General features: G+C 45.8%; 2 protein-coding genes and 2 pseudogenes across 19 annotated transcripts; all 4 read right to left on the bottom strand.

Moving 5' to 3' along the window:
- Positions 1–12227: 12227 nt before the first annotated feature.
- LOC103567266 (myeloid cell surface antigen CD33-like) lies at positions 12228–13455 on the bottom strand (annotated as a pseudogene).
- Positions 13456–21248: 7793 nt separating this feature from the next.
- LOC103567265 (sialic acid-binding Ig-like lectin 8) lies at positions 21249–22433 on the bottom strand (annotated as a pseudogene).
- A 1732-nt stretch (positions 22434–24165) lies between these two features.
- On the bottom strand, positions 24166–30903 carry LOC103567264 (sialic acid-binding Ig-like lectin 5). 9 transcript variants are annotated; one of them, XR_011543869.1, is made up of 11 exons: positions 30689–30903; positions 30240–30611; positions 29793–30071; positions 29552–29660; positions 28797–28903; positions 28429–28713; positions 27573–27666; positions 27146–27227; positions 25724–25759; positions 25059–25189; positions 24166–24743 (listed from the first exon to the last, which is right to left on the bottom strand). XR_011543869.1 is itself a non-coding variant. In XM_070633311.1 (11 exons), exons 1-10 carry the CDS (start codon positions 30729–30731, stop codon positions 25075–25077), a joined length of 1506 nt encoding a protein of 501 aa, XP_070489412.1. In that variant the 5' UTR covers positions 30732–30903; the 3' UTR covers positions 24166–24743; positions 25059–25074. The 9 variants fall into 9 exon arrangements, 5 of the variants coding, with proteins under 5 accessions (XP_070489412.1, XP_070489411.1, XP_070489409.1 ...); XR_011543867.1 differs by having other exon boundaries at positions 25061–25189; positions 28797–29051; positions 29552–29599; XM_070633311.1 differs by having other exon boundaries at positions 25059–25173.
- A 28696-nt stretch (positions 30904–59599) lies between these two features.
- On the bottom strand, positions 59600–66829 carry LOC103544524 (sialic acid-binding Ig-like lectin 6). Of its 10 annotated transcripts, none has more exons than XM_070558314.1 (9): positions 66674–66829; positions 66231–66596; positions 65785–66063; positions 65537–65584; positions 64782–65036; positions 64418–64702; positions 63558–63651; positions 63161–63212; positions 59600–60742 (listed from the first exon to the last, which is right to left on the bottom strand). In XM_070558314.1, exons 1-9 carry the CDS (start codon positions 66714–66716, stop codon positions 60569–60571), a joined length of 1596 nt encoding a protein of 531 aa, XP_070414415.1. In that variant the 5' UTR covers positions 66717–66829; the 3' UTR covers positions 59600–60568. The 10 variants fall into 10 exon arrangements, with proteins under 10 accessions (XP_070414415.1, XP_070414412.1, XP_008509572.2 ...); XM_070558311.1 differs by having other exon boundaries at positions 65537–65617; positions 66674–66803; XM_008511350.2 differs by lacking the exon at positions 64418–64702.
- Positions 66830–70875: the final 4046 nt, after the last annotated feature.

Below are 70875 nucleotides of genomic sequence, written 5' to 3'. Positions count from 1 at the left end.
GCTTGCCTTTCCACAGAAACCACAATAAAGTGGTTCCTTGTGCAGCCCTGTAGAGTGTGGCATTTCTCCCTTCTCTTGGAAACTGTAAGTAACAACTGTGTCTTGGCCTATTGACCTCACATTTCTAAATACAGTCATGCATCGCTTAATGAATGGGATATGTTCTGAGAAATGCATCTTTAAGTGATTTCATCATTGTATGAACATCATAGAGTGTACTTACATCTAGATGGTATAGCCTACTACACCCCTAGGCTATGTGGTACTAATGTTATGGGACCACGATTGTGTGTGGGGTTCATTGTTGACTGAAACACTGTTGCGTGGTGATCCCAGGAGCCTTCATAACAAGACTTTGTAAAAAAAAGTACTCCCTGTTCCAGGGTGTTTGGAACTAGAGTTGGGACACACTCATGCCTGGCTCAGGGGCCTCTACCTGGATTCTCACAACCACAGTACTCCCTGCTCTCGCTCTGGGACCTCACAACCCCTCCATTTCCCTCTTCTCTATCTCTTGGCCCACATCCAACCCAGCTCACATGAAGAAGATGAAGCAGAGGCAGAGAGCAAACAGTGTGGTAACACCAGCTCCCCTGACGGCACCCTGAATCACACCCGCCATGGTCCCCAGTTCACCTGCAGACAAAAGACACTTGGGGTGAACTCCAGTTTGGATGAACTGAGATGTGTCCTCTCCTCTTTAGCACGTAGAGAGGGGCACACATTTCCTCCCATTCAGGGTTCAGCCCCTATATTCCCCCACCCATTATAACACCCCAGCCTTCTCCAGAGTGACATGATCCACGTGGCGCCTCCTGTCCAGGCCCCATACTCCTGTCTGGCAAACTCCATCTCTTCTGGGACCTAGGTTTTCTCCACCCAGGGTCTCTCTGCAACAGCCCCCCGACCTGGCTGCAGCAGGAACATTTGTCTCTGGACCCTGTGGGCATTCCAGAGAGAGAGAGAAATACAACACAGAGAGCCCTATGGGATCCTGAAAGGCTTTGTCTTTCCCTCCTTCCTGGGAGGGTGTCTGAATCTCCTCTCCTGTCCTCCATGGGCCCTGTCAAATGTGATCTTTCATGTCTTCAGAGGGCAGTGGAAGCTGGGATTTCTCAGACCTTCAGATCTGACCCAGACAGCTCTCCTGGACCTGCCTGGCCATGCCTCCTGGGAACCCAACACCCAGGGTGAGGGATGTGTCTCTGGGCATCACCTGCCAGCAGTTTGAGGGGCACTGCTGAGAAAGCCCCAAAGAGACTCACTGTCCAGCGAGGGGACCAGATCCATTACCCATGGGAATAGAGTAGTGGGGGGAGCTGAGCTCCCGAGAGAGGGTCAGGGTGAGGGCAGGAGATTGACAATCAGAAAAGGACCCAAAGAGGTTTTTGGGATAACTTAACTATTCTGTATTATACTATAATGATGGATAAATATCATTGTACATTTGTCCAAACCCTTGGCATGTACACCAAGACTGACCCCTAATGAAAACTATGAACTTTGGGTGATAATGAGATGACAATGAAGATTCATGGGTTGTAAATGTACCCCCTGGTGGGGATGTTGATAGCAAGCAGGCTGTACGTATGTGGGAAAATACAGTGGGTATAGGAGAAATATCTCTGGCTTCCAGTCAATTTTGCTGAGAATCTAAAACATCTCTAAAAAATAAAGTCTGCGAGAAAGTTCCCCCAAGGCTGTCAGTGACTGGAGGGACATAAACGGCATATTCAGGATGGGCAGGAGGAGGTTGTGGGTCATCCAGGCAAGACCGGAATTGGATGATATTGGGAGAGGAGACCAGACAGGGCCTTCTCATGTCTAATTGCAGCCCATCCAACTGAGCCTCACCATCTGGCCTCTGAAAGTCCATCTCTGACCCGACTTGGCAGAGACCCCACCTCAGTCAACGTCCCATGGGAGGGGGTTCCTCCTTACCTGTGCCATCCCTTCAGCAGACAATGATTTCTGGGTTCTCTGTAATGCCTGGAACAATAAGAGATTTCCTTCTTCAGTGGGGAGGGTGGGGTGAGAAAAATGTAGGCCTCCCCCCCCACCCCGGACCCACAGAATTGGTGGAGGGAGAAAGCTTATGCCCATCTAGGTATCCTACTCATCAGGCACCCAGGGCAAAAGCATCAAGTATCACCAGCCTGGTCTTCTGCCTACAAAACCCTCAGGGACATGGGCATCCTGCCCCAGCACTCACAGCTGACATTGAGCTGGATGGTTCTTTCCAAGGTCACACTACCTGCAGGGAACTTCACCTGACAGGTGAGGTTGGTGCTGTGGTCCTGAGGCTGTGGGGTGAAGGTGAGAACTGAGGAGAGTTTGGTCCTGGGGTCCAGGGAGGTGACGGCATCTGATGTCCAGGAGAAGATGGGTGTGTGTGTTTGTGCCATGCTCACAGGCCCAGGGTACAGAACAGGTCAGGTTCTTGGGGCTGCCAGACTCCCAGGTCCCCAGGATGAGGATGTGCGGCATGTGGGTCAGGGCTGGTGAGGAGATGAATAGACACCGGCATCAGGAGGGAGGGTCTGAGGTGCAGTCCTGAGAGAAGCCTCAGGCTTTGATCCAGTTCCTCCCTCTGAGTCCTAAGGCACTGTACGCCAAAACCTTGCAGGAGTAGGGTCCCATCCCAGCCCTGAATTTGCCCCATGTCATTCCCCTGTGCTACTCCTTACCTATCACACACACACACACAGATGGTTAGATTTGCAAGTGCATCTTCCCCTTCCTCTCTCCACCTGGAAAAGGTACTTTCTCCTGGCCCTTTTCCTGGCATCTCCAATGTCCAGAGAGCAGTTGTAGGTCTGGGGATCCCCAAGGAGTTGGAATCAGCCCTGAGTCTCCTCCTGCACTTTACTCTCTGGGTTGTTTGTGGCCACTGGAGCATCCTTGAATGCTTCATCCCCTTCCCAGAACCAGTAGCCATGAGCTGGGTCAGCATCAGTCCATTTGTCCTGGGGATGGGAGAAGGGGCAGGACAAAGAGACACACAGGCCCTCCTGCACTGTCAAGGATTCCTTAACTTCTGATTAGTATCTGTCATACTGAGCCAGGGTGCCTGAAGGGAAATGGTGGTCAGACACAGCCTCCACCCTGCCAACCAGCTCTCCTCTCAGCCCACTCACCTGATCACAGCAGGGACAGCAGCAGCATCTCTCAGATGAAGGGTTCTGGATGTTCATCCTGTGACTGAAAAGAGAAGGAGAAGACGAGTGGAAGGAGAGGACACTGGGAGGCTCACAGGAAGCCAGGGAGGAGCACTTGAGGTCGGCGTTTCACAGAAGAGGAACTGCAGCCTGGACTTTGTTCCCTCTCTGCACAGAGCTTGAGGACACCACACAGCCCAGAGACTCCAAGACATGCCCAGAGGTGAGCAGACAATGAGCAGGCCAAGTGTCCTGTCCCCATCTCAGGGCTTCCCTCCTGCACCAGAGCCTGGACCAGGACTTATGAGGACATCTGAGGAGCGGGACACAGCGAGTCTCTAAGGGCCTCCCATCTGAGGTGCTTTTCTGAGCAGTGGTGTGTACACCAGGGAGCTGGTCAGCTCCTGCTGAACCTCGGAGAGTCACAACTTCATCTAGAATTCAGGTGGTGCATCCCGCCAGGTGTAGGATTCTTTAGGGCCTGGGGCAGATTAAAAGAAGGTTTAGGTGAGGTGAAGGCAGCAGTCCATCCATCATCAGTTCATTCATTCATTCCCCAAATGCTTAGTGAGCATCTCTGTGTTGGTGAGGCTGGAGACAAGGCAGATGACCCACCTGGTCTATGCCTGTGAGATGTTCCCCACCCAGTGGTGTCTACAGTAGGAAGCTGATCCTGGCAAGTGTAGGATTCTTTAAGGTCTGTGTGAACATTGAGGCAGAAGAAAAGAATTGTTCTTAGGTGATGTGAAGGCAGCAGTCAACCATTCATTCATTCATTTATTAATTCATTCTCCAAACACTTTGTGAGCATCTCTGTGTTGGGGAGTTTGCAGACAAGAAGGGAGACGACTGATCTGGTCCATGTCCATGAGTTTCCCACCAGCCAGCGGAGTCACCTCCTCCCCAAACACCCAGTACTGTCAGGCCTTAGAGCTACAGTCACTGGTAAGTTTGCTGTGTGTCTTGGTAGCAAGTTGGATATTTTCTAAAATATGAGTATGGATTATGAATTTTTTTTTTTTTTTTGCTTTTTGTGTGCCTATTCATGAAGTTACAATGGCATGCCCCAAATAAAAAACTTACAGCATCTCAATTTAAAACAAAAGGGAGAACACAAACACATGTTGCAAGAGCCAGTGCAGCATAAATTTCTTTTCCCTGAAAGGTGTCATTTAGTGTTGTGTGGACCGGAGTGAATTTTTAAAAAATCCTCATGATACAGATTGGCATTTCCTGTCATGTAAATCGTCTTCTCCTCACACTTCCATGTCGTTCACAAGGCATGATATCTGGAGAACACACGAGTGGAATATACAGCTACAGTTAATATTTTAGGTTCAGCTCATGCGGATTTGCATCTCATTCTGTGTTGTATGCATCTGGGAAATCCTTGACACTTGTGACGCAAATGCATTTACCACCTTTCGATTTGTAAAATCTTTCAAATACAAGAGTGTTTAGATAACTGTTCCTTCAAGCTTCCTAACGGAGAGAGATTTTCCACCCTCATTTGAAATATAAGGAATGGAGTCCCCAATAAGTCAAGCAATTCTTGTCCTAGGTTATTAGAAAAGTAAGAATGTGGCACGTAATGGAAACCTCAATACAACTGGTTTCACAGTCAAGAAAGTTATACCATGTTCATGGACTGGAAGATTCAGTGAGTTCTCATTGTTTTGCTTTAATGAACTTTATAATTTATGTAAAATAGAACATCCTCACTTGAAAATAACATGTCTATGGATTTTGACAAACGTGTACAGCCCAGTTATGACTCCACAATCAGGAGATAGAATGTCTGCACTACCCCAAAAGGCTTTACCACGTCTATTTTCAGCTCATCATTCCCACCTCCTCTCCAGGTAACCATTGATATAATCTCTATCCTGGTGAATTAATTTTGTGTATTGGAGAATTTCTATAAATGTAGTCATTTGTGTCTAGATCCTGTCACTCAGCATACTATTGTTGAAATGGATCCAAGTGCACGTTTCTGTAGATCATAACGTCTGATTACTAAGTAGTACTCCGTTCTGTGGGTGTACTGTAATGTTTTATTTATTCACCTATTAAAGGACATTTGAGATTTTAAAGTTATTAGCAATAAAGATTATGGTGTAAGCATTTTTATGGACATGCTTTCATCCTCATGAGTACACACATATTGTAGAATTGGTAGATAAAGGAGTAACCACATGTTTAACTTTAGTAGAAATTGTCTAAGTGTTGTCCAGAATTGTTTTAAACTTTCCAATCCTGATTGCAATTCCAAGAATTCTAGCAGGTTCACACTGTTGTTAACAATTGCTCTCATCAGGCTACTAAATTTCAATGATTCTAGTGGGAGCGTAATGGAATCTCTGTGTATTTTGCAATTTATTTTAAATTTAGATACAGTAAGAGTCACTTTTTATCATGTACAATATCTGATGTTTGACAGATATATATCATATGTAACCACAACCATAATCAAGATCTTGAAGAGAGCCATTATGGACATTCCCTCATGCTGTCAAATCCTCCTTCCAATCTTAACGCATGAACAAATGCAGATCGGTTCTTCATACCTCTTGTTTTTATATTTATAGAATGATGTAGAAGTGGAATCAGACAAAATATAGTCTTCAAAGTCTGTCTTTATTCACCTGGCATAATGCATTTGAGGGTTCTTCACATTATTGGGTGTATGTATCAATAAATTATTGCACTTAATTGCTGACTGATACTCCACTGTTTCAATATACCCCATTGTGTATACACCTACCAACTGAGGAACATTTCGGTTATTTCCACCTTTGCAGGGACTATGAATAAAGATGCTATAAATATTCGTATGCAGTTTTTTATGGGAACATACATTCTTATCTCTCTTGAGTAAACACCTAGGAATCAGATTGCTGTGTCCTATGGAAACTGTAGGTTTTACTTTATATGAAATTGCCAAACTGTTCTCCAAATTGGCTGTCCCATCGGTGTTCCCACCAGAAGTGTGTGTGAGTTCTGGCTACTCCACATCCTCTGTAGCATTTTCTATTATCAACATTTATTTTCCTTCTCTTGCTGTTTAGTCTTTCACTTATCCTAATAGGTATAAATCTCACCTTGGGTTTAATCTATAATTTCCTAATGACAAGTGATATTGAGCATGTTTTCATATGCTTATTTGACATCCGTTTTTTTCTTCTTTGGTGAAGTGCCAGATTAATTCTTTGGCTTCTTTTTTAATTATTACACTGTGTTATATACATAACAAAAACTTGACCATTTTACCCATTTTTAATTGTTCAGGTCAGTGGCATTATATAGATTTATATTGTTGTACAACTGTCGCCATCATTTAACTCTAGAACTTTTTTCATCTTCCAAAACTGAAACTTTGTGTTCATTACATGAATAGCTCCATTCTTTCTGCCCAAGACCCTGGCCACCACCATTCTCTTTTGTCTGTGTCTGTGAATGTGACTACTCTAGATACTTCATTTAAGTGGAATCATGCAGTATTTGTCCTTTTGTGACTGGCTTGTTTCACTTAGTGTGACATCTTCAATCCACCTGTAGTATGTGTCAGAATTTCCTTCCATTTTAAGGCTGAATAATTTTCCATTGTATGCGTTTTCCACATTTAGTCCATCTATTCCTCTATTGATAGAGACTTGGGTTGCTTCCACCTTTTTGTCATTGTGAATAATGCTGCTGTGAACACGGGTGTGCAGGCATCGATTCAAGTTCCTGCTTTCAATTCTTTGCACACACCCAGAAGTGAAATTACTGGATCATACGATAATTCTGTTTTTAACCCTTTGGGGAACTACCATTCTGTTTTCCACAGCAGACGCCACATTTTACAACCTGAAAAGCAAAACACAGGAGTTCCACTGTCTCCACATTCTCATCAACTCTTGTTATTTCTGGTTATTCCTGTTTTTTTGCTTGCTGGCTTTTTGGTTATTTTTTAAATAGCCATCCTAGTGGGTGTGAAGGTCTAACTTACTGTGTGGTTGTAATTTGCATTTCCCTAATGTTAGAATGTTGATCATGTTTTCATTTGCTTATTGGGCATTTGCACGTCTTTGGAGAAATAGCCTATTCAAACCCCTGGCCCATTCTTATATAGGTGTGTTTGTTTTGTTGTAGTTGAATAGTTTTTAAAAAAAATATATATATATCCAGGCTCATTTGTTTGTTTGCTCACTTATATTTTGTTTTGAGAGTCCTTTATATATTCCAGATACAAATCATCCATCAGATATACATTAGCAGATATATTCTCCCAGTCTATAACTCCTAGTCTCTTCATAGTGGCTTTTACAGAACACCAGGCCCCCATTCTCCGAGACAGATGTCACCCATGAGGTGACCCACTAGTGTGTCAGAAGGTGGAAAGGCAGAGAAAAGAAGATTCAAAGGGGCCAGGTCTGGAGGTGAGATGGGGGCATTCAGGATACAAAATGTAACATGAGAAGGGCAACCACCCAAAGATACCCAGGTCTTAATCCCTGGACCCTGTAAATGTTCCCTTATAAGGAAAAAGGGTCTTTGCAGATGTGATTAAGGCAAGGACCCTGACCTGTGGAGATCATCCTAGATTACCTGGGTTGGTCCCTAAATCTAGTCTCAAGTGTCCTTCTGAGACAGAAGCAGAGGGTGATGTTCTACACACAGAGGAGGATGAGCGATGTGACCACCGAGGCAGAGTGATGTGGCCACAAGTCAAGTAGTCCTGGCAGCACAATCATCTGGGAGAAGTAAGAGATGCATTCTCTCTTCAGGTCTCTGATGGAGTGTGACCTCCCAACAATGTGGTTTCTGCCAAGAGTAACTGATTTTGCATGAGGGGGTTCAGGACACGTTACCCCAAGATGTGGCAACTTTGCATATTGACTATTTCAAGCTGGAGGAATTTGAGGAACAGCATGTGCAGGAAGGACTTTCTGACCTTCTCTTGAAGTGGGTCATAAACCCTCCCTGAGAGGTGCCCTCCCTGTACCCGGAGGAAAGGAGCATCTTATCTCCTAAGATCAAGGGACACAGAGAGGAATCTGAAGGAACAGGCCTTGCTAAGTTTCCCCCAGTTTACTGCACTGAGCTCACACCCTTTGTCCTGTCATATCTCTCTATGATTTTCCACTTTACATCAAATAGAGCGGGAAAATACTCAATTTTAACCACTAATTTGAGTCTTTGTTTCTTTACGAAGGCTCCGTGCCACATTAAACTTACATTAAATATGTTTGTATGCGTTTCTCTTGTCAATCTGTCTTGTGTTGCAGAGGTCCCAGGTGAGAACATACACAGGCAGAGGGAAGATATTTGCCCCTCTCCATGGATTCCTGGTCTCCAGCGCTGTGAGAGAATGAACTCCTTTTGTTTTAAGACAACTACTGTGTAGTCATTTGTGACAGTGGCCCCAGGAAGGTAATACAGGTGGGAAATCAGAGAAACGGGGTCTCTGGGGAGAATGCAGAGATTAACGGAGAAAAGTTCTCCTTCACAGACCCATTCTTCTGTTCCTCTTTGAGCCAAACACCTCCAAGGGTTGTCTGGACCACTCCTCTCATCTCCCCTCCTCCAAATCTCCCCTGAACTTGCTCCAACCAAGTCTGCACCCCTTTCCCACTTGTCCATTAAAACTGCTGTGTGGGAATCACCAAAGACAAATGTATTTCCTTGTGCTCTTCTCTTTCCTTTGTGCTGTCAGTCACTTTTTGCCTCATCTGTTGCCATCACTTACATGGCTCTACATCCTCACATCTTCAGTCCAAACCCCACTCCTGATCTCCAGACATTTATATCCAACTCTCTCATTGACATCCCCAGTTGGATGTCAAGTGGCTTCCCAGAATTAGCATCACCCTTTCAGATCCTACTCTCTGACGTCCTCCATGGGACACAACTGCATCTGTCCCGCTGTTCAGGAGAAACATTTGGGCATCATCCTTGTTCCTCTCTCTCCCTCACTCCCCACATACATTAGAAAGCCCTGCTAGTACTATCTTCATAACATATTTAAACATAAACCCTCACTCTCCACCCCACCCCCCTGGTTCAAGTCAACATCTCCTACTGCCTGGATAATCCAGCAGTCTCTTCTCAGTCTCTATGTTTCTGCTGTGGGCTCACTCTGGCCTTTTCTGAACAGAGCAGTGATGGGATCCTTTGAAAATAAAAGTTCAATCATATCCTCCCAGGTGTCCAGATTCTTGCATTTCCTGCAGGGTCTCACACACTCTGCACCAGCACGTGGTCTGCACCATCCTCCCAGCCTCTCCCCTCCCTGTGCCTCCCTCTGCTGTCAAACTTCTTCCTCCTGTTTCCCCAACACACCAGGTGTGCTTCTGCCTCAGACTCTTCCACTCATTGTCCTCTCTCTTTTCTGTTTTCCTGGGATAATTTTCTCTCAGGCAAAGGTAGAACCTGCTTTCATATCATGTTAAGTATTTGACTCAACATCATTCCTCACACTCTGAGATGTAGACAATTGTCCCCAAGATGTCACGTGTTCCTTTCTCTGTATGACTTTTCTCGAAACACGTATTACCATCCAACATGCTCTGATATTAGTTCTTATTTATTCCTTTTGATTTCTCTCCCTCTTGTCTCCAGAATGACGGCTTCTCGATGACACAGATTTTGGACACTTTTGTTCATCATTTTATACTCTTGACAAAGTTAAAGGCCAATCCATTTAGTGGGAGAAAATATTTGCAAAATATAGTACTGAAGAGGGTGTAGTATCTGGCATATAGAAAGAAGTTTTATACATCAACAAGAAAAAGACAACCCAATTAAATAACGGGAGAAAAATTTGAAAAAAAATTCTCCAAAGAAGATGTACAAATGGCCATTAAGTCCATGAAAAAATTAACAGCATCATTAGTCATTACGTAAATGCAGATCAAAACCTTGCCTGGTCTTCTCATGCTACCCTCTCATCTTCTGGTGCTACAACAGACCATGCTCCAATCTGTTCATAGGGTTTTCATGGCCAATTATTCTGGACATGAGTGGCCAGGTCCTTCTTCCTAGTCTGTCTTAGTCTGGCAGCTCTGCTGAAACCTGTCCACCATGAGTGACCTTGGTGGTATTTGAAATACCAATGGCGTAGCTTTCAGCATGATAGCAACATGCAGCTGCCACAGTGTGACAACCAACCAATGGTTGGTGTGGTTCCCACACTGGGAAATGAACCCAGGTATGCTACATCCTAACACCTAGAACACCAAAGCTAGCTCTACACATCCACCAGTAGGCTGTAATTGCTTTTTTCCTTAAAGAAGGAAAATAATGTTGGAAATGATGTGAAGAAATTGGAACCATCATATGTTGCTGCTAGTAATGCAAAATGGAGCTGTTACTGTGCAAAACAGTCTGGCATGTCCTCAAAAACTCAAACATAGACTCTACCTTTTTACCTGGCAATTCCACTCCTAGGTAAGCGTATGCCCCAGAAAACTGAAAACACATCTACAAACGAAATTGTACTCAGCAAAGTTCACAGCAGCATTATTCACGAGAGCCAAAATGTGGAGACAACCCAAATGCCCATCAACCAACCAATGAATGAGCAAATGTGGTTGATCCATACAATAGAATATTATTCAGACAAAAAAGAGAGAATTACTGACACGTACTGCATGGATAAACATTGAAAGTGTTTTGTGAAGTGAAACCAGACCCCAAAGGCCACATTTTGTATGATTCCACTTATATGACATGTCCAGAATAGGCACATTTACAGAGACAGCAAACAGATTAGTGGTTGCAGGGGCTGAGGGAGGGGAGTATGGAGAGGGACTGCTTCATGGGCACAGGGTTTCTCTTTGGGGTGATGTAAATGTTGGATGGACAGAATTAGACAATCATAATGGCTGGACAACACTGTGAATGTACTAAAAGCCCCTTTTGTACACTCAAAAATGGCTCAAATACTGATTTTATTTTTAGTGAATTTTTCCTCAATGACAAAATAATGCATAGAAATTAAAAAGTATAGGGAGATACTGATTTTCACCTGTTACTGGCAAAACTCCAAAGGTTTCACCACATGCTGGTTTGCTGAAAACACACACTTTCAGCCCTCGATGTTGAGAAAGTAAACTTGTCCATCTTCAATGGAGAACAACTTGGCAATGTTTCTCAATATAGAAAGAACATATGATCAAACTCTTTTGCTTTTAGGAATTTATCTCACAATCATAAATACACACACGTGTGAAAGGAGACACAGGATTATAGATCATATCATTTTCTTGGTGGAATAACTTAATGCCATGATTTTTCCATTAGCATAAGATGTGTACAGAATCAGAATCCACCTATGCAAAGGAATCCTGCACAGTCACAGATGAATGACGACATCTGTACCACTGATGTCAAAGGACCACTGAGATCCTTTAGATGAATAGACCAAGGTTCAGAGCATCCTATGGACACTGGTCACTTCCTGGGAGAGGGATGGGCATCTGAGGACAGACTGTGTGTGCATTTTGAAGTTTTGGCCAGGTGAGTATATCACCTGTCCAAAAATGTGTAACTTATGAACTATTAGGGGAAAATAAGAAGATGAGGCTGATGGAGCCATCAGAGACTGGTGATAAGGGGTCTGGAGAGGGGGGCTCTGCCATGTGAATGTTGTCCTGTTCTCCTTGTGGAGCCAAGGGGAGTGGAGAAGTCTGAGAGGAGTGAACGGCCAATGAGGACAGCTGCTCACAGAGGCCATGGTGGCTGAGGATGGGAGGGACCACTTGGTTCACCCACAAGGGGGCCTCTGGTAACCACACTGAGTCCACACTGAGGCAGGGACCCAGCCCTGTTCTGAGCTGGAAGAGGCCCTGATCGCTACAACCCTGGAAGGGCTCCTTCCTACCCGTGCTGTCCCCTAGACAGACACCAATTGCTGAGTTCTCTGTGGCATCTAGGACGACAAGAGGGGATGCCTTATCATGGGATGTGATGGGGTGAGATAAGCCTAGGCATCCCCCTCCAGAAATGCAGAAGGGTCAGGTCCTTGTGTCCTTCTAGGTCCCCTACAGCTGGGCCCCCAGGACAAAAAAAACAAGCGTCACTAGCCTAGCCCTCCAGACCCCACCACACCCTCATGGACTCGAGCATTCTGGCCCAGCACCCACAGGTGACATTGAGCTGGATGGGCCTTTCCACAGTCACACCAGCTTCATGGAAATTCATCTGACAGGTGAGGTTAGAGCCGTGGTCCTGGGGTCGTGGGGTGAGGGTGAGCACGGAGAAGAGGCGAGTTCAGGGGCCTGGGGAGTTGAAGCCAGCTGATATCCAGGAGAAGATGGGCAGTGTGCCCCATTCACAGACCCAGGGTGCAGAGCAGGTCAGGTTCCTGTGGCTGCTGGACTCCAGGGTCCCAGGGATGAGGATGTTGGGCATGTGGGTCAGCGCTGGGAGGAGGGAGATGGGGAGACATGGGAATCAGGAGTGAGGGTCCTAGGTATGGCCCTGAGAGAAGCTGCCTTTGATCTAGCTCCTCTCTCTGAGCACTGAAAGACTGTACCTCCACCCCCATCTCAGGAGTGGTATCCTATCCAAACCCTGGCCTGGGGCCCCCATATCCTTCCCCTGTGGACCCCATCCTTACCCGTCACTTGCACAGAGAGATGGTTAGATTTATAATTCCATTCTGTACTTCCTTTCTCCACACACAAAAAAAGGATTTTCCATTGTCCCTCTTCCTAGCATCTCTGATGTCCATGGAGCAATTGTTAGACCAAGGGTCCCCAAGGGGGTGGAATCAGCCCTGGGTATCCTCTTGTTCTTTTCTATTTGGTTGTTTGTGGCCACAGGAGCATCCTGGTATGGATTTGCCTCTTCCCAGAACCAGTGGCCATGAGCTGGGGTAGAGTCAGCCCAGCCACCCCAAGGGTAGAAACCAGTGCAGGGCACTTGGACACACAGACCTTCCTGCACTGTCACTGACTCCTGTACTTGCAGCCCGAATATTTCGATCTGAGCCAGGGACCCTGCAGTGAAAGGAATGTCAGCAGCAGCCCCTGCCCCAACCACTCCTCTCCTCGGTCCACTCATCTGCCTGCAGCAGGGCCCTGTGGCTGGGTGTTTGTCCTGTGTCTCGAAAGAGAAGGGAAAGGTGAGTGTGGGGGGAGTTGCAGGAAGACCCACGGGAAGCTGGGGAGGAGGACGTGACCTCGGTCATACACAGAAGAGGAACTGCAGACCAGAGCTTGTCCCCTCTCTGCACACCCCATGGCCCAGAGACCCTGAGACCCTCCCAGACAGGAGCAGACAACGTACATGCCGCATGTCCTGCCCCCATCTTGGGGCATCCGCCAGCACTGGAGCCCGGACCAGGACCTCTGAGGACATCTGAGGAGTGAGACACAGTGAGTCTCTAAGGGCCTCCCATCTGATGTGCTTTTTTGGGCCCTGCTGTGTACACCAGGGAGCTGGTCAGCTCCTGCTGAACCTCGGAGAGTCACAACTTCATCTAGAATTCAAGTGGTGCATCCCGCCAGGTGTAGGATTCTTTAGGGTCTGGGGCAGATTAAAAGAAGGTCTTAGGTGAGGTGAAGGCAGCAGTCCATCCATTATCAGTTCATTCATTCATTCCCCAAATGCTTAGTGAGCATCTCTGTGTTGGTGAGGCTGGAAACAAGGCAGATGACCCACCTGGTCCATGCCTGTGAGATGTGCCCCACCCAGTGGTGTCACTTCCTCCCCACTCAGTCCTGTTGGTCTATAGAGCTGCGGTCACTGGTGAGTTTTCTGTGGCTCCTGGTAGCTACTAGGTATTTTCTAGATTTCTAGATTTGACATCTGGCCAAAAAATTGGAAATCTCTTTTCAACTTGCACTACTTAAAACTCTATTCTCATTAAACAAAAACTTCCCATTTCCTCCAACTCCTAGTCCCTGGAAACCACTCTCCCATTTTTCTGTCTATAGGAATTTGACTAAGGGGATCATATAGTATTTGCCTTTTTAGTGACTGGTTTATTCACTTACCATCATGTCCTCAACCTTCATGCATGTGGTAGCTTGTGTCAGAATTCTCTCCTTTTTAAGACTTTATAATATTCTATGATAGGTACACACCACACTGTGCTTATCCCTCCATCCATTGTGGATGCTTCGGTTGCCTCTACCTTCTTTTTCCCCTGCTTTTTCTCCCCAAATCCTCCCAGTACATAGTTTTGTCTTTTTAGTGGGTCCTTCTGGTTGTGGCACGTGGGACGCTGCCTCAGCATGGCCTGACAATCGGTTCCATGTCCACGCCCAGGATCTGAACCAGCAAAACCCTGGGCCGCCAAAGAGGAGAGCGCGAACTTAACCACTCGGCCATGGGGCCAGCCCCTCCACCTTTTTGCTTTTGTGAACAAAGTTGCTGTGAGCACAGGTGTGCAAGTGTCTCTGAGCCCCTGCTGTCATTCTTTTGAATGGATACCCAGAAGTGGAATTGCTGGGTCATATGATAATTCTACTTTTAATTTTTGGAGGAACTGCCATTCTCTTATCATCCCCTTTGTGTTTTTTTTCTTTTACCTCATCTCTTGTCATCACCTTACACTGGCTATACATTTTAACATCTCCAGTCTGCACCCCTCACCTCCTCTCTAGATCTTCATAGTCAGCTCTCTTGCTGACGTCTGCAGCTGACTGTCAAATGGCTTCTGAGAATGATCAGCATCTTTCAAAACCCTGCTCTCTGACGTCCTTCATGGAACACAACTCCACCCTTCTAGTCACTCAGAGGAAAGATTTGGCACCATTTCTGCTCCTCTCTTTCCCTCGTTTACCACATCCAGTAGGAAATTCAGTCGGCATGTCCTTTAAAATGTCTCCCAAATGCATCCTCCCTACATACACGGCATCCCTGGTCCAGGGCACCATCACCTCCTGCCTGGAGTACCCAGCAGTGACGTGCCACATCTATCTTTGGCTTCCCTGGACCCACTCTTTCCAAATTCTGAGCATAGCAGCCATTGGGATCCTGAAAACCTGAGGATCTAGTCATGTGTCTGCTCCCCTCACGGGTTTCCAGAATCATGCATTGGCCTGCGACAGTCTCCCATGGGGTCTGCACCGTCCTCCCTGTGCTGTCACACATTGACTTCTTGTTTCCTCCACACACCAAACCTGCTTCTGCCTCAGGACCGTGGCCCTCACACCTCCCCCTTTTCCATCTTCCTGGAATACTTTTCTCCTAGGGAAACACAGTGCCTGCTTCCTCCCTGCTTTCGAGTTTTTGTTCAAACATCACCTCCATCACGTCACACTCTCCCATACAGAAAACCCACCCCACTATGCCACAGGCTCCTTTCCCTGAGGGATTCCCCCCAAACATGTATCGCTATCCAACGTGCTCTATTTTTATTTATTTTTAATTCCTGTCTCCATAATGACAGCATTTTGATGACAGAAGTTCTCCTCATTTCCTTTATTTTCTTGTGGTAAAATATCCATAAAATAAAACTTGACATTTTTCACATTTTGTAGGGTACAATTCAGTGATGCTAGGTACACTCACAGTGTGGTGCAACCATCCCAACTGTCTATTTCCTGAATACTTTTGTCATCCCGGGGAGTAACCCTGCGCAGTTACACAAGTCCTCATCCCCCGTCCCCTGATTCTGAGCTTCCACCATTCTACCTTCTGTTTCTATGAATCTGTCTTTGTAGGCGGCTCATAGAAGCAGAATCATGAAAATATTTGTTCTTTTGTGTCTGGCTCCTTTCATTTACCTTATAGTTTTGAAAGTTTTTCCATGTTGTAGAGTGTGTCAGAATTTCATTCTAACCTTTTTAAGGCTGAATGATATTCCAGTGTATGTATGTACCACATTTGGTTCATCTATTCTTCAATTGGTGGACACTAGGGTTGGTTCCACTGCTACTGGGAATAATGCTGCTATGAACTATGGTGTGCAAGCGACTATTGAGTACATACTTTCAATTCCTTTGAAAGTATGCCAATTCTATGTTTCACTTTTGGAGGCAGTTCTAAAGGGTTTTCCACGAAGCTGCACCATTTTTCATTCCCACATAAATGCACGAGGGTTCCAGTTTGTCCACATCTTCACCAACATTTGTTTTCTGTTTTTTTAAAGATATATATATATATATATATATATAATAACTGTCCTAATGGGCAAGAATTTGTATTTCATTGTGGTTTTGGTTCACATTTCTCTAATAACTGACGATATTGACCATCTTTTCATGTGCTCCTTCGTCATTTATGTGTCTTCTTTGCAGAAGTGTCTCTTCAAATCCTTTGGATGACAGTGAGTTTTGAAGTTGTGTCACCGATGCACCCCTGACCCCTCCGACAATGCTGGCCCATAGTAGGTGTGTGATAATACTTGTTAAGTGAGTCTATGAATAAAAGACTGAATGTCACTGTGCTAAGAACCATACAGTGGTACACACACACACGCACGAGGGCACGCACACTCTGAGGACTTTTACAACTGAGCCTGAGGGATGAGCAGGACTTGGAGAGGCAGGAATGGGGAGGGAAGGGCATTTCAGGGGAAGGAACTGCACATGCAAAGTTTCAGAGTCACCAAGTCCTTGGCCCAGCTGGGAGTGGAGACACTGTCAGATGCAGGGAGAGGGAGGAATCTGCGGGAGAGTCCAGCAGGAGACAGACCACACCAGGCCTTCAAATCCAGCCTGTGGTGTTTTCAGCTCAGTCTCTGGCCATGGAGAGGACATGTAGCTGTTCATACTGTGCAGGACGTGGACAATGATGGTCTCTGGAAACACAGTCTGGAGGTCTTCTGTGAGGAAAGAGATGGAGGCAGGAGGTGAGGTGGGTTCAGAGACTTGGAAGAGATGAGGCCCCAGGAATGACCAGGTCAGGATGAGGAGGAGACGGGCAGCAAGATGAGCTGTGATTAGGTGGAAGGATGGGTAAGACTTATTGATTTATTGCATTAAGGAGAAGGGAGGGAGGGAGAAGAGGAGAACCACATGCCACTTCTGGCCTTAGAGATGGAGGCTGCAGCGTCATCAGTGTGAGGGGTAACCCAGCAGAGAAGTGGATTTAGGGGGAAAGAAGGCAGCTCAACTTTGGCATGCTGAGAAGAGCAATCCTGGGGCCATCTTGATAGAGGCATGTGGCAGGATGTTCACTGGTGAGACACCCATGTCACTGACCTGAGGGATTAACTAGGGATGGTAGTTGCATCCTCCATGCTCCCTGGTGGCCTGGATGTCTTCCTCCTGTGGGACTTCTTTCTGAGAGAAGAGACCAGGGTCTTTGAGTCTTGTTGGATCCTGGTGCAGAGGGCAGCAGAGTCACCCCTTCCTCCTTTTTAGTGTCAGGAGGGGTGACTGAGGTGGGAAAGGGCAGGTGGGGAGCACAGCAGGCACGTGCCATCCTGGACACCTACTTGGTGGGTAAGTGACTGTAGCTCCCACTGTGGATCCCTCACCCCCACCCCGCCCCCATTAGCCTCCTACCTGACCTTCCCCCTGATCCCTTTGGGCACCTCTAACCCTGATTCTGGGACTCAGCTACATGTCCCCTACCCTACACATGCCACCTCTTCTCCCTGGGGCAATGCTCACATGAGGGAGATGAGGCAGAGGAGGAGCAGAGTCTTCACAGCTGCTTCCTCAATGACCACCAGAACCACCTCTACCATGGGTCCTGATCACCCCGCAGGAAAGTGGGATGAGGATGGATCCATCTGCTCCACCACAATCCCATGTCCTTCTGCTCCCAGTAGGACTCTGGACATTGGTTCCCTGGCCCTTCTGCATGAATGGATGCAGGAGCACTGGTGCCAGGGCCTCACCTCACCCCATGCTCTGACCTTTAGCACTTGGACAGAGGGCTCTGGGGCCACTTGCTCAGGGACCAGTGTGCTGAAAGGCCTCAGGCGGTTGGGGTCCAGTGTGCAGCCCCTGGACACTCACTCTTCAGGGAGAGGCTCAGAAAGAAGTCTGGGAGCCCAGAGGATTCTGAGCTCAGCAGGTGAATTCCCCTTCATCTCCGACGTGTACTCGAGGCAGCTCCAGCACTCCAGGGTTTGAGGGCTGTGAGGGGCTCTGGGTCAGGCTCCCCTGGACCCTGCTCAACTTGGTAGGTGGGTTGCTGTCGACAACACAGACCAGGCGCAGGCACTCGTGGTCCAGGACTGAAAGAGATGAGCCGTTCTCCAGGACTGTGGGTGCTGGAGAAAAAGAGACAGAGGGTCAAAGAGAAAAGGAGGTTAAGAGAAAGAGGAAGGATACAGGTGGAGATAAGCTGAGAGAGCCAGACTCAGACCCGCAGACAGAGACTGAGAGACACCCAGACTCCGGGAGAGGGACCCAGAGAGAAGGAGTGGGCAGGAGCCAAGATCACTGCTCAGGACCCATCTATCTCTGCACTCCGTGATCTAGATCCATCTCTGTCCTGATGGGCTTTCTGGCTGGATTCAGGCCCAAGGAAGCACAGAGGGAGGGTCTCTGGCTTTGTAAGATGACCTTATGAATTGTCATCCCTGTCCTGGATCCCATGTCCACTTCGCTCAGAACCAAGATTGACCCTGAAAACTCTTTCATTCATTCATGTCTTCATGTGACACCAAGACTGATTCAATGAGGTCTTTCTGAAGGGACTCAGTCTTAGAAACTCAGCCTGGGGAGGAGTGGGGACCTAGTAACAGGTGCTCACACCACATGACACATATGATGGCAGTGACACTTGGCTACATGGGCTCTGAGGATGGCTATGTAAGTGAGACTGGCAGGGCCAGGAGGGCTCCCTGGAAGAGGCAGCTTTGTGAAGGTGAGGGGTAAGCAGGGGCAGCAAGATGATGCTGAGCGGGTGGAAGAGCATATTGCAAGAAGGAGGAACAGAAAGCGCAAAGAGGACCAAGGCCTGTGCATGTCCAGGGAAAAGCAAATAAGCCTGCAGGTTTGGAGGGAAAGGGGCTGAGGCTGGGGGTGGGTCTTCAGAAATGAGGCCACAGGAGGAAAAGTGGGGAGTTGTTTTTATAAACTCAAAGTGAGAAAAACAGAAGCCATAGAGAAGAGATTGATAAATGTGACCACAGACATAAATAGATCCCTAAGCATTGTAATGATTACTGACCACCAAAAAAAAGGTGATGGCATACTGAATAAAGTCATCACAACTCCTATGACAGAACAATGGCTCATTCCTCTCACTTGAAAATGTCTCCAAGAACAAATAAGAAAAAGTCAAGTCACTCAGTAGAAGACGGGCAGAGACGATGAATAGACAGTTCACAGAATAAAAGAAACACAAATGATTCTTCATCAGATAAAATCATGTGCAACATCATGCACAACAAGAAAAATGACAATTAAAACTATACGGAGATTCCAAAGTTCACCCAATATGGTCAAAGATCTTAAAGTTGCCCCCCAACCCCAGGTTTGGTAAGCCTGGGAGAATACCTACACGTCACCCATCTCTGGTGGGGATGTCAGCTCGTCCAAGATCAATGGAGAACAATTTAGCCATATCTCTCCAAAATATAGGATGTGGAGAAAAGGAACTCTTGTACACCGTTGGTGGAAATGTGAATCGGTGCAGCCACTATGGGAAACAGTGTGGAGCTTCCTCAAAAAATTAAAAATAGAAATACCTGATAATCCAGCAATTCCACTTCTGGGTATATATAGGAAGAAAATGAAAAAAAGATGTCTGCACCCCACGTTCATTGCAGCATTATCCACAACAGCCAAGACTTGGACAAAGCCTAAGTGCCCACCGACAGAGGAATGGGTGAAGGAGATGTGATAAAGATATACAATGGAATACTACTCAGTCATGAAAAAGAATGAAGTCTTGCCGTGTGTGACAACATGGACGAAACTTGAGTACATTACACTAAATGAAAGAAGTCAGACAGAAAAAGAGAGACTGTAGGATCTCACTTATATGTGTGGAATCTATAAAAGGACAAAAAGGAAGCTCATGGATACAGAAAACAGATTAGTGGTTGCCAGAGGCAGGGGGTGGGGTGTACAAAATTCCAGTTATGAAGTAAATACGTCTTGGGGATGTCATATACAGCATGGTGAATATAGTTAACAATACTGTATTACATATTTGAAAGTTTCTATCAGAGTAGATATTAAAATTTCTCATCACAAGGAAAAAATTTCTGTAACTACGTATGGTGACGGATATTAACTAAACTAATTATGGTGATAATTTTGCAATGTATGCAAATGAATCGTGAAGTTGTACAAGTGAAACTACTATGTGTTATATGCCAATTATACCTCAATAAAAAAATAGAAAGAACACATGACCCAGCTCTTTAACTTTTAGGAATTTATCCTAAAGACACACACACACACCCCTGAGAAAGGAGATACCAGATTGCTCATTGCAGTGTTTCTGTTAGTAGAATAAAATGAATGCCATGGTATTCCACTAGAATGCAGAATCAGATCCACCAGGCCGTAGAATACAGCACAGTCACGGAGAAGAATGAGGACAGTCTGTGCTACTGACATCAAATGACCCTTAAGATCCTTTAGGTGAACAAACCAAGGCTCAGAGCAGCCTATGGACACGGGTCACTTCCTGGGAGGAAACTGGGCATCTGAGGACAGACTGCGTTGTGCATTTTGAATTTTTGGCCATGTGAATACATTATCTGTGCAAAAGAACTTAAACGAACAATTGTTAGGGAAAATGAAAAGACTAGCTTGGAGGAATTGTCAGGGGACACATTATAAGGGGGCTCCAGGGGTAGGCTCTGCCCAGAGAATGTCTCCCTGCTCTCCTTGTGGAGCTGAGGAGGGTGGAGAATTCTGGGGAGAGTGAGGGGTTGATAGGATGGCTGCTCACAGAGGCCATGGGGACTGAGGATGAGAGGGACCTCTGGGTCCACCTACAAGGGGGCCTCTGGTCACTAGGGTGAGTCCAGGGTGAGGCAAGGACCCGGTCCTGCCCTGAGCTGGAACAGGCTCTGCTCCCTACAGCCCAGGAGGGGGCTCCTTCCTACCTGTGCTGTTTCCTTGGAAGACAGTTACGACCAAGTTCTGTGGAGAGTCTGGGAGAGAAAGACATGGTGGACCCACACCAGTGGTGAGGGCTGGGCAGACATTGGCCCTTGTCCCCAGGAGCTGCATAATTGAAGGAAGGGTAGATGTGGGCCTTCTCCCGACCACCTCCCAGCCTGAATTCTGGGGACTTAACACCCAGTGTCCAAAGTCCTGACCTCCCATCCCTACTGGCCTCAGGACCCCCTCAGGAATCCGGGTGTCCTAGCTTAGCACTCACAGGACTCGTTGAGGTGGATGGTCTTTGTTGTGGTCACTCCAGCACCAGGCAAGGTCACCTGACAGGTGAGGCTGGTGCCATGGTCCTGAGGCTGCGGGGTGAGTGTAAACACTGAAGAGTGAGCAATCGTGGGGACCTGGTGGTAGACGGAGGCCCCCATCCAGGAGAAGATGGGGGGATGTGCCTCACTCACAGGCCCAGGCACAGAGCAGGTCAGGTTCCTGGGGTGGCCAGACTCCAAGTTCCCGAAGATGAGGATTTCGGGCGTGTAGGTCAAAGCTGGTGAGGAGATAGGGACATATGGGAATCAGGGGAAGGGTTCGAGGTCCAACCCTTACTTGGGTCCAGCTGCTCTTTCTGAGCCCTGACATGCTGCACCCACAACTCCCTCGCAGGATGGAAAGGCCCATCCCAGCCCTGCCCCAGGGTACCCCTGTCCTTCCCCTGTGACCTCTCTTGGAGCCCATTCCTTATCGGTCACGTGCACGGAGAGATGGTTAGATATGTAATTCCATTTTGTACTTCCTCACTCCACCCCCTCAAAAGATGAAACTTTGTCCCTCTTCCTGGCATCTCTGATGTCCAGGGAGCAATTGTAGACCTGGGGGTCCCCAAGGAGGTGGAATAGGCCCGGGGCCTCATTCTGCGTTTCACGATCTGGGTTGTTTGTGGTCACTGGAACATCTTGGTCTGTATTGGTCCCTTCCTGGAACCAGCAGTGTAAAGCTCCAGCTGCCGAGGTCAGCTTACACTGGCCCAGTGTAAAGATAACCCAGACACTCCAGGGATAGCAGAAGGAGCAGGGCACAGAAACACACAGGCCCTCCTGCACCATCACTGACCCCCGCACTTGTAATCGGTAATCCTCCTCTGGCTTCCTCTGGCCCTCAGGCCCCTCCCAACCCCAGAGCCAGGCCAGCAGCAGCAGCAGCATGTCTGGGGTTGGAGACGCCAGGTTCCCTGGGAAAGTCTGTTTCTCAGGCTGTCTCTCGGAAACTAAAAGTTGCAAGATTTTGAGGAGCCTCCAACAGGAAGATGAGGGTGAGGGGAGAACAGTGATCCTCCTCAGAGGAGGAAGTTCACACCCAGACGCTGTTGGGGCTGGGACAGGCCCTATAGTCAACCATCCTCCACCCACGTCCACTCCTGGGGACCCTGGACCAGGGATGGTGAGATCCTCACCCAAATTCTAACCCCACACAGGGCCTGAGCCCCATTCTCTGCCTCCCTGTTGATGCCCTTCCTCTCAGGGGCATTTTCTGCAAAGTGAGAATGGGAGCCTTGTGGCCAGACCCCCTGAGTTACAGGCTGTAGATGGTGTGGAGGACGGTCCAGGGCTGGGATGAAGATGTGAGAGATGGAGGAGGCATGGGGGGTGGGATGAAGAGGCTAACTGTCCTCTCTCCCTCAGCTTCCATGTGGTAGATAACCCCCTCTGCTCATGATTCACACACCAGCCCCCAATGCAGCCCCGAGCGTCACTGTCCACTGGGAAGAAAATAAGTGTCTCGGCAGCTGGAGCTCCCTGTGACAGGAGCTGTAATTCTGTGAATATGTCTGCTTTGCGTACTTTGAGACTCCATTGTTGATGCATACATTTCAGAATTTTACTTCGGGGATGTGAATTAAAGCTTTGATTTTTATGAAGTGCCCATTCCTAACACCCTTTGCCTCCAGGACTCACTCCTCTGACGTTAGCACGGTGACACCAACTCTCTTCTGCTTAGTTCTTCCACGGCATATCTGTTGACGTCTTGTCATTTCAACCTTTCTCACCCTTAAGTTTCAGTTATGTTTCTTCCAAATATGAGGAGGCAGTCTTTCAGTCATTTACCCTGTCCTTCATTTCTCCAAACGCACAGGGATAAATCCTACTCTGTTCTGAGACGAGACAGTGAGGTGAATTTGACAGACCAGGACACCATGGAGAGCTGGACAAGCCACCAGGAAACCAGAAATCTAGATGGAATTGGCAGAAGGGATGTGACCAGGACTCTCCAGGTGGGAGGTCATGAGGAGTAGGTGGGACAACACCACCCCATGCTGGCGGTTCACAAGGAAGAACTAGAACAATTCACAACTAGGACATACAATCACACACTGGGGCTTTGAGGAGGAAAAAGATTTTCAAAAGAGGAAGATTGGCAGCATACCTTAGCTCAGGGAGAATCTTTCCCTGCAGAAAGACAAAATAATAATTTCTCATTCTCCTTGGCCAACACATAGCATTGCAAAGGAAGTTTGTCATTTGAACTGGTATCTTAACACTTTGCCAAACTCTTTTCTTGGTTTTAGCAAGGTCTTTGTGGATAACTTTAGATTTTCTATGGACACAACCATGTTGTCTGTGAATAAAGACTGTTCTACTTCTTACTTTACGACCAGGAGGGCTCTGATATCTATTTCTTGCATACATTGCACAGCGGAGGATCTACAATATATTGTTGAATAGAAGTGGTAAGAGCAGCCATCCTTGCCTCGCTTCCAATCCTAGGGGGAAAAGTTCTGTGGACTCTGGGACTGGCCCCTCCACATCTTAGGAGAAACTGTGAGCAGAAACTTTCTGTTAAAACAGCCACCAAAACTCCAGACAAATCCTGGGTTCTCAGTTCACAAAAATCTTCCCGTCAGGATTCTGTTAGCTGTTTCTATGTCCCTTTTCCTGGCTCTCTCACAATAATCTGATTAAAAGGTTGATTCATCTCCTTTGCAGAACAGTAAAGTGAACACACAGAGATAAAAGGACTCAGTCAATCAGTGGCATAGATGGATTTGAACTCAGTTCTTTTGAACACAAGCCCTGTGGTTTTCCACATATACTAGAGGATTCATACCATTGACAAGAAGGCCATCAATTTTAAAATAGTCAAAGGCTGAGTGTTATGGGCAGAAAAATCATGACATTAATAAGTTGAAGTCCTAAGCCCAGTATCTTAGGATGAGACTGTATTTGGAGATAGGGTCTTTAAAGAAGTAATTTAGTGAAAATGAAGACACTAGGGTTGGCTCTAATCCAACACACCTGATATCTTAATAAGAAGAGGAAATTGGGACACAGACACACACAGAAAGAAGCTCTCTGCAAGCCCCAGAGAGAGACCTCAGAAGGAACTAGCCCTGCTGAGCTTTGGTCTGTGATTCCAGCCTCCAGAACTGCGAGAAAATAATTCCTCACTTGTGTCTCTTGATCTCTGTGGACTCGCTGTTGGTGACTTTTTGTTCCTGAGGCTTGTGAACACTCAGGAAAGTCTCCTGGAGCTCCATTTCCTCTCTTGAGATGGGGCTCACTCCAGCAGGGGCTGGGCAGTCTGAAGGGTAGTCTGTCCTGACCTGGTGCTGATGCACCTGAGTGGAAGGAAGAGAAGAGATTCAGAGCCGGGCAACAGGGTCTGGGAGAGGGCAGCCAAGACCAGAATGGGAGTGAGACAGATGGAACTTTGACCTTTTACCCATTCGATTATTCAAAAATAGTTGATAATTGAGATTGCCCCATCCTTAGTGAATGTTTATATTAATCACATTGTATTCTAAAAAAAATGAGAGGAGAGGATAGTATTATCCTATTCATCTTACAAATGGCAAAACTAATGCTAAGAGAGATTACGTGCATTGCCCTGAAGACACACGTCTCTCTACATGCACCCCTGAGCCAGGACTCACACCCAGCTCTTTCTCGCTATAGTGCCATCCTCTGTTGCGGTAGTGTGCCAGGTGCCGTGTGTACAGTGATGAAGAAAGCAGACTCAGCCCCTGACACCATACAGATGATGGTTTCCTAGGAGAAGCAGTTACTAAACAAATATAAAAGAAATACAATTCAAGTTCTCAATTTGAGACAGGAGAGATTTTGAAACAAAGGAGGGGCAAGGGGGCACACCCAGTTTTCAGACAGGCTCTAGAAGATGGACAGATAGCTAGAAGATAGCAGGTTCTGAAGGAAAGATGGTAACAGACACCTCGCCCATAGCTGCTCCCTGCCCTCCACACCCTCAGGCTACAGACTCATGAAACAGAAACCCTCAAACAGCAGCTCAGAGAGGCAAAGACAAACAGTTCTCAGATCAGGAGGAAAGGGCTTTGCTGTTGAAGAGCAAATAGAAGAGAGGGAGAAGGCTGCCCAGAGTGAGCAAGATGAAAGCCAACGACGGATCAGCTGTGCTAATCTACTGCAGCCAAAACACGAGAAAGAAAGAATCGTGTCTGTGAATAATCACGGCTACAGTATTAGCGTGTGGATGAAACTCACCCATCAAAAGACAGACAGAGATTTTAATAGAAACAAGATGGTTATTTAGTGATTTATTCCAGAAATATTTACTGAGTACCTGCTGTGAGTTGTGAATCAGGCATTCCTCTAGGCCCTGGGGATGCAACAGGGAAGAAAATAACATCAACAAACCACCCTTGGGACTCACTCGCTGGAAAGGGAAGGGTTCTGACACGTGGTAATGAGTCCTGTGCTCAGTAGGCCCAGGTGCTGTTTTAAGTACTGCTCACAACTACTCGGTGACACAGGGTCTCCTCATATCCCCCTGTCACAGAAAATAAACAAAGGTCAGAGAGGGCACCTCATTCATTCAGGGTCACACAGCTCGTCAGTAGGGAAAGGAGGCTTAGATGTAGGCAGTCTGGCTCCAGAGCTTTGAACCACTGGGCTCAACTGACTACAAGAGACAGTCATTAAAAAAAAGTTCACTGAAACTTTGAAAGCAAAGTAATGGAAAAGATACATCCTGATTCCTGGCATCCACGATTCCATCCCCAGGATTCCTGATGGGGGCTTAGCACACCCTGAGGACTCCATTCCCAAGATGGACCAAGGAGAAACAGGACAGGGAACTAAGTAAACTGAATTTTAAAAAAATGATTTTCTGTCTCCTTGTTCTACCAGTTATTGAGAAAGGATTTTTGAAATAATCAACTATGGTTGTGGGTGTGTCTATTTCTCCTTGCAGCTCTGTCAGTTTTGGTTCATTTGTTTTGATGGATGATGCTCTGTTGTTGGCGGCATACATGTTTAAGATTTTTACATCTTTTAATGAAGTGATACAGCCAGCTATACAGAGTACATGTTGCAGATTCCATTTCTACAAAGTTCCAGAATGGGTAAAACTAATCTTTAGTGACAGAAATCAGTGATTGCTGGGAAGGGGGCATAGACTGGGAAGGGGAACAGGGGAATTTTGGGAGTGATGGAAATGTCCCTCATCTTGATTGTGGACATGGTTACAGGGTGTACACATTTGTCAAAATTCATGTAACTTACACTTAAATGGGTGCATTTTATTCTGCGTAAAGTATACTTCCATAGATTCAGTATTGATAATTAAATAAACTTGCCAGTAGATTTGAAAAGTGCAGAATGGGGTGATGAATTGCGACTGTGGGGTTCTTGGCTCTCTGCCCTAGGGCCCATGTCTTCCACTTTCCTTGGACCTAGTGGGTCTGACACAGACTGCGTTTGGGTCATTACTTTTCCCCAGTAACCAACACCAGAAGGAAAGGCTATCATTTCCAGGGGAAAATGATAATCACATCATGAGGCATAAATACCCCCTGAAAAACAAGTGGACTACGTACTTATCCCACCAGAAGCAGAGCCATCAGAGCAGGTGAGTCGATAATTTAAAATGACCACACGTGGAATTCCGGGAGTGTTGGATGTAAACATGGAAATGCCCAAGGGCCGTTCCCAAGGGGCAAAAACCAGGGATAATGTTGAATGCAGCTCAAATCCCCTCACTCACCCCAGAGCCTGAGCCCTCGACTGAGTTCACGTCCTCTGTGCTCTGCACTGGCTGGGCTGCCTTCTTCCTGCAGGTCTTCACTCTAAGGGAACAGCCCCGGGCATTTCAGCCTGGTTATTTGGGGCCTCGAGTAGGCAGGCCACCCCCTACTCCTTGTGAAGACCTAGGAAGTGCTGAACGAGGTAGGAGGAGGTGGGGTCAGTCTCCAGATGCTCCCCCAACCGAAGAGCTGGAGCAGAGGCTGGGAATAGACCCCATGCTTGGCCCTGTTGGTTACAGTCTGATTCGTGCCACCGCTCAGCCTCCCTTCCCCGGCTCCTGGCTTTCCAACCAGTCCAGTTCCTCCAGCTCAGGCTTTTTGACATTCTGAGACCTTATGCCCTTCCCACCCCAGGCCTCTCCCTCAGTCCCTGGAGCCCACTCTCACCTGAAGATGAGAAAAAGGCAGAGAGAAAGCAGGGCCACGATGCCAGCTCCCCCGACTGCTCCCAGGACCCCCTCAGCCCTGGGTTCTGGTTTACCTGCAGATAATTTGACTTTAGGGTGAACTCCAACCCCCTACGCATAGCATCCTCCCAACTGGTCACTTCTCTCTCTGTCTGTTCCCTGAGTGTACCCAGTCCTCAAACAGGACTCAGTCGCTCTGCATTCCATTGTGCTGTAGACCCTGGACCAGCCCCTTTTCCTGGCCACAGGGTTGAGGATCTTACACCCTCAGCCACTCTGGTCCAGGCCTTGAGGTGCCTCTGCTCCAAGCTCCATCTCTCTGGGGCTGTTATGGGTTAAATTGCTTCCCCTTCAAAATTTAAATACTGAAATCCATCCCCCTCACTGTATCCTGGCCACATACCTCAGAATATGACCTTATTTGGAGACTGGATCTTTATAGTGGTAATGGTAAAATGAGGTCATTAGGTTGGGCCCTTATCCAATATAACTTGTGTCCTCATTAAAAAGGGGGAATTTGCACCCAGACAGGGAGAACGCCTTGTGAAGAGGAAGACAGAGATTGGGGTGATGTTTCTTTGTGAAAAGGAAAAACAAATATTGTCAGCAAACCATTAGAAGCTGAGAGAGAGGCCTGGAACAGAGTCTCACAGCCTCAGAGGGAACCAGCCCTGCTGACCCCTTGATCTCAGGCTTCTGGCCTCCAGAAATGTGACATGATAAATCTCCATTGTTTAACCTCCTGTCTGAGGTACTTTGTTAGTGCAGCCCTAGGAAACTAAACAAGGTCCTAGGGTCCTCACTCCCCAGGTGTCACCCCTCAGCAGAACCCTGACCTGGCAGGAGCAGGATAGCGGTGCTCCGGGCCCCGTGGACATTCCTGGCCTCGCAGCTGACTCTGAGGCTGGAGCTGAGCTCCCAGCTGAGACTCAAGGAGCTGTTGGCCCAGGGCCCGGAGGAGCTGGAGGTGATGGTGAAGGAGGCGTTGCTGCTGTTCCCCTCCAGCAGACGCTCCCCCAGCCGCCAGCGCAGGGAGGGGGCCGGCTGTGCTCGGGAGGAGCAGCCACAGTGCAGACCCTCGTCCTCCCAGGAGCAGGAGGGTCCCAGCAGCTGTGGGGGGTCTGTGGGGAGGGATGAGAAGGTCAGCAGTGCCGCTCTCCTCCCCAGGACCCAGCTTTCCTGCCCCAGGGGTCCCCACACTCACAGAGCACAGAGAGGCTCACAGAGACAGTTTGGGAGCCCAGCGGGTGCCGAGCAAGGCAGGTGAAGTCTCCTCCCGTAGTCCCTGTTCGAGGCAGCTCCAGGACGGCGCTGGTGGAGATGGGGGTGGCGTTCAGGGCTGGGGATCCCCAGAACCAGCTCAGCTGTGCAAGGGGGTTGCTGTCAGCAACACAGAGCAGCCGCACAGCCTGGCCCTCCAGGATGGGAAGGGCTGAAGAGTTATGCAGGATCATGAGGGCTTTGGGGAGAGAGATGCAGAGAGAGAGACAAAGACAGAGATGGGGTGGGTGAAGCTGGCATCTCTCTCCACGCTAACTCTGAGGAGGGGACCAGAGGAGACCGGGCCTCAGGCCTTCAGAAGATGCCTAGACGACTTCCCTGGAGCTGCTCAGAGTGTCGGGCAGATGAAGGACAGAGGGCTCAGGACAGGGATGGAGGAAACAGCTAATGGGTCATGAGGGGCCTACAGAAGAAGGAGGAGATAAAACATCAGAGAGGAGGGTGAAGCTAGAGGGATGTGATGGCTTCCTTTGGATTTGGCCAGAAAAACTGTGGGTGAGCCAAGGATTAACCTCAGGGAGTTGGGATTTGTAGGGCTTTACCCCGTGCTCTCCCCATGTCTGACCTCAGTAGCTGGCTCCTCACTTTTCTCTCACTTGGTCCCCGGCCAACTGTAGCACTAGATCCAGCTAGACCCTACGTCCATCCCAGCTCTGGAGAGAAGAGGTTCTTTCCTACCTGTGCTGTTTCCTTGGGAGATGCTGATGGCCATGTTCTGTGGAGCATCTGGGACAGAAGGATGTAGCAGCCTCAACATCCATGGCGACAGATGGATTGGGCATTTTCCCTTAGGAGTCACGGAAACAGGTAAAGGGGGCCCCCTTCCTGTTGGACTAGCAGGACCCCAACATCAAGCCCTGCCCCAGCTCTGCCCTGGCCCCACCCCCTCAGGGACCAGCCACCCTGGCCCAGCACTCACAGGTGACATTGAGCTGGATGTTCCTTTCCACAGTCACACCAGCTGCAAGGAACTTCACCTGACAGGTGACGCTGGTGCCGTGGTCCTGAGGCCGTGGAGTGAGGGTGAGCACCGAGGAGAGGCGGGCCCTGGGGCCCAGGGAGGTGAGGGCAGCTGATGTCCAGGAGAAGGCAGGAGCAGTGCCTTGCTCACAGGCCCAGGGCACAGAGCAAGTCAGGTTCCTGGGTCGGCCGGACTCCAGGGGCCCCAAGATATGGATGTGGGGCCTGTGGGTCAGGGCTGGAGAGGAGACAGAGGAGGTTGGGTCCCCTCAGCATGTTTTCAGCCTGCTCCAGGGTCTTTTCATGACTCTCCCCACCCCACGCCACCCACAGGAGGGACAGAACCTTCACTTTTCTCTTTCAGGTTCCCCACACTCTGGGGCTTTTCCCTGGGCCCCTACCATACCTGTCACATTCAGAGAGAACATCTTATCTAGATATGAGTGTCCCCTGAAGGAGTCCTCCATACGAAAGAAGTAAGTCCCACTGTCCCCTAGGTTGACGTCTCTGATACTCAGGGAGCAGTTCTGGGCATGGGGGTCTCCCAGGAGGAAGAACCGGCCATGGGTGCTCTCGTGCAGCTTCTGGTTTGGTTTGTTAGTGGCCACCAAAGGATCTTGGTGTCCATCCATCCCTTTCCGGAACCAAAACACGTAAAGCGTTCCAAAGGCAGTCCAGGGATAGGAAAAATTGCAGGGCACGAGGACACACAGGCCCTCCTGCACTGTCACGGACTCTGGTAGCTCCAGCCAGTAACTCTGACCTTGAGCCATGGGCACTGGGGAGAGAGAGAAACACAAATTGGAGCTCCAGAGCTTCCCCAGAGTGGGGTTCCCTCTCCCCTTGACCACTTACCTCCCCACAGCATGGGCAGCAACAGCAGCAGCTGCAGCGACATCCTGTCCTCATGCCCTGGTTTGATCTGCCTTCCAGGGTCCCTCTGAGAGAGAAGAGAAAGTCGCAGATGTGAGAGGGCAGAGGAAGCTTAGAGGGGAAGCCTGTGGTAAGAACAAATGGCCAAAAGCCCAGAAGAGAAACTTCAGACTCCCTGAGTCAGCTGTGACTGTCCCCTTTAAGATCACCCAGGCCCGTTTCTGCATGTGACAGATGAACCCTGAAGCTCAGAGAGGCAAGGGGCTTGCCCAAGTAAGGCAGCAAGGAAGGATGAGAGCCACCAAGTCCTGCTTCCTGGGCTCATGCACAATTGAATGTGCTGGAGAAGCAGGTCCCAGCTGGCCAGCTCCCAGAGAGTCAAGAGTGCATGGAGGGCAGCTTCTCTGTGAGGACAGCCAGGGAAAGTCTTTCTATTTGCTTGTGATCGGGCCTGAAAAATCACATATACGTTTTTAGCTATAGGCTGAACTCCTCTGAGGGTTCTATCCACAGACCCAGCACCTCCTAGAATGGTCACCTATCATGTAGGGCTGGGGTCATGACCTTGGGACCCTAACATCTGGGTGACTACTTAGGAATGGAGGGAAGGCTTGTGCTCCAGGTGGGGAAAGAAGCATCCTCTTATACAAGCTGGCGACAGTGCTATTTAGACCCCAAGATGGTTGCACTTCAGGCGAAAGTGGTGTAGATTTGGGGTATGTGATGCAAGCTGGAGAAGAGAAAAAGACTCAGACCCAAGAGTGTGATCCTGTGGGCAACCTCCACATCAGCCTCCCTCTCTCTCAGCTCCATGATCCTGATCACCTCCCCCACCCTCCAGATAAGGAGCAGATGTGTTCCTGTCTCTCGGGTTCTCTCCCTGGGACACTTGGTTACTTGTCACCTTCAGAGACAGTGTCATATATTGGCAGTCATATTTCACATAATATTTCTCTATCCTAAAGTCCTCCAACTTTCCCACATCTTGGAAAATCTGATACCCAGAGAGCAACTGTGGGTCCCTGCGTACCCGAGGAGGTTGAGTTGGCCCTAGATTCTCTCTTCCAATTTTTAGTAGGGCCTATGACCAGAGGGGGATTATGGTGTCTGTTGGATACCTCCAGAGTCTGAAAGTGGGAGGTAGGTGGGCTAAAGTCAGTCCAGAAAATCCATGAGCCGGGTTGAAGAATGGGATAGGATGCACAGGCAGGCCCTCCTTCACGGTCACTGACTGAAGGTTACAGATTGTCCTGCACCATCCTTCAGGGACCACTGCAGGACACAGAGTCTCTGACTGCAACCCTGCCTGGAAAGCTCTGCCTCAGACCTGTTGCCCTCACAGTTGTGGCCACAGCAGCGGCAGCATCTCTGGGCTGCAGAGGATCATCTAGATTCCCTTGATACCACCTGATCAGCCTCTTGCAGCTGGGAGGTAGGGGCACCTGTGGGGTGGTCAGTGAGCTGGGGGCTCTTTCTGGATTGAAATTATGGTTTCTGACCCAAACTTCTCCCTTCAACAAGAATACCACCCCGCTCTCAGGTCACTGCAAGGGAAGTGAAAGCTGAGCTCTTCTGGGACCACAGCAGAGTGGAGCCTTCCTCCCTTCTGTACCCTGAAATGCCACCAGTGACTTCCTGAAGACCAACTCCCACTTCCCTCAAGAGAGATGTGGAGTTTGATGGTCTATGTTTCCCTGGATAGGTTTCTCGGAGCCTCTCTCATGGGGACAGAGGTGTGAGAGACCAAGACTCTCCTGAGACTGAATCCTGTCTGTGTTGGACCCACTCCAGGGCTGGAGCACCCTGGAGGCCTCAGGAAGCATTGAGTGAACTCTTGAATTCATCTGCAAGGAGAGAGTCTATGAACAGAGGCTGAGACTGAGCCTGGAGCCCTGACTCCAGTGCCAGACTTGGATGAGCTGTTTGGGTTCAGGGTGACATAGAACTTGTGACTGAGCCTTTGTTCTTCCTCACATTTCCTGTGAGCCCTGCACATACATATACAGAACATCTCTCCCCATTTTCTCCACAGCTCCTCCAGCCTCCACAATTCTCCTCCATGGGGTAACCACCTAATTCCCCTCTCCTTAGTGATATCCCTCTTGTAGCTTCGGTCTCCTACTGACAGCAATCCATCTCTGATGTGAAAGAACTCTTTTCACAATCTAAGCAAGGTTCCTCATGTGCCTAAATACTTTGAATATCTTCCATCACTTCCTAAAGCAATGCTTTATTTAGCCTTCTGATATTTCATTCCTTTATTTATCTGGTAGACGTTGAGGCATAATTTTTTTTTAATTGTCAGGATTTGGCACAGAGGTAGAGGCAGTAAAGGACCACAAGTCTTGTTCTCTGTCCTCCAGAGCTCCATTTGGGTACTGACCGGAGACTAAGTGAGAGAAAGAGAGGAAGAGCAGGAGAGAGTGGAGGACAGAGAGGGAAAAGGAGAGAGACAGACATAAGCGTGTTGGGGAGAGAGGCCCTTCCTGTCTGTAAGAGAAGGAAGAGGCGGGATGGGGGATTTCCCCAGACAGGGAGGGATTTCTGAAGAGATTGGAGGTGGAGTCTGCCCTGAGAGGCAAGAAACCAAGGGTATGTGAGAAGACCCTCTCTCATGCAATGTAAGGCCTTATTTCCTGGGGGTGGCAAGGAGCCGGAGAAGGGCTGACCTAGATTGAGAGGCTTCTACCCTGTTCACATCCAGCCCCCAAGCCTCTTCCAATTCTTCCCTCAGGTTCGGCCCACAAAAGGGGTTCTCTTTTCAACAAAGACACTGTCTGGTCCTTGGGCAGCCCCAGAAAGCAGAGATGGTGCTGTCCGTGGTGCTGAAGCAGAATTGAATCACTAGTTTAGGAATAACTGGGCTACGTAGAGGGGTCTGACTAGACAGGAACTGGATCTGGGCCTCAGGTCAGGAAGGCAGGTGAGTCAGAGATAACAGCCCACCTTATGAGGGAGAAAATCAGAGAGGGACCTACCCTCTGGTCTGGGGGCTGGGCTTCCCCTGTGTCCCTTTTTCTTTACTCTCCAGAATGTCCAGTGGACTCTGCCAAGCCACTGAATTAAAGCCAGCAGCAGCCCATCTCTAGAGTTCTTCTTATGTGAGAAAGTAAAGCCCTATCTGTTAAAGTTCCTGAAAGTCGGCCTTTTTGTAACTTAGAACAAAACGTTTCTAATTGATGCAATAAATGGGGAGAGGAGATGATTCTTCCAATTGCGTTGGAAGTCAACATGACATTTCCCAAAAGTGGCCTACTCATTTAAATCTCCCGAGGGCACTTGAAAGTGCCTGATATGACTGACTTTTCTCACTTTTCCTAATTCAAGATTAGAGAAATAGTTTTTATCCTTTCTTTACTTTGCATCGATGTGATTATAACTAACTTTTACCGTCTAGTTTTTAAATTAACTGTAATCTTTCTTTGTGAATTTCTTTCTTTTTTTTTTTTTTTAAAGATTTTATTTTTTCCTTTTTCTCCCCAAAGCCCCCCGGTACACAGTTGTGTATTCTTCGCTGTGGGTTCCTCTAGTTGTGGCATGTGGGACGCTGCCTCAGCGTGGTCTGACGAGCAGTGCCATGTCCGCGCCCAGGATTCGAACCGACGAAACAGTGGGCCGCCTGCAGCGGAGCGCGCGAACTTAACCACTCGGCCACAGGGCCAGCCCCTCTTTGAGAATTTCTATTCAAAGCATTTACACACAGGGACCTTGAAGTTTTCCTTATTAACTTCTCTAAAGATATTAATCTCATCCCTACTATTTACCTTAGAGAATAATACATTTTGCCAATAAAATATGCATCCCTAAATTTCAAAGTTTAGGTTTCACTATTTTTGACCTTTATTTAAATGGCATCACACAGTACGCATTTTTTTCCTGGCTACTTCCACTCAATATTAGTTTAAATTTTTTTTATTGTAAAGAATACAACATGCAGAAGAAGATACAAATGGCTAAGTGTGCAGCTCAGTGAGTTATCACAAAGCAAATACAATTGGTTCACAAAATAAAGTTTTGCCAGCTCCCAAAATACCTCAACAGTTTACCATTCCACCACTGGAGCATGAGGATCCTACTTCCTCACATCTCTGCAACACTTGCTGTTTTCTGCCTTCTTGATTTTCCAGTCTGATGTGTCCGGTGTAGCGTCTCATTTCTGGTTGATTTTTTTTCAACTAGAGTGAGTTTGAACATCTCAACATGGAGTTGTTTTCCATTCATGCTTCCACATTTGTGAAATAAATATTCATGTCATTTGCTTAGATTTGCATTGGCTTGTTTTCCTTTTCTTATTGATTTGTGAAAGTTTTTGTACATTCTTGTGAGCTTAATAAAGGAATTGATTTCTCCCATTCTGTCATTTCTCAGTTAAATTTGTCTAGTTCTCCTCTATTTGATGGAAACCTTTGTTTTTTCTTTTAAAATGGGTGCATTTTATTGTATGAAAATCATGCTGTAATCAAGTTGATTTCAGAATTGATTAAAAATTCATAAGAAGAGTTTCCAAGCATTGCACACATAGTGTTAAATGGTAATTTCAGAGATATGATGTTCCTAGCTCTGCCAGGCAACATAAATTATCTGACTTGTACTGCATCTCACTTTTTTCCGCACTTAAAATTAACTTTTGTCATTCACACTTCTGATTTGGCTGTAGTATCTCTGATGGTTCCTTGCAGCCATAGAGTCACCTTGAATTTTGTGATATGTTTGCTCATGTGTCTGTCATCCAAATGGGTATGCATCTTGATGCTAGAAGAAATGGTGCTAGGAGGGACATCCATCTCTAGTGATAATTCATTGAGCATTCATTTGGCTATACTACAGTAGTCAAGAACTAAGGGGACACCTGGGTTGAAAATAGTCCAGTTGGGTTCTAATTTTGATTTATTTTTCATCCAATCTATCAAGCTACAAGCCAGTCAGCCAATCAGAATTGATTAACTGTACTTTGCACCAGCCTCACCAGTGCTGACTTCTGGGTTTATGAGGATGAATATGACACAGTCCTACCCTTAAGGACCTAACTCTTAGTATGAGAATACAGTAGTGTATACATATAATTTCAACAGTATAATAAAGGCCATGGTAAAGGTGGGTACCTGATACAGAGGTGGCCACATTTACACCAAGAGGTGATGGTCTCCTCTCTCCCCCACTCCTGTTAAGTTCGATGAGTCAACCTACAGAATGTCTGGCAGTTTAGAAAAGACAGTTGGAACAGAAGGAACATTCCTTGTGCCCTGCATATTTGATATTTTTTCCTTTAGGTCTGAAGTACAGAATTGAGTTGAGTTGAAGCGATTTTACTGCTCAATGCATAGAACATTGTATTGACATTGCAAGACCCCTCTCTCTTTTTTTTTATTATTTCCCATTACTGTGCTTTCAATGGAAATTTTCATTTTGATGCAATCAAACCTATCATACAAATTGGTCTTTCATTTCTCTTGTAGATAAAACTATTTCTTGATATTTTAAAAAATTATTCTCTCGCTTATGAATATTGAGCTCTGAGGGGAAGAAACACTGCAGAACGTCACCAAAAGATGAGTGTCAGAGCATCAAACTCCTCTTACCTTGTCACGTTTGTGCTACAACTTTTACTGTGATGTATATATAACATGTATATATGTATATAAAGTATACAACCTTATAGGTGACATTAACCAAATGATTAAAAACAAAACTAATGCAAACCCAACACAGATCAAGCAATAAAACACTAATGACCAACCTCCTGATTTTCCCCTTGTGGGTCTGTCTGATCACAACACTCTGTGTGTCCCTTCTAAAAGCAGTCGCATTCCTGGCTTTTACATGAACCATTTCCACGTTTTCTTTATAGTTTTATCACCTATCTATGCACCCCTAAAAAGCATAGTTCAGATAAACCTATTTTGAACCTTTTATAAATGTAATCATAGTGTGTGTGTTGTGGCTTGCATCTTGCTTCATTTTTTATTGCAGTATAATTTACACATAATGAATATATATTTATGTACATTTACAGATAATAGATTTATATATAACAAGTGAATTTTTTGATAATTAATAGACTTTATTTTTTAAAACAGTTTTAGGTTTACAGAAAAATTGAGCAGATAGTACAGAGGGTTCCCATATGCACTCCCCTGCCCCTCGCTATTCCCCCTATTATTAACATCTTGCATTAGTGTTGCACATGGACTACAATTGATGAACCCATATGGATACATCATTATCAACTAAAACCCGTAGTTCACACTAAGGGTCTCTCTCTGTGTTGTACACCTCTATGGGTTTTAACAAAAGCATAATGTCGTGAATCTACCATTACAGTATCTTACATATATATTTTATCAAATATGCGTGATATATACGTATCATATGTAACATACAGACACATTTATATATAATAAGTTTTTATACATTGTATTTATATATAGTGTACAGGTTTTGATGCATTTTGATATATGTATACATCCCCCTTCCCAACTGAGATGTGGGTTATTTCCATCACTGTACAAGTTTCTCTTATGCCACCCCCTCCCTGAGGCAGCCTTTACTGATCTCTATCACAGTAGCTTAGTTTTGGCCACACTAGAACTTCATCAAAATGGATCATACTGTGAACTCTTTTATGTCTGGCTTCTTGCAATTCCTGCATGCTATTGTATATAATGGTGGTTTATTCTATTTTAATGCTGAGTTGTATCTCGGGCACAGGGAGTCCAGGATCTGCTGTTTCCTGAGTCTGTCCTCAAGTTCTGGAGAACTGTGCCTGGGGCTCCTTCTTGCCTCACATGATCCATCCTGCTCCTCTGGACCCAGGATCTGGGGGCTGTGGGGCAAATTCACATCAGCAGGCATGTCCTCTCTGCGCTCCAACTATTGGTCTCTCTTTCTGACAACTCCACTTTTCCCAGGAGCCCAAAAGTGGGTGGGTGTCTGGGGGCTCCAACTGGACCCACTTGGAGGAGTTTGGCTGGGCTGTGAAGCGAGATTCTGAGGCCTCAGTGATGTAGCCTGACCCAGGGGCTCTGCAGAGACACCAGGAAGCCCTGGAAAGGCAACAACCACATGATCACTCATCCAACATTCACTCCACATGAATTTCTTCAGGCCCTTAGGTGAAGGCTACTGTGCTAGACAGTGAGAGTAGGCAAAACTCAGAAAAATCTTAATTAGTTAAGCTAAAAGAAAACACTAAGAGATCTGGACTAAACTTAATGAAATTTAATCACATCTTTGCCACCTTTTAACTGTGAGAATCTAAAGCTATTACTTTAGTCGCAGTTTCCAAAATGAGGGGGAAGGTATTTGTCACAAGGGTGAAACTGACATGTGATGAGGCTTGTGAAGCCCTCAGCTTCACAATAATGCTGAACTTGAGAAATACTGAACTTGAAAAATGCTGAACTCCAAATAACTCTCAACACAGGGATCCAAATAATGCACCCCAATAAGAAACCATTGTCAATCTGCTCAACTGCCAATGCCTGCCCCTTACCATGTCCTCAGGGCCCTAAGGAGAGGCCAACACTGAACCACTCATCTATTCCCAAAGGACCCCAACACTCACTGCACAGAAAGCAATGCAGTCACCTTCATAAACCCCCATAACTGGCCCCCTAGGCCTCCAGTGAAATGACTCCCATATGCTACCCTCAGCACCCTACTCTACTGATATCTGTAGGTTCTCAATCACTGCCCCCCTCGAATGTGTTACAGTGTGACCCTCAAATTCTTCCAGTCCCCGAAGCTCCTGCTCCCCATCAGTCAGACTCACATAGGCCCCCAAGCAGTGGATCACTTCCAAAATGTCCCCCAGTACCATATCTGTGAGGTCAGTGGGAGCAGTCCCAGAGACAGTTCTCCAGAACCCAAGGACAGATGCAGGAAGCAGCAGATCTGGACTCCCTGCTCTTTAGATAATCCGGATCCTCCTGCTGAGAGCAGACCACAGGGGCTGGTGTTTCCTCATCCACAGGCCTCTGTGTTACACAGAAAACCATGGACTGGCTGATGACGGAGCAGGAATTGGAGTAGGTTTGTTGGGGAACCTCTGGGGTGTCGGGGTCTCTCCAGGATGAGCAATGGAGGAGGTCTTAGATTGAGTGGTGGGGGTCTTCGAGGTGACGATCTCTTCGAGGACATTGGTGGGGTGAGTGATGGGGGCAAGCTTCTCTAACTTAAGTTGGATGACTAGCTCATCAATTTTCACCTTTTCCTTGTGTTTTTCTTTATGTATATAAATATTTTTGTAACTGTTAAACCCCAAGGGTAATTTTAATATCAGGTTTTATATCACTGGTTCGTGAGACCTGCTCACTTGAGGACACTGAACACGTGTCTTAGGAGGGTCTTAAGTTGGGGAACTTACAGGGGATGAGCTTGTCAAGCCCTCAGCACCTGCCTGGCATGTGGGAAACATTGAATAAAAATCAGCAAGTTGCAGAGTCAGGTATCAGCTATGTTGTTTAATTTTCACACAACTCTGTCAGCTAAATAATATGATCATTATTGTACCAATTTTGTGGATGATGAAACTGAGGCTGAGTGCTGTTACATATTTGCCTTAAGGTCAAAAGAGAAGAACAGGGAATCAGTCCCACATTGGCATCGTTCTAAAGTACACACAGTTGCCACCACCCCATGTTGTTCCCTACATGGTGAGCTTCCATAAGCACCATTTCCATTTCCTGTTGCCTTCAGGTTGCTAAGATTTTCAGGCAGCCATGTCTGGTGTGCCTAGTCTAAGCTGCTGAACATTTCACTGCCTATCCATGACACCCTACACAGCCCAGCCCCTACTGACAAAGACAAAAGTTAAACTCACCACACCCAACCCCCAAGTTGTGACCTGGAAAACCTGCAGATCTGCACCAAGACCTCCAATCACTGCCTACCTCTTGTCTGTGCATAATGGATTGACTCACAGATACAAATCAGTCACTGATAGCAGAGACCTTCAGAAACCCCTAATGAGTGGACCAAGACTGCAGAGGATCTTGAAATGCCCCTGAATCACTGACATGACCCAAGCTCTGAAAATCATTAACCTATCTTATTGCTACTAACTGTGTCCCAGGGAGTGCCATTCACTGATTTTCGCAAATCCCCAATAACAGCCAACACAAGGATCAAAATATGGCACCCCAATAGAAACCCATCATTGGTCTGTTTGACTACCAATCACTGACCTTTCCCACATTCACAGGGACCCAAAGAGAAGCTAACAATGGCCCTTTCCCCAAAGACCACCCACACTCACCATCCACAAGCAATGCAGTCACAAGCCCTCATCACTGATCCTCTACTCTTCCATCAACTGGCTCCCATATGCTCCCAATTACAGCTACCCTCAGCACCCCATGCTACCAACTCCTGTAGACTACCACTCACTGGCCCCACGAGTGTATTACTATGGCTTTTGAGGACCCTCAAAGTCCTCTGGTCCTTGAGGCTCCTAGACTCTAAATCAATCACTAAACCCCACAGTCCCCCAGTCAGTGAATCATTCCCCAAATGTCCTCCCATACGATCCACTAAGGTCCTCTTAAGGCACACATTCACTTTCCTAAAATGAACAAGTCCCTAGGATCAGACAAAATAAAAACTTATATTAAGGTACACTTGGAATTTAAAAATTACAAAAAATACTAAATAAAATATACAAGGAAAGAATGAAAATTAATGAGCTTATCATCCAACTTAAATTACAGAAAACACCCCCATCACTCACCCAGCTGACATCTCATCCTTCACCCCGCAGAACCTCCATCACTCACCCAGCTGACTCCCCATCACTTACCCACAGACCCCCATCCTAACTCACCCTAAGACCTCCCCATCACTCACCCCAAACAAACCCATCACTCACCCCTCATACCCTCTATCACTCACTCTACAGATTCCCCCATCACTCACCCCAAAAATCCCCTCTGCTATATGTCTCCACACAGAATCCTCATGACTCACCCCAAGCCGACATCCCATCACTGAGCTCACAGAATCCCATCACAACCACCCCATGTCACCTCAGCTGTCCTCAAGTGCTATGTGGGTGAGAAACTAGTGGCAATATCAGTGAAATGACCTCTCTGGGCCACTTCCGGTTTGTGTCTGATTCCTGGGACAAAGCCTCTGGCAAGTTTATTGATGTGCATGCCCACTAACACTTTTGATGCGACTCTCTGCCAATTGTTGTCACGGTACATGACTGGGTTTCTCTGTTTCAATTGTTCACTTTTATTCAGCAGCTTTATCTGGCGAAGAACATGGTAGCGCCCAAACTGAGCTAGTCAATGAAGGCTGCCATCTGCAAAGAAGTGTCAGGGAAGGCACTTGATGTCTCACAGAGCAGTCTTGGGGCTGTCCCTTTCTATAGATATAGGGAGAGAGAGAGAGAGAGAGAGAGAGAGAGAGAGAGAGAGAGAGAGAGAGAGAGAGAGAGATCTTTCTAGGAAAAACTGAAGTTGCATACTCTGAAAAATAACTTTTTTACATTTTCACAGTCACTTTTTTTTTTTCTGAACTACAAAAGAATCCATTTTCCTAATAGTCTTTTTGAAAATTTTACTGTCAACCTATTGTGGACAGTGATAATAAAATGGAATAATATATGTCAGGACTTCTAAAGGGGAACTTCGAGGCAATTAAGGAAATGGGACATATCCCATGCACGCACACACACATGCCACGTCTCTACCCAGATGGAATGTAACTTTTGAACTGTGCCTGACTGTTGTTATCTCGACCTTCTTTCAAGAAATATGCTTCCTCCCATAGATAAGAACTTTTTGCCTTGGAGATGGCCTTACCAACCAGTCATGTGTAGCCCAGAAGTAACAGTTGTTGCCAGGACCAATCACAAATCTTGCAAAACAGTGTGTGTGATTTTTCTCCTTTTTGCCTTGTAAAAACTCTTGCTTTCTTTGTCTCCTTTAAGACACATTTATGAGTTTCTGCCTCAATTTGCATCTCCAGAAAGGCAATTCTGATTGCCTAAATAAATATCTTCTCCTTGAATTGTAGTGGACTTTTCCTCAGTTGACACTACAAAAACAGAAATCAGTTTAAGGGGCACAGTGTTTCTTTGGGATCAAAGAATTGCAGTATAGGGAGCACAGATTAAGGTCAAAACACAGTGTCTCAATTACAGGAGAGGGGTTAAGGGTTTTTATGGCAAAAAGGGAGAAAGATGAGGTAAGTTGTGTTAAAGGAGTGTTCATCAGTGCTAGGTGAGGTAAGGCTAGGTTTGTATTTTGTAAATTGACGTGAGATTTGGTCATCAGGCAAAAGGCTAGACTTGTACTTCATTGATCGGTTGGCAATTCAGTCATCAGCAAAGTCCAAAGTCATTTTCTTTTGTTTCCCTTGCCCATCAGACATGGGACTTGGAAATATGCTGCTGAGACCCATGTCAAAGAGTGTACTGCCCACGTTTTCTTCCAGAAGTTTCACGGTTTCAGGTCTTATATTCAAGTCTTTAATCCATTTTAAGTTGATTTTTGTGCATGGTGTAAGATAATGGTCTACATTCATTCTTTTGCATGTGACTGTCCAGTTTTGCCAACACTATTTATTGAAGAGACTCTCCTTTCTCCACCGTATGCTTTGGGCTCCCTTGTTGAAAATTAGCTGTCTATATATGTGTGGGCTTATTTCTGGGCTCTTGATTCTGTTCCATTGATCTGTCTGTCTGTTTTTGTGCCAATACCATGCTGTTTTGGTTACTATAGTTTTGTGGTATATTTTGAAATCAGGGAGTGTGATACCTCCAGCTTTGTTCTTTTTCCTCAGGATTCCTTTGGCTATTCGGAGTCTTTTGTTGTTCCGCATACATTTTAGAATTCTTTGTTCTATTTCTGTGAAAAGTGTTGTTGGAATTTTGATAGGGATTGCCTTGAATCTATAGATTGCTTTAGGGAGTATAGACATTCTAACTATGTTAATTCTTTCAATCCAAGAAAATGGAAGATCTTTCCATTTCTTTGTGTCTTCTTCAATTTCTTTCAACAATGTTTTATAGTTTTCAGTGGACAGACTTTTCAGCTTTTTGGTTAAGTTTATCCCTTTGTATTTTATTCTTTTTGTTGCAATTGTAAATGGGATTGTATTCTTAATTTCTCTTTCTGCTACTTCATTGTTAGCGTATAGATACGCAACTGATTTTTGTGTGTTGATTTTGCATCCTGCGACTTAACTGTATTCATTTATTATTTCTAAAATTTTTTAGTGGATTCTTTAGGGTTTTCTATATACAAAATCATGTCATCTGCAAATAGTGACAGTTTAACTTCTTTTCCAATTTGGATGCCTTTTATTTCTTTTTCTTGTCTGATTGCTCTGGCTAGGAACTACAATACTATGTTAAATAAGAATGGTGAAAGTGGGCATCCTTGTCTGGTTCCTTTTCTTAGAGGGATAGCTTTCAGTTTTCCTCTGTTTAGAATGATATTACCTGTTGGTTTGCCATATATGGCCTTTATTATGTTGAGGTATTTTCCTTCTATACCCATTTTATTTAGAATTTTTATCATAAATGGATGTTGGATCTTGTCAAATGCTTTCTCTGCATCTATTGATATGATCATGTGATTTTTATTCCTCATTTTGTTAATGTGGTGTATCACATTGATTGATCTGCAGATGTTAAACCTTCCCTGCATCCCTGGAATAAAACTCACTTGATCATGATGGATGATCTATTTAATGTATTGTTGCATTCGATTTGCTAGTATTTTGTCGAGGATTTTTACATCAATGTTCATCAGCGATATTGGCCTTTAATTTTCTTTTTTTGTGTTGTCCTTCTCTCATTTTGGTATCAGGATAATATTGGCTTCATAGAATGAGTTAGGAAGCCTCCTCTCCTCTTCAATTTTTTGGAAGAGTTTGAACAGGATAAGTATTAACTCTTCTTTGAATGTTTGGTAGAATTCACCAGGGAAGGCATTTAGTCCTGGACTTTTATTTTTTGGGAGGTTTTTGATGACTCAATCTCCTTACTGGTGAGAGGCCTATTCAAATTCTCTAAAATTCCCTGCTTTTACTGCTTTTGCTGTATCTCACAGATTTTGGCCTGTTGTATTTTCATTTTCATTTGTCTCCAGGTATATTTTGGTTTCTTCTCTGATTTCTTCATTGACCCAATCTTTGTTCAGTAGTCTTTTGTTTAATCTCCACTTATTTGTCACTTTTTCAGTTTTCTTCTTATAGTTGATTTCTACTTTCATACCATTGTGGTCAGAATTGTTGTTTGTTATTAATTCAAGCTTTTTAAACTTATTGAGACCGTTTTGTGGCCTAATATGGGATCTATCTTGGAGAATGTTCCATGTACCTTTGAACAGAATGTGTATTCTGTGGTTTTTGTATGGAATGTTCTGTATATATCTACTAAATCCATCTGGTCTAACGTGACATTTAAAGCCAATGTTTCTTATTGAACTACTGTTTGGATGATCTCCCCATTGTTGTAAGTGGAGTGTTAAAGTCTCCTACTATTATTTTGTTACTGGCTATTTCTCCTTTTATGTCTCTTAATAATTACTTTATATATTTAGGTGCTCCTTTGTTGGGTACATAGACGTTTGCAAGTGTTATATCCTCTTGTTGGATTGTTCCTTTTATCATTATGTAGTGCCCTTCTTTGTCTCTTGTTATAGTTTTTGCTTTAAAGTCTATTTTGTCTGATACAAGTATTGCTACTCCAACTTTCCTTTCTTTGCCATTTGCATGGAGTATCTTTTTCTATCCCTTCACTTTCAGTTTGTGAGTGTTTTTCAGTCTGAAATGTGTCTCTTGAATGCAGCATATATATGGGTCTTGTTTTTTCATCCAATCAGCCACCCTATGTCTTTTGATTGGAGCATTTAGTCCATTGACATTTAAATTAGCTATTGATAAGTATGTACTTAGTACCATTTTGTTATTTTTTTCTGCATGTTTTAGCAGTTCTTCTCTGTTCCTTTCTTTTTCTCTTACTCACTTCTCTTGTGGTTTGGTGGCTTTCTTTAGTATTATGTTTAGACTCCTTTCTCTTCATTTTTTTTTATTTTTGTGTATTTATTATAGGTTTCTGGTTTGTGATTACCATGAGGTTCATATATAATAACCTATGTCTACTGCAATCTATATTAAGTTCATGGTCTCCTGAGTGTAACCTCTTGCTTAAAGGTCTACTCTTCTACTTTCCTCCTCTCACATGTTATCTTTTCTTTCTTTTCTTTCTTTTGTTTTCCTTCCTTCCTTCCTTCCTTCTTTCTTTCTTTTCTCTCTTTCTCTCTCCCTCTCTCCCTCTCTCTCCCTCTCTCCCTCTCTCCCTCTCTCCCTCTCTGTCTCTCTCTCCTTCTTTCCTTCTTTCCTTCTTTATTTCTTCCTTCCTTCCTTCCTTCCTTTCTTTCTTTCCTTCTTTCTTTCTTTGTTTTTGTGGAGGGGTAGTCACCCTAAGCTAACATCTGTTTCCAATCTTCCTCTATTTCTTGTCTTTTTGTATGTGGGTCACTGCTACAGCATGGCTACTGACGAGTGGTGTATGTCCACGCCTGGGAACCGAACAGGGGCCACTGAAGTGGAGTGTGCCAAACTTAACCAATAGGCCATGGGGCCGGCCTCAAATTTTATGTTTTTGATATCACACTTAACCTATTTTTTGTGCATGTGTATCCATTACTCTCTTATCATGGAAATAGATAATTTTAGTACTTTTGTCTTTTGACCTTCATATTAGCTTCGTAGGTGGTTGATCTGCTACCTTTACTGTATATTAACCTTTCCAGTGATTTTGTTGGTTTTTTTTCTTTGAAAATTTTCTTATTCCTGTTTGTGGTCTTTTCCTTTCCACTTAAATAAGTTCCTTTAGCATTTCTTCTATGGCTGGTGTATTCATGATAAATTCCTTTAGTTTTTACTTGTCTGGAAAACTCTTTGTTTCTCCTTCCATTCTGAATGATATCCTTGCTGGGTAGAACATTCTTGGCTCTAGGTTTTTCCTTTTCAGCACTTTAAATATATTATGCCGCTCCCTTCTAGCCTGTAAGGTTTCTGCTGAGAAGTCAGCTGATAACTTTATGGGGTTTCCTTTGTATGTAGATTGTTGCCTTTACCTTGCAGCTTTCAGGATTCCCTCTTTATCTTTAATCCTTGACTTTTTAATTATAATGTTCCTTGGTGTGGGCCTCTTTGGCTTTGTCTTGTTTGGTGCTCTCTGTACTTCCTGTACCTGGATGTCTGTTTCTTCTTCAAGCTGGGAAGGTTTTCAGCTATTATTTATTCAAGTAGATTCTCTGCCCCTTTGTCTCTCTCTTCTCCTTCTGAGACATCTATAATATATGGATGTTAGTGTCCTTGATGTTGGCCCAGAGGTCCCTTAGATGGTCTTTGTTTTTTGTGTTTTTTTCGGTATGGAAGATTGTCACTGAGCTAACATATTTGCCAATCTTCCTCTATGTTGTATGTGGGACTCTGCCACGGCATGGCTTGATGAGCAGTGTGTCGATCCGTGCCTGGGATGTGAACCCATGAAACCTGGGCCACCAAAGTGGAGCACACAAACTTAACTACTACACCACAGGCTCACCCTGTCCTCCTTCTTTTTAATTCTTATTTCTTTTACTTTTTCAGCTTGGGTGATTTCTTCCAGTCTTTTTCCACCTCACTGATCCTTTCTTCTGTATCAGGTACTTTTCTTTTGAGTTCCTCTAGTGAATTTTTTTCATTTCTAGTATTGTATTCTTCATTTCTGATTGGTTCTTCTTTACATTTTCAGTTCTTGTTTGAAGTTCTCACTGAATTCATCCATTCTCCCAAGTTCAGTGAGCATCCTTATGACTATCACTTTGTACTCTTGGCAGGTAGGTTCTTTATTGCAGTTTCATTTCGTTCTTTTTCTGAGGATTTGTCCTGTAACCTTTTTTGGATTGTATTCTTTTCCCTTCTCATTTTGCCACTTTCCGTGTGCTTATATCTGTGTGTTAGGTAGATCAGCTGCATCTCCTGAACTTGGAGATGTGGCTGTGTGTAAGAGATGCCTTATGAGGCTCAGCAGTGTGCTTCCCTCTCATTACCAGTTCCAAATTTTCCAGGGGTGTCCCCTGTGTGGGCCTTGGGTGTCCTTCTGTTGTGGCAGCATTGCTCTTGCTGCAGGTGCATGAGAAGGCTAGGCTGTTCCCCTGGCCAGCTGGTTGCATTTCTCAGCTGGTTGTGGCTGCTATGGACCCTTCAGTTGCTTTAGTGAGCATGGGGAGCCCCAGCACAGTTGATTGCAAGTGTAATATCACATTCTTGCTCTAGTTTTCTGTTAAGCGAGTAGGCCTCCAGTGTGGCTCCTTGCTAGGCTCAGGGGCTTATGATTGCTGTAGGCCTCTGTCCCGCAAGGCTGTTGTCAGCTCTTTCAGGAGTGCAGCTTGATGTTGCTGGCCCCAGCACACAATTGTTTCAGGTGTTGGAAGGTGGGGCCGATCCCCTACGTGGCTGTTTGAGAAGTACAAGTCTGCTACCATTGACAAGCCCACTGCCCACAGGGCCTCACAACCAGTTGGCACAGTCTTCCCACATGTGTGCACCCAGATGTACTGAAAAAGACCCAGTTGCCCCACTGCAGAGGCCCTACACACTCCACCCACCAAGGCCTGCCTCTCACAAATGCCCTGTCCCTTGCCTATGCCCTGTCATGCTGCAGAGGTACCACACACCCCACTTATATGGGCCCATTAGCTGCCAGAGGGCTTGCAATTGGGTGGGACCAGTCCCTAGGGCAGGCTGCCTTCCCTAGCTGAATTGGATTAAGTCAGTGCTCTAGGAGTTGTGCAGATCCCTGGGCTAGCAGGCCAGGGGAAGAACTCTAATGACATCTGCCAGTGTCTGTGCTAGCATGTCAGTATGAGGTGACAATAATGGCTGCCACCAATGTCTCAGTCCCTGTGGAGGTGGTCCCAGACTGGGAAGGTCTGACTTCTCACTGAGATGCACCCAGAGCCTATCAAGTGAGTCTCTTTCCACCAAAGGGCTCTGCACCTATATTTCTGCTGATTTTAGGTTGCTTTCCAAAATGGAAGGGTTTTTGCATGGCCCCTTGAAGGGCAGACTTTTCTCCCCTTTATGTCTTACAGCTTTTCTGGGGGTATTCCCTGTTGTTAATAGCCAGCAATCTCAGATATTACGACACTTGCCTCAATTGTGATGAGTTCTAAAGCTGCTCATTGTGGCAGAGCTCTCCCACTCAGACCCTCTGCTCCTCCAGGAAAGGCTTCATACATTAAGATTGTTCCTGGACATGAAGCACTATGGTTCGAACGTGGCCTTTTGCTCTCCAGAAAGGAATTCTGTCTCTTCCACCTCGATCAGCACCATCCCTTATGGTGGGAGTTCTTTTTATCCACTTTTCAGTTCTCTCTCATGGGTAATTGTTTCAAGAGTTGTTGTAAATTTGCTGTGTCCATGGGAGGAGATGAGTTCAGAGTCCTCCCATGCCGCCATCTTCCCAGCAATTCAGACCATGTTTCCATGTACTTATTTGCCATCTGTTTTTCTTCTTTGGTGAAGTGGCTGATTAAATCTTTGGCAACTTTTATTAGTATTATCACGGTAAAATATACATAACAAAAAGTTTACCATTTTAACCAATTTTAGTTTTCAGGTCAGAGGCGTTCAGCACATTCACAATGTTGTGAAACCATCACCACAATCTATTGCCCAAACTTTCTTCATCTTCCCAAGCTGAAATGTTGTGTTGAATACATCAGTAACTCTCCATTTTCCCTTCCCAAGACCTTGGCCACCACCATTCTATTTTCTGTGTGTCTATGAATTTACATACTCTAGATACTTCATTGAAGCACAATCTACAGCATTTGTCCTTTTGTGACTGGTTTATTTCACTCAGCCTAATGTCTCCAATCCATGCTAGAGCATGTGTGAGAAAAACCTTTCTTTTATGACTGAATAATATTGCATTGTATATATTTTCCACAGTTAGTTAATCCATCCGTCTGTTGATAGACCCTTGGGTTGCTTCCAACTTTTCGTTATTGTGAATAATGCTGGTAAGAACATGGGTGTACAGATATCTATTCAAGTTCCTGCATTCAATTCTTTGGGTACACACCCATAGGTAAACGACTACATCATATGATAATTTTACTTTTAATTTTTTGAAGAACTTCCAGACTATTTTCCACAACAGATGCACCATTTACCATCAAGAGCAAAGCGCAGGAGTTCCACTTTCTCCACGTCCTTGCCAACACTTGCAATTTCCTCTTTTTCTTCCTTTAAATAGCCAACCTAATGGGTAGGAAATTTACCTCATGGTGTGGTTGTAATTTGCATTTCCCTGATATTAGCAAGGTTGACCATGTTTTCATGTATTTATTGGGCATTTGTGTATCTTTGGAGGAATGTCTATGAACTCCTTAGCCAATTTTTATGGAGAGGTTTTTGGGGTTTTTTTGTTGTTAATTAGCAGGTTTTTAAAATATACATAAAATGGATTCTTTTTCAGTTTGTTTACTTCTATTTTCTTTTGAGAGTATTGATACATTCTAGGTACAAGTCATCCATCAGATACATATTTGCAGATAATTTCTCCCAATCCATAGCTTTTGGTCTCTTCATAGCAGTTTTTAAAGAACAGTGGGGCCCAGTTCCCCAGGATATGTGTCACCCATGGGGTGACCCAGTAGTGTGTCAGAATGTGGAAGAGCAGAGAAAGTAAGATTAAGGGGGGAAGGTCTGGAGACCAGGTGGGCACATCCAGGGTGTAAAAGGTCACATGAGAAATGTAACCACCCAAAGATAGCCATGTCTTAGTCCCTGGACCCTGTCAAGTTTCCCTTATAAGGAAGAAGGTTGTAAGCAGACATGATTAAGGTAAGGATCTTGACCTGTGGAGATGATTCTAGATAATCTGGATGGGCCCTTAAATCTAGACACAGGTGTCCCTCTAAGAGGGTGAGGTTCTACACACAGAGGAGGATGGGCACTGTGATCACAGGGACAGAGCGATGTGGCCACAAGTCAAGGAATGCTGGCAACACAGTCCTCTCAGAGAACTAAGGGGTGGATTCTCTCCTCCAGCCTCTGAGGGACCATGACCTACGAACAACTTGATTTCTGCCCAGTAAAACTGATTTTTGATCATGTGGTTCAGGATATGTGCCCTCAAGCTGTGGCCCCTTTGAATATTGAATATTTCAAGCTGGACGAATTTGAGAAATGGCATCTTCAGTAAGGACTTCTCTTGAAGGAAGTCATAAACCCTCACTGAGAGGTGCCCTCCCTTTACCTGGAGGAAAGGAGCATCTTATCTCCTAATATCAAGGGACACAGAGCAGAATGTAAAGGAACAGACCTTGCTAAGTTTCCCCCAGTTTACTGCACTTAGCTCGCACTATTTGTCCTCTTATGTCTCTGCACGATTTTCCACTTTGCATCAAATCTACCAGTAAAATACTCTGATTTAACCCCTAAATAAAGTCCTCATTTCCTTACAAATGATTTTTTGCCTCATTAAAGTTACATTAAGTATATTTGTATGTATTTCTCTTCTGATACGTTTGGTGTTAGGTGGATCTCAGCCAGGAACTTACAAGGACAGATGGAAAATATTTTTCCTCCCCTCCACAGATTTCTGGCCTCATGAACTATCGGAAAATATATTCCTATGTTAAAGACATCGAGTATGTAGTCATTTCTGATAATTGCCCCAGAGAGGTAGTAAAGGTGGTAAATCAGAGAGATGCTGTCTCCAGCGAGAATGCAGAGAATAATGGAGAGAAGCCCTCCTTCACAGACTGATTTCTCTGCTCCATTTTGAAGCCAAACTCCTCCAGGTGTTGTCTGTACCCTCTCTTCCCATCTCCCATCCTCCAATTCTCTCTGGAACTTGCTCCAATCAAGTTTGCACCCCTTTCCTGCCTGTCCATTAAACCTGCTCTGTGGAGATCACCAAGGACAAATGTGTTTCCTTGTACCCCTCCCTTCACTGTGTGCTGTCAGCCCCTTTTTGCCTGATCTGCTGTCATCACTCACATGGCTCTACATCCTCACATCTCCAGATCAAACCTCTCTCATATCTCCAGACATTCATGTCCATCTCTCTTGCTGCCATCCCCAGTTGGATGTCAAGTGGCTTCTCAGAATGAGCATTACCCTTCCAGACCCCACTCTCTGGCATCCTCCACAGAACACAGCTGCATCCTTCCAGTTGCTCAGGATTTGGGCATCATCCTTGCTCCTCTCTCTCCCTCACTCCCCACATCCATTATGAAACCCTGCTACTTCCATCCTCATAACACATCTACACATAAACCCTCACTCTCCACCCACTCTCTGGGCCAAGTCACCATCACCTCCAGCCTGGAGAATTCAGCAGCCCCTTCCCAATCTCTGGTGGCTGCTGTGGACCCACTGTGGCCTTTTCTGGACAGAGCAACCATGTGGACCCTCTGAAAATGAAAGTCCAATCATGTTCTCCATGGGTTCCAGATTCTTGTGTTTCCTGCAGGGTCTCACACGCTCTGCACCAGCACGTGGTCTGCACCATCCTCCCAGCTTCTCCCCTCCCTTTGCCTCCCTCTGCTGTCAAACTTCATCCTCCTGTTTCCCCAACACACCAGGCGTGCTTCTGCCTCACACTCTTCCACTCACTGTTTTCTTTTTTCCCTTTTGCTGGGATAATTTTCTCTCAGGAAAGCACAGAGCCTACTTTCTTACTGTCTTAAGTCTTTGCACCAACATCACTCCTCGCCCTCTCACATGTGGAAAATTGTCCCCAAGATGTCACGTGCTCCTTTCCCTGCATGATTTTTCTCCAAACACACATTACCATCCAACATGCACTAATGCTATTTATTATTTTATTTATCTTGATTTCTATTCTTGTCTCCAGAATGACAGTCTCTTGACAGGGATTTTGGATGCTGTGTTCACCAACGCACCCCCGGCACCTACGACAATGCCACTGCATAGTAGGTCTTCTGTAATACTTGCTTAGAAGTCTATAAATAAATGACTGAATCTTACTCTGCTGAGAACCAAGGAATGATACACACACACACCTGGATGGCATTTAAGACAGCCTGAGACAGAGCAAAATGACGGGGTGAGCTGACCCCGGACTCTCTCCCCTCCAAACTATAACAAAGGACTGGAAAAAAACTGAATTTCAGCTAATAAACCTAATGCCAGGACGTCAGAGACCTACAGTGTCAAAAAGACAGAGGACGGAGACCCTGCTGTTGGCCTAGGAGGAGCTGGAATGGGGTATGAGAGAACTTCGCTCCCTCCCCTAGAGTCTGGGGTCTGTGCGCAGGTCAGGAAGGAGCAGGGGAGGGGCCGTGCAACTGGGGGATCATCCAGGACTCCCACCGCTGGTATAGTGGAAACCCGCTGACGGGGAAAGCTTCCGTGCATGGGGACCCCATAAACCCAGGGCCCCGGGGAGACCAGAGAACAGAACTGATCCAAATCCAGATTGGCAAGTGAGAAAAACAGCCCCTCCCTCCGGCAAACCGGGCTGGGCGCCGCCATCTTGCCCGAAGGCGGAGAGCTAACACGCGGCTCTCGACCCCCATCTAGTGGCGACAGGCTGTAACTGCAACCGAATTCTACCACCATGAGAAAAAACCGCTCTTCTACCATCCAGCAATTTATAAAAGCCCCAGACCAGAAGGAAAACAATAAAAACACAGAATTAAGTCCTGAGGACTTGGAAATAGGTAAACTAAGTGAAAATGAGTTCAGAGTAGCTATAATCAAAAAACTCAATGAGGTAGAGAGAAAGATAGAGAAACAAGCTAATGAGTTCTGGAGTTACTTCACAAAAGAGATTGAAATTATAAAGAAGAATCAAACAGAATTACTGGAGATGAAAAACACAATGGACCAGATAAAACAGAATACGGTTTCCCTGAACGCCAGTGTAGACACCACAGAGGAGCAAATTAGCATAATCGAAGATGGACAGGCTGAGTGGCTCCAGACAGAGGAAGAAAGAGAACTAAGAGTTAAAAAAAAATGAGGAAAATCTCCGAGAGATAGCGGATTCAATGAGGAGAAAGAATTTAAGGATCACAGGAATTCCCCAGAACATGGAAAAGGAAAATGGAGCAGAAAGTGTGCTTAATGAAATTATAGAAGAGAACTTCCCAAATCTAGGGATTGAGGGAGAAATGTGTGTAGAGGAAGCTTTCAGATCTTCTAGATTTGTCAGTGTAAAAAGACCTACTGCAAGGCATATAGTAGTACAAATGGCAAAAATGAAAGACAAAGAAAGAATACTCAGGGCAGCAAGACAGAAGAAAATAACTACAAAGGAACTCCTGTCAGACTTTCAGCGGATTTCTCTACAGAAACCTTACAAGCTCGGAGAGAATGGAGTGACATATTCAAAACCTTAAAAGATAAAAATCTTCAGCCAAGAATACTCTATCCAGCAAGAATATCCTTCATATATGAGGGAGAAATTAAACCTTTTCCAGACAAACAAAAGTTAAGGGAATTTGTAACCAAAAGTCCTCCACTACAAGAAATCCTCAAGAAGGCTCTCATACCTGAAAAAAGAAAAAAGGGAGAAAGGGTTCACAAACCACAGAGTAGGGAGACAGATAGATAGAACCAGAATAGGATAGCAAATATTCAACTACAGAATTAGGATAAAGGTAAGGAAACTACCAAAGCAAAGACGATCTTATCACTCTAACTACAAACTCATAACACAAGTTGGAATAAGAAATGAAAATAATAGTTTAGGAGGGGAAGAGCAAAGGGACTAAATCAGTCTAGGTCAAGTAAGTAAGAGACCACCAGAGAATAGACTATATTATACACAAGATTCTAAATACAAACTTCAGGGTAGCCACTAAACCAAAAAACAGAACAGAGCCACAAAACATAAATAAGCAAAAATCTAAGAAACCCAGCATAAGAAATTGCAGTACTAAATGGGTAGGCTAAAGCACACAGGAAAAAAAACGCAGGAAAAGCAGATAATGAGCGACAGATTGACAGCATTAAGTCCACATGCATCAATAATCACTCTCAGTGTAAACGGATTGAACTCTCCAATAAAAAGACACAGAGTGGCAAAATGGATTAAAGAACAAGATCCAACAATTTGTTGCCTCCAGGAAACACACCTCAGCCCCAAGGACAAACAGAGGCTCAGAGTGAAGGGGTGGAGGAAAATACTTAAGCTAATAGCAAGGAAAAAAAAGCAGGTGTTGCAATTCTTATATCAGACAAAGCAGATTTCAAAATAAGACAGGTAAAGGGAGACACAGAGGGACAATATCTAACGATCAAAGGGACACTTCATCAAGAAGAAATAACGCTTATAAATATCTATGCATCCAACATAGGAGCATCAAGGTTCATAAAGCAACTATTAACAGACCCAAAAGAAGATGTTAAAAACAACACAGTAATAGTAGGGGACCTCAACACCCCACTCACATCAATGTCCCACTCACATCAATGGACAATCCAGACAGAAAATCAACAAGGAAATAGTGAAGCTAAATGAAAAACTAAAACAATTGGACTTAATAGACATATATAGATCACTTCATCCTAAAACAGCAGAATACACATTCTTCTCAAGTGCACATGGAACATTCTCAAGGATAGACCATATGTTGGGAAACAAGGCAAGCCTCTACAAATTTAAAAAAATTGAAATAATAACAAGCATCTTCTCAGATCATAATGCTATAAGGCTAGAAATTAATTACAAGAAAAAAGCTGAGAAAGGCACAAAGATGTGGAGACTAAACAATACACTACTGAACAAGCAATGAATCACTGAAGAAATTAAGGAAGAAATAAAAAAATACCTGGAAACAAATGAAAATGATAACATGCCATACCAACTCATATGGGATACAGCAAAAGCTGTATTAAGAGGAAAATTCATCACAATGCAGGCACATCTTAACAAACAAGAAAAATCCCAAATAAGCAATCTTACACTACACCTAACTGAACTAGAGGAAAAAGAACAAACAAAGCCCAAAGTCAGCAGAAGGAGAGAAATAATAAAAATAAGAGCAGAAATAAATACTATTGAAACAAAAAAGGCGGAAGAAAGAATCAATGAAACAAAGAGCTGGTTCTTTGAGAAGATAAATAAAATTGACAAACCCCTAGCCAGACTTACAAAGAAAAAAAGGGAGAAAGGTCAAATAAACAAAATCAGAAATGAAAGAGGAGAAATAACAACAGACTGTGCAGAAATACAACGGATTATAAGAGAATACTATGAAAAGCTCTATGCTAACAGAATGGATAACCTAGAGGAAATGGATAAATTCTTGGACTCCTACACTCTCCCAAAGCTCACTCAAGAAGAAGCAGACAATTTGAACAGACCGATCACAAGGAAAGAGATTGAAACAGCAATCAAAAACATCCCAAATAATAAAACCCCAGGACCTGATGGCTTTCCTGGGGAATTCTACCAAACTTTCAGAGAGGATTTAATACCTATCCTTTTCAAGCTATTCCAAAAAGTTAGGGAGGATGTAACACTTCCTAACACATTCTACGAGGCCAACATCATGCTGATACCAAAACCTGACAAGGATACCACGAAAAAAGAGAACTACAGGCCAATATCACTGATGAACGTAGACGCAAAAATTCTAAACAAAATTTTGGCAACCAGAATTCAGCAATTCATCAAAAGAATCATACATCATGATCAGGTGGGATTCATACCAGGGACACAGGGATGGTTCAACATCCGCAAATCAATCAACGTGATACACCACATCAACAAACTGAGGAATAAAAACCACATGATCATCTCAATAGATGCAGAGAAAGCATTTGACAAGATCCAACAACGATTTATGATAAAAACTCTGAACAAAATGGGCATAGAAGGGAACTACCTCAACATAATAAAGGCCATATATGACAAGCCCACAGCCAACATCATACTCAATGGGCAAAAACTGAGCGCCATCCCCCTGAAAACAGGAACTAGACAAGGATGCCCTCTATCACCACTCTTATTTAACATAGTACTGGAGGTCCTGGCCAGGGCAATCAGGCAAGAAAAAGGAATAAAAGGAATCCAAATAGGGAGGGAAGAAGTGAAACTCTCGCTGTTTGCAGATGACATGATCTTATATATAGAAAACCCTAAAGAATCCATTGGAAAACTCCTAGAAGTAATCAACAACTACAGCAAAATCAATTTGCATAAATCAGTAGCATTTCTATCTTCTAATAACGAATTACAGAAAAAGAAGTCAAGAACACAATACCATTCACAATCGCAACAAAAAGAATAAAATACGTCGGGGTAAATTTAACTAAGGAAGTGAAGGACCCATATAATGAAAATTACAAGGCCTTTCTGAGAGGATTGCATGATGACATAAGGAGATGGAAAGACATTCCATGTACATGGATTGGAAGAATAAACATAGTTAAAATGTCCGTTCTACCTAAAGCAATGCACAGATTCAACACCATCCCAATCAGAATCCCAATGACATTCTTTACAGAATTAGAACAAAGAATCCTAAAATTTATATGGGGCAACAAAAGACCCCGAATTGCTAAAGCAATCCTGAGAAAAAAGAACAAAACGGGAGGCATCACAATCCCTGACTTCAAAACTACTACAAAACGACAGTAATCAAAACAGCATGGTACTGGTACAAAAACAGGTGCACAGATCAATGGAACAGAATTGAAAGCCCAGAAATAAAACCACACATCTATGGACAGCTAATCTTCGACAAAGGAGCTGAGGGCATACAGTGGAGAAAAGAAAGTCTTTTCAACAAATGGTGCTGGGAAAACTGGAAAGCCATATGCAAAAGAATGTAAATTGACCATTCTTTTTCACCATTCACCAAAATAAATTCAAAGTGGATCAAAGACCTAAAGGTGAGGCCTGAAACCATAAGGCTTCTGGAAGAAAACGTAGGCAGTACACTCTTTGACATCAGTATTAAAAGGATCTTTTTGGACACCATGTCTTCTCAGAGAAGGGAAACAATAGACAGAATAAACAAATGAGACTTCATCAGACTAAAGAGCTTCTTCAAGGCAAATGAAAACAGGATTGAAACAACAAAACAATCCACTAACTGGGAAAAAATATTTGCAAGTCATATATCTGACAAAGGCTTAATATCAATAATATATAAAGAACTCTCACAACTCAACAACAAAAAATCAAACAACCTGATCAAAAAATGGGCAGGAGACATGAACAGACATTTCTCCAAAGAAGATATACGGATGGCCAATAGGCACATGAAAAGATGCTCATCATCGCTGATCATCAGGGAAATGCAAATCAAAACTACACTAAGATATCACCTTACACCCATTAGAATGACAAAAATATCTAAAACTAATAGTAACAAATGTTGGAGAGGTTGTGGAGAAAAAGGAACCCTCATACACTGCTGGTGGGAATGCAAACTGGTGTGGCCACTATGGAAAACAGTATGGAGATTCCTCAAAAAGTTAAAAATAGAACTACCATACGATCCAGCTATCCCACTACTGGGTATCTATCCAAAGAGCTTGAAGTCAGTAATCCCAAAAGTCCTGTGCACCCCAATCTTCATTGCAGCATTATTTACAATAGCCAAGACATGGAAGCAACCTAAGTGCCCATCAACAGATGAATGGATAAAGAAGATGTGGTATATATATACAATGGAATACTACTCAGCTGCAAAACAGAACAAAATCATTCCATTTGCAACAACATGGATGGACCATGAGGGAATTATGTTAAGTGAAATAAGCCAGTTAGAGAAGGATAATCTCTGTATGACTCCACTCATATGAGGAATTTAAAAGTGTGGACAAAGAGAACAGATTAGCTACCAGGGGAAAGGTGGGGTGGGGGGGGGTGGGCACAAAGTGTGAAGTGGTGCACCTACAACACAAATGACAAACATTAATGTACAACTGAAAATTCACAAGATTGTAACCTATCATTAACTCAATAAAAATTAAATAAATAAATAAATAAATAAAAAAGACTCAGCCTGAGGGATAAGCAGGACTTGGAGAGGCTGGAATAAGGAGGGAAGGGCATTTCAGGAGAAGGAACTGCATATGCAAAGTCAGAGTCACAGAGGCCTTGGCTCTGCTAGAGGTGTAGACATTGCCAGATGCAGGGAGAGGGAGGAATTTGGGGGAGAGTCCAGCACGGGATGGACCACACCTGGCCTTCAAATCCAGCCTGTGGTGTTGGCCCCTTGGTCTCTGGCCATGGAGAGGACATGCAGTTGTTCATACTCTGCAGGACGTGGACAATGATGTTCTCTGGAAACACAGTCTGGAGGCCTGTGTTGAGGAGAGAGATGAGGGCAAGAGATGGAGTGGGTTCAGAGATGCAGGGAAGAGATGAGGCCTCAGGAACAACCAGATCAGAATGGAGAGGAGATGGGCAGCAAGATGAGTTGTGTAGGAGGAAGGAGAACAAGACTTATGGATGGGTGGATTGGGAAGAAGGGAGGGAGGTACACTGGAGAATTACACCCAGGTTCTGGCCTTGGAGATGGGGCCAAGGTGTCATCATTGTGATGTGGAACCTAGCAGAGAAGTTGGTTTAGGGAGGAAGGTGGAAGCTCCACTTTGGCCATGCTGAATGGAGCAATCCTGGGGGCCAAACTTAGGGAGGTGTGCGATGGGATGCTGGGTGGTGAGACACCCCCATCATTTAGATGAAGGGATTTCCTGGGGTTATGTTTGCATCCTCCATGTCCCCAGCAGGCTTTGCCACCTTCCTCCTGTGGCATTTCATTCTAAGAGAAGAGACCAGAACCTTTCAGTCTAGTCAGATAGTGGTACAGCTGGCAGCTGGCTCACCCCTTCCTCCCAGTTCAGAGACTGGAGGGGAGACTGAGGTGGGAGAGGGCAGCTCTGGGGCACACAGGTACCTGCCGTCCTGGACACACCGTGGCTGGGGCACAGTGGCTGCCCCTGTGGATCCTCTACCCCTATCCCACTGCCTGACCCGCTATGCCCCTCAGTTACGTGCCCCCTGCCCTCCCCACACCTACCTTTCCCCCCGGGACAATGCTCACATGAGGAAGATGAGGCAGAGGAGGAGCAGGGTCTTCACAGTCACTTCCACAATGACCACCAGAACCACTTCTGCCACGGGCCCTGATCTCCCTGCAGGAAAGTGGGATGAGGATGGATCCACCTGCTACACCACAATCCTGTGTCCTTCTGCTCCCAGTAGGACTCTGGACATTGGTTCTCCAGGCCCTTCTCCATCACTGGATGCCGGACCAATTGTGCCTGGGTCTCACCCCACCCCACGTCCTGACTGTCCAGCATTAGACAGAGAAATATTGCATAAGCTGGACGTCGTTAAAATGACAAACTTCTGTTTGTCAATAGACACTACTGTGAAAGGGAAAGGCTAACCTATTCCGGGGGAGGAAGGGACTTGCTCCTGGATACGAAGGACATGTTTCTCCTGTGTAACTGGTGGCTGTGCAGGAAGTGCTAGGAATCCTGAGACAGAGGGACAGGAACTGGAGGAGGTCACCTCCAATGGACTTATTGTCAGTTTTCAAAATTTGTTAGGACGTTCTGGTTGTTTGCTTTTCTATGCACAGTTTAGAATTAGCTCATCAATTTCTACAAAAGCTCTCACTGAGAATTTGAGATTGCACTGAATTTATCCATCCATTTGGGAAAACTGAGATCCCAACAATATTGAGTCTTCCAGTCCATGAACATGGTATATATCTCCATGTATTTAGGTCTCCTTTAATTTATTTAAGCAATACCTTGTATTCTTTCAATGTAAAGGACTTGCATCTATTTTATTCAATTTATTTCATAGTTTCCTAACAGGAAACCACACCTTTAAAAAAAAAGCAGAATTTCTAATTGTCCTGGGCCAATACATAGCACTGAAAAGGAATTTTATTATTTGAACTAGTATCTTAACACTTCACTAAACTCCTTTATTGGTTTTAGCAGCTTCTTTGTGGATAACTTTAGCTTTTCTATGTGTACAACCATGTTGTCTGTGAATAAAGACTACCTTACTTCTTACTTTATGAAGGGGGGGCTCTTATTTCTATTTCTTGGACTTATTGGCCTGAGAAGAACCTACAGTATATTGTGGAATAGAAGTGGCAAGAGGAGCCATCCTTGCCTCATCTCTAATCCTAGGGGGAGAAAGTTCTATGGCCTCTGGGACTGGCCTCTCCAAGCCCTAGGAGAAATTGTGAGCAGAAACTTTCTATTAAAACAACCAAAGTCATGACACAAGCCTGTGTTCAGAGTTCACAAAGAGCTTCATGTCAGGACTGTTTTTAGCTGTTTTTTATGTCTGTTTCCATGGCTCTCTCACAATAATCTGATTAGAGGGTTGATTCCTCTCCTTTGCAGAACAGTAAAGTGAACACAGAGAGATTAAAGGGACTCAGTCAATCAGTGGCATAGATGGATTTGAACTCAGTTCTCTTGGACGCAAGTCCTGTGGTCTTTCACATATACTAGGGGCTTCATACCATTGACAAGAAGGCCATCAATTTTAACATAATCAGAGGCTGAGTGTTATGAACTGAAAAATCATAAAATTAATAGGTTGAATTCCTAACCCCCAGTACATCAGAATATCACTGTAATTGGAGATAGGGTCTTTAAAGAAGTAATTCAGTCAAAATGGGGTGGTTACAGTGGGCCCTAATCCAATACATCTGGTATCATTACAAAGAGGACATCTTTGTAAGAACAGGGAAGACGATGGGAAGACACAGGGAGGAGATAGCTGTCTGCAAGCCCAGGAGAGAGGCCTCGGAAGGAACCAGCCCTGCCGACTTGTGGATCTCAGACTTCCAGCCTCCAGGACTGTGAGAAAATAATTCCTCACTTGTGTGGCTTGACCTCTTCATACTCGTTGTTGCTGTCTTTTTGTTCCTGAGGCTTGTGAAATCTGAGGAAAGCATAGTTGAGCTCCTCTTCCTCTCTTGAGATAGGGCTCGCCCCAGCAGTGGCTGGGTGGTCTGTGGGGGACTCTGTCCCAACCTGGTGCTGATGTGCCTGAGTGGAAGGAAGAGAAGGGACTCAAAGCTGGGCAACAAGGTCTGGGAGAGGGCAGCCAAGACCAGAATGGGAGTAGGACAGATGGAACGTTGATCATTTACCCATTCATTTATTCAAAGATGTAATATTTGAGATTGGAATATCCTTAATGAGTGTTTATGTTTAACACCTTAGATTTAAAAAAGAAAAAATGCCTGGATAGGATAGTATTATCATATTCATCTTATAAATAGTAAAACTAATGCTAAGAGAGATTGCATGCATTTGCCTGAAGACACATGTCTCTATACATGCACCACTGAGCCAGGACTCAAATCCAGTTCTTTCTCGCTATAGCACCGTCCTCTGTTGGGACTGTGTGCCAGGTGCTGTGCGTGGAGTGATGAAGAAAGCAGGCCCAGCCCTTGACACCATGCAGCTGGTGGTTTTCTAGCAGAGGCAGCTACTAAATGAATAGAAAACAAATACATTTCAAGTTCTCAATTTGGAACAGGAGATGTTTTGAAATATAAAGCAGGAGCAGGCAGGGCACACCCACTTTCCAGACAGGCCCTAGAAGACATAGACCAGGTCTTGCAGGAAAAATGGCAACAGACATCTTGCCCCTCTCTGCTTCCTGCCCACAGCACCCTCAGGCTACCGACACATGAAACAGAAACTGAAACAGCAGCTCAGAGAGGCAAAGACAAACACTTCTCAGATCCGGAGGAAAGGGCTTTGCTATTGAAGAGCAAATAGAAGAGAGGGAGAAGGCTGCCCAGAGTGGGCGAAGGCAAGATGAAAGCCAACGACGGATCAACTACGCTAGTCTACTGCAGCGAAAACATGGGAAAGAAGGAAAAGTGTCTGTGAAGAACCATAACTACAGTATTTGCATATGGATGAAACTCACCCATCAAAAGACAGAGACAGAGATTTTAATAGAAACAAGATGGTTATTCACTGATTTATTGCAGAAATATTTATTGAGGACCTACTATGAGTTTTGAGTCAGGCATTCCTCTAGGCCCTGGGGATGCAACAGGGAAGAAAACAACATCAACAAACCGCCCTTGGGACTCACTCGCTGGGGTAAGGAGTCCTGTGCTCAGTATGCCCCAGGTGCTGTTTTAAGTACTGCTCACAACTACTTGGTGACATAGGGTCACCTCAGATCTCTACGTCACAGAAAATAAACAGAGGTCAAAGAGGGCCCATCATTCATTCAGGGTCACACAGCTCGTCAGTAGGAAAAGGGGATTTGGATGCAGGCCATCTGGCTCCAGAGTACATTCTTTGAACCACTGGGCTCTACTGACCACAAGAGACAGTCATCTAAAAAAAAAGTTGCTGGAGCTGTGAAAGCAAAGTAATGGAAAAGATGCATCCTGATTCCTGGCATCCACGATTCCATCCTCAGGATTCCTGATGGGGTCTTAGCACAGCCCGAGGATTCCATTCCCCAGATCGACCAAGGAGAAACAGGACAGGGAGTTAAGTAAACTGAATTTAAAAAAAAAAAAAGATTTTCTCTCTGCCTGTTCTACTAGTTATTGAGAAAGGAGTTTTGAAATAATTAACTATAATTGTGGGTGTGTCTATTTCTCCTTGCAGCTCGGTCAGTTTTCCTTCATTTGCTTTGATGAATGATGCTCTGTTATTGGGGGCATACATGTTTAGGATTTTTATATCTTTTAATAAAGTGATAGAGCCAGCTATATAGAGTAAATGTTGCAGGTTCCATTTTTTGAAGTTCCAGAACGGACAAAACTAATCTTTAGTGACAGAAATTAGCGATTCCTGGGAAAGGGGGCATAGACTGGGAAGGGGAGCAAGGGAATTTTTGGGAGTGATGGAAATGTCCCTTATCTTGACTGAGGACATGGCTACAGGGTACACACATTTTTCAAAATTTATTTAGCTTACACCTAAAATGGATGCATTTATTCTATGTAAAGTATACTTAAATAGATTCCATGTTAATTAAATAAACTTTGTTGTAAATTTGAAAAGTGCTAAATGGGGGTGATGAATTGTGACTTTGAGGCGCTAAGAGCTCTCTAACCCAGGGCCCATGTCCATCAATTTCCTTGGACCCAGTGGGTCTGACACAGACTGGGTTTCGGCCATTACTCTTCCCTTGTAGTCAACACCAGAAGGAAAGGCTAACATTTCCAGGTGAAAATGACAATCAGATTATGAGACATGAGTAGCCCAAACAAACCAACTGTTCTACATACTTATCTCGCCAGAAGCAGAGCCATCAGAGCAGTTGGACAGTAATTTAAAATGACCACACGTGGAACTCCGGGAGTGTTGGATGTAAATATGGAAATACCTAAGAGCCCTTCCTGAGGGGCATCCACCAGGGATATTGTTAAATGGAGCTCGTGTCCCATCACTCACCCCAGAGCCTGAGCTCTCAACTGGGCTCACCTCGTCCGTGCTCTCCACTGGCTGAGCTGCCTTCTTCCTGCAGGTCTTCACTCTAAGGGAACAGCCGTGACCTTTCAGCCTGGTTATTTGGGGCTTGGAGTAGGCAGACCACCCTCCACTCCCCGTGAAGACCATGGAAGTGCTGAATGAAGTAGGAGTAGGTAGGGCCCCTCTCCAGGTGCTCCCCCTAACCCAAGAGCTGAGCCAAGAGCTGGGAAGAGACTGCATGCTTGGCCCTATTGGTTAAAGGCTGATTCATGCCACAAGTCAGCCTCCCTTCCCCAGTTCCTGGCTTTCCAACCAGTCCAGTTCATCCACCTCAGGTTTTTTGAGATTCTGAGACCTTATGCTCTTCCCACCCCAGGCCTCTCTTTCTGTCCCTGGAGCCCACTCTCACCTGAAGATGAGAAAAAGGCAGAGAGAAAGCAGGGCCATGATGCCAGCTCCCCCGACTGCTCCTCGGACCCCCTCGGCCCTGGGTTCTGGTTTACCTGCAGATAATTTGACTTTGGGGTGAACTCCAACCCCCCACACATGGCATCCTCCCAACTGGCCACTTCTCTCTCTGTCTGTTCCCTGAGTGTACCCAGTCCTCAAACAGGACTCAGTCGCTCTGCATTCCATTGTGCTGTAGACCCTGGACCAGCCCCTTCTCCTGGCCACGGGACTGAGGAACTTACACCCTCAGCCACTCTGGTCCAGGTTTTGGGGCTCCTCTCCTCCAAGCTCCATCTGTCTGGAGCTGTTATGGGTTAAACTCTTTCCCCCTCAAAATTCATGGGTTGAAATTCACCCCCACAGCTGTATCACCCACCCTGTACCCCATAATGTGACCTTCTTTGGACACTGAGTCTTTGCAGTTGTAAAGGTAAAATGAGGTCCTTAGGTTGGGCCCTTATCCAATATAACTCGTGTCCTCATTAAAAAGGGGAAATTCGCGCACACACACAGGGAGAACACCAAGTAATGATGAAGGCAGAGTTTTGGGTGATGCTTCTACAAGCCAGGGCATGCCAAACAGTGCCAGAAAACCATCAGAAGCTGAGGGAGAGGCCTGGAACAGAGTCTCACAGCCTCAGAGGGAACCAGCCCTGCTGACCCCTTGATTTCAGGCTTCTGGCCTCCAGAACTGTGACATGATAAATCTCCATTGTTTAACCCCCTGTCTGAGCTACTTTGTTAGCACAGCCATAGGAAACTAAAACAAGGTTCCAGGATCCTCGTTCCCCAGGTGTCACCTATCAGGAGACCCCAGACCTGGCAGCAGCAGGACAGTCATGCTCTGGGCCCCGTGGACATTCGAGGCCTCACAGCTGAGTCTGAGGCCGGAGCTGAGCCCCCAGCTGAGGCTCAGGGAGCTGTTGGCCCAGGGCCCGGAGGAGCTGGAGGTGATGATGAAGGAGGCGTTGCTGCTGTTCCCCTCCAGCAGACGCTCCCCCAGCCGCCAGTGCAGGGAGGGGGCCGGCTGTGCTCGGGATGAGCAGCCACAGTGCAGACCCTCGTCCTCCCAGGAGCAGGAGGGTCCCAGCAGCTGTGGGGGGTCTGTGGGGAGGGAGAAGTCAGCGATGCCTCTGCCCTCCCCAGGACCCAGCTTTCCTGCCCCAGGGGTCCCCACACTCACAGACCATGGAGAGGCTCACAGAGACATTTTGGGAGCCCAGTGCATGCCGAGCGAGGCAGGTGAAGTCTCCTCCCGTAGTCCCTGTTCGAGGCAGCTCCAGGACGGCTCTGGTGGAGATGGGGGTGGCGTTCAGGGCTGGGGACCCCCGGAACCAGCTCAGCTCTGCAGGGGGGTTGCTGTCAGCAACACAGAGCAGCCGCACAGCCTGGCCCTCCAGGATGGGAAGAGTCGAGGCATTTTGCAGGATCATGAGGGCTTTGGGGAGAGAGATGCAGAGAGAGAGACAAAGACAGAGATGGGGTGGGTGAAGCTGGCATCTCTCTCCACGCTAACTCTGAGGAGGGGACCAGAGGAGACCGGGCCTCAGACCTTCAGAAGATGCCCAGACGATTCCCCTGGAGCTGCTCAGAGTGTCGGGCAGATGGAGAACAGAGGGCTCAGGACAGGGATGGAGGAAACAGCTAATGGGTCATGAGGGGCTTGCAGAAGAAGGAGGAGATAAAACATCAGAGAGAAGGGTGAAGCTAGAGGGATGTGATGGCTTCCTTTGGATTTGGCCAGAAAAACTGTGGGTGAGCCAAGGATTAACTTCAGGGAGTTGGGATTTGTAGGGCTTTCCTCCATGCTCTCCCCATGTCTGACCTCAGTAGCTGGCTCCTCACTTTTCTCTCACTTGGTCCCTAGCCAATTGGAGCACTAGATCCAGCTAGACCCTACATCCATCTCAGCTCTGGAGAGAAGAGGTTCTTTCCTACCTGTGCTGTTTCCTTGGGAGATGCTGATGGCCATGTTCTGTGGAGCATCTGGGACAGAAGGATGTAGCAGCCTCAACATCCCTGGTGATGGATGGGTGGGCATTGGGCCTTTCCCCCCAGGACCCATGGAAACAGGTAAAGGAGGACCCTTTCCTGTTGGACTAGCAGGACCCCAACATCAAACCCTGCCCCAGCTCTGCCCTGGCTCCACCCACTCGGGGATGTAGGTGTCCTGGCCCAGCACTCACAGGTAACGTTGAGCTGGATGGTTGTTTCCACAGTCACACCAGCTGCAGGGAACTTCACCTGACAGGTGAGGTTGGTGCTGTGGTCCTGGGACCGTGGGGTGAGGGTGAGCACCGAGGAGAAGAGGGTCCTGGGGCCGAGGGAGGTGAAGGCAGCTGATGTCCAGGAGAAGATGGGGGGTGTGCCCTGCTCACAGGCCCAGGGCACAGAGCACGTCAGATTTCTGGGTCGACCGGACTCCAGGGGCCCCAAGATATGGATGTCGGGCCTGCGGGTCAGGGCTGGAGAGGAGAGAGAGAGGGTTGGGTCCCCTCAGCATGTTTTCAGCCTGCCTAGGGTCATTTCATGACTGTCCCCACCTCACCCCACCCACAGGAGGAACAGAACCTTCATTTTTCTACTTCCGGTGCCCCATACTCTGGGGATTTTCCCTGGGCCCCTACCATACCTGTCACATTCAGAGAGAATGTCTTATCTAGATATGAGTATTTTGTGAAGGATTTCTCCATATGAAAGAAGTAATTCCCACTGTCCCCCATGTTGACGTCTCTGATGCTCAGGGAGCAGTTGTTGGCCTGGGGGTCTCCGAGGAGGAAGAACCGGCCCTGGGTGCTCTCGTGCAGCTTCTGGTTTGGTTTGTTTGTGGCCACTGGAGGATCACGGTTTCTATCCATCCCTTGCCGGAACCAAAACATGTAGGGGGTTCCAAAGGGAGTCCACGGGTAGGAAAATTTGCAGGCCACGAGGACACACAGGCCCTCCTGCACTGTCACGGACTCTGGCAGCTCCAGCTGGTAGTTCTGAGCCATGGGCACTGGGGAGAGAGAGAAAATCAGCCTGGAGCTCCAGGGTCTCCCCAGATTGGGGTCCCCTCTCCCCTCAGTCACTCACCTCTCCACAGCACAGGCAGCAACAGCAGCACCCGCAGCGACATTTTGTCTTCATGCCCTGGGACGGTCAGCCTTCTGGGGTCCCTCTGAGAAAGCAGAGAACATCGCAGATGTGGGAGGGCAGCAGAAGCTTAGGCAGGAAGCTTGTGGTAAGAACAAAGGGGCACAAGCCCAGAAGAGAAAGTTCAGACTCACAGAGTCAGCTATGTCCGCCCCCTTTTAGATCACCCACGCCCGTTGCTGCATGTGGCAAATGGACCTGAAGCTCAGAAAGGCAAGGGGCTTGCCCAAATAAGGCAGCAAGGGAGGACGACAGCCCCCAAGTCCTGCCTCCTGGGCCCACACACAGAAGTCTGTACTGGAGAAACAATTCCTTCCTACCCGGCCAGCTCCTGGAGAGTCAAGAGTGCCAAGAGGATGACTTCCCCATGAGGACAACCTTTTTATTTTCCTATGACGAGGCCTGAGAAATCTGATATAAGTTCTTAGCTATTAGCTGAACTCCTCTGGCGCTTCTATACACAGACCTACCACCTCCCAGCATCGTCACCTGGCATGTAGGGCTGGGGTCACTATCTTGGGGCCCTATCATCTGAGTGGTTACTTAGGAAAGGTGGAGGGCTTGGGACCCAGTGGGAGAAAGAAGCATCTTCTTACATAAGCCTCTGATAGCACTATTTAGACCCCAAGATGGTTGCACTTCAGGTGAAAGTGGTATAAATTTGGGGTATCTGATCCAAACTGGAAAGGAGAAAAAGACTCCGACCCCAGAGTGTGATCCTGTGGGCAGCCTCCACATTGACCTCCCTCTCTCTCAGCCCCGTGGTCTTGATCACCTTCTCCAGCCTCCAGATAAAGAGCAGTTGTGGGGGTTCTCTCTTGGGGAACTTGCTACTTGTCACCTTCAGAGACAGTGTCATATATTGGCAGTCGTATTTCACGTAATACTTCTCTATCCTAAAGTCTTCCCACTTTCCCATGTCTTGGAAAATCTGACACTCAGAGAGCAATTGTGGGCTTTGGGTCCCCAAGGAGATTGAGTTCACCCCAGAATCTCTCTTCTAATTTTTGGTAGGGTCTGTGGCCAGAGGGGGATTATGGTGTCTGTTGGCTACCTCCAGAGTCTGAAGGAGGGAGGCAAGTGGGCTAAAGTCAGTGCCAGAAAATCCATGAGTTGGATTGGAGAATGGGATAGGATGCACAGGCAGGCCCTCCTTCATGGTCACTGACTGAAGGTTACAGACTGTACCCCTACCATCCACCAAGGACCACTGCAGGACACAGAGTCTGACCGCAACTCTGCCTGGAAAGCTCTGCCTCAGACCTGTTGCCCTCACAGTTGTGGCCACTGCAGCATCAGCATCTCTGGGCTGCAGAGGATTATCTAGATTCCTTTGATCCCATCTGATCAGCCTCTCCCAGCAGGGAGGTGGGGGCACCTTTGAGGTAGTTAGCATCTGGGGCCTCTTTCTCGACTGAAGTGTATGGTTTCTGCCCCAAACTTCTCCCTTCAGCAAGAATACCCACTTCTCTCTCTCTCAGGCCACTGCAAGGGAAGCGAAAGCTGAGCTCTTCTCCCCTGAGACCATAGCAGTGTGGACCCTTCTTTCCTCCTGTACCCTGAAACCCCACTTCTCACTTCCAGAAGACCAACCCATGCTTCCCTGAAGAGAGATGTGGAGTTTGGGGTTCTAGTTTCCCCAGATATTTTTGTTTGGAGTCTGTCTCCTGGGGACAGAGGAGTGAGAGACCAAGACTCCCCTGGGACTGAATCCTCTCTGTGTTGGACCCACTCCAGGGCTGGAGCACCATGGAGGCCTCAGGTAGCACTGGGTGAACTCTTGAATTCATCTGCAGGGAGAGACCCTATGGACAGAGGCTGAGGCTGAGCCTGGAGCCCTGTCTCCAGTGCCAGACTTGGGTGAGCTGTGAGGCTTCAGGATGAGACTGAACTTGTGACTCAGTCTTTGCTCCTCCTCACATTTCCCATGAGCCCTGCACATACGTGTGTACAGAATATCTCTCCTCATCTCCTCTACAGCTCCTCCTGCCTCCACAATTCTCCTCCATGAGATGACCACCTAATTCCCCTCTCCTTACTTATCTCCCTCTTGTAGCTTCTAATTCTCCCACTGACAGAGATCCATCTCTAACATCACAGAATGCCTTTCCCAATCTCAGCAGGGTCCCTCGTGTGCCTAAGCACTTTGAATATCTCCCATCACTTCCAAAGACAATGCTTCAGTCAACATCCTGATATTCATTTCTTCATTTATCTTATAGACATTGAGGCATATTTTTAAAAAATCTTTCAGGCTTTGGCACAGAGCTAGAGAGAGTAAAGTACCACAAGTCTTGTTCTCTGTCCTTCAAAGCTCCATTTAGGTACCAGGCAGAGACTAAGTGAGAGAAAGAGTGGAAGAGCAGGAGAGGGTGGAGGAGAGAGACAGAGAAACAGAGATATAAGTGTGTTGGGGAGAGAGGCCCCACGTGTCTGTAAGGGGTGGAAGAGGCGGAGATGGGGGATTTCTCCAGAGAGCAGTGGGTTTCTGAAGAGACTGGTGATGGACTCTTCCCTGAGAAGCAGGTGAGAAATCCCTCTCTATCTGAATATAGGGTCCTATTTTCTGGGAGAGGCAAGGAGCCTGAGAAGGCCCTACCTAGATTGAGGAGCCCTTTCCCTGTTCATATCCGGTCCCCAGGCCCCTCCCAATTCTCCCATTAGGGTTGGCCTACAGGAGGCGGACGCTGTTTTGAGCCAAGCGACAGCCTTGGTCCCTACCCCAGAAAGTAGGGGGTTGGCGCTCTCCATGGTGCTGAAGCAGCACTGGGTGCCGAGTTTAGGAATAACTGGGCTATGTGGAGGGGTCTGACTAGACAGAACCCAGATCTGAGCCTCAGATCAGGAAAGCAGCTGATTCAGAGGTAGTGGACCGCCTATGAGGGAGAAAACTTGGGAAGGGCCTACCCTCTGGTCTGGGGGCGGGGATTCCCCTGTGCCCTTCCTCGTTCTTTACTCTCTGGAGTGTCGTGATGGGCTCTACCAAGCTGGTGAATCAAAGCCAGCAGCAGCCCAACTCTAAACTTCTTGTTAGGTGAGAAAAATAAAGCCCTATTTGTTAAAGTTCCTGAAAGTCAGCTTTTTTGGTAGCTTAGAGCAAAATGAATTTCCAATTGATGCAATATGTGGGGAGTGCAGATGATTCCTCTAATTCCATTTGGAGCCCACTTGACATTTTCCAAAAGTGCCCCACTCATTTAAATCTCCCAGTCACACATGAGAGTGTCTGATATGATGGGCTTTTTTTCACTTTTGCTAACTCAAGATTAGAGAAATAGTATTTATCCTTCTTTTTCTTAGTATCGATGTGATTATAAACCTTTCCCATCTATTTTTTCTTATTATTAACTGTAATCCTTTGCTTGTGAATTATCTATTCAAAAGGTTTACACAGAGGGACCTTGGATTTTTCCTTATCAACTTCTCTAAAGATATTAATCTCGTTTCTTTTATTTACTTTAGAGAATAATATATTTTGCTAACAAAATATAATTCCCAGGCTTTACTGTTTTTGACATTTGTGTAAATGGTGTCATACAGTATGCATTTTTTCTGGCTACTTTCACTCAACATTAGTTTAATTTTTTTATTGTAAAGTGTATAACATGCAGAAGAAGATACAAATGGCTAAGCGTGTGGCTCAGTGATTTATCACAAAGCAAATGCAGTCAGTTCACGATATAGAGTTTTGCCAGCTCCCACAAAGACCTCAACAGTCTACCCTCCCCCCATTGGAGCATGAGACTTCCATTTCCTCACACTTCTGCCACACTTTCTGTTTTCTGCCTTCTTGATTTTCTGGTCTGATGAATGTGGAGTAATGTCTCATGTCTGGTTGATTTTTTTCAACTCCCAGCGAGTTTGAGCATCTCAACGTGAACTTGTTTTCCATTCTTGTTTCCACATTTGAGAAATGAATATTCATGTCCTTTGCTTATTTTTATGTTAGTTTGTTTCCCTTTTTCTTGGTGATTTGTGGAAGTTTTGTACATTTATCTGAGAAGCTTTTGTGAGCTTAAATAAAGGAAATGATTTCTCCCATTCCGTCATATCCCAACCAAATTTCCCTGGGTTGTCCTCTATTTGATGGGAACCTTCGTTTTGATGCAATAAAATATAACATACAAATTGGTCTTTTATTT

This window comes from Equus przewalskii, chromosome 9, assembly GCF_037783145.1.
Source record: "Equus przewalskii isolate Varuska chromosome 9, EquPr2, whole genome shotgun sequence".
Lineage (NCBI taxonomy): Eukaryota > Metazoa > Chordata > Mammalia > Perissodactyla > Equidae > Equus > Equus przewalskii.
The sequence above is the reverse complement of the archived record's forward strand: the minus strand, read 5'-3'. Positions and strand labels throughout refer to the sequence as shown.

Coding starts and splice junctions, on each gene's coding strand:
- LOC103544524 (XM_070558310.1), bottom strand. CDS start 66,716: ATGTCGCTGCGGGTGCTGCTGTTGCTGCCTGTGCTGTGGAGAG. Junction 63,652..64,417: donor GACTGTCCTGCTGCTGCCAG/GTCTGGGGTCTC, acceptor AATTATCTGCAG/GTAAACCAGAACCCAGGGCC. Junction 63,213..63,557: donor TGCCTTTTTCTCATCTTCAG/GTGAGAGTGGGC, acceptor CTGTTCCCTTAG/AGTGAAGACCTGCAGGAAGA.
- LOC103567264 (XM_070633308.1), bottom strand. CDS start 30,731: ATGTCGCTGCAGCTGCTGCTGTTGCTGCCCATGCTGTGGGGAG. Junction 29,052..29,551: donor CTCCCAAGGAAACAGCACAG/GTAGGAAAGAAC, acceptor CTCTCCCCAAAG/CCCTCATGATCCTGCATAAC. Junction 25,760..27,145: donor TCGAGGGCTCAGGCTCTGGG/GTGAGTGAGGGG, acceptor TTGCATCCCCAG/GGCCTAGAGGAATGCCTGAT.